This window comes from Triticum urartu, chromosome 6 (genome assembly GCF_003073215.2).
Source record: "Triticum urartu cultivar G1812 chromosome 6, Tu2.1, whole genome shotgun sequence".
In the NCBI taxonomy this organism is placed as follows: domain Eukaryota; kingdom Viridiplantae; phylum Streptophyta; class Magnoliopsida; order Poales; family Poaceae; genus Triticum; species Triticum urartu.
Genome location: NC_053027.1, coordinates 484,222,153 through 484,294,030, shown reverse-complemented (window position 1 = coordinate 484,294,030; position 71,878 = coordinate 484,222,153). Strand labels below are relative to the sequence as shown.

Sequence of the window (71,878 nt, the reverse complement as noted above, 5' to 3'; positions counted from 1 at the left end):
CCCACCTGGCGCCAGCTTGGTGTCGATCCTTATGGCTCACGTCATGAGAGCCTCGCGAGGTTCGCCTCACCTTGATATCTCCACTCCTCGTGAGCCTACCTGACTAGGCCGCTCCAGAGGAGGTCTTGTGTCATCCGCCTCGTGAGGCTTGGCCCCTCGCGAGTGTCTTGGATGCCTTGTTGACGAAGATGGGCCATACGGCATGCTGGCTTAGCCACGCAGCGGGCCACAGGTAGGCAAGTCTGGGGACCCCCATTCCCAGAACGCCGACAGTAGCCCCCGGGCCCAAGGTGCGCTCGGCCTTGGCTTCGCGGCGAAGCCAAGGGTCAAGCACGGAGCATCACGGGCCCCAAAATCCTGCGGCCTCGGTTGACGCGTGGCGGTTAATTGGACGTGGGCGTCTCTGCTTCCCCATGCTGCCTCGGCAACTGCACGACTTGACGAGTCCCTGCGACATGCAAGGAAAACCATCATTACCTGCGGTCGTGGGAGGTGCCCGTTGGCCTTCTCTTGCTATAAATGGGGAGGGGCGGAGCCCCCGTTGCCCATCTCTTCCTTGATCGCTTGCTTCTTCCTCCTCGCTCCACTACTAGCTTCTTTTTCCTCGCTTCGTTGCTAACACCAATGGCGCCTATCAGAAGGTTCTCCGCCGAAGAAAAGGGGAAGCCCCCCCCCCCACCCGAGATGTCCCGGAGCAACTTCCGCCGAAGAAGAGGTCGATCCATCGCCGTGAAGAAGCGGCGATGCAGGTGGTGATGAGGCCTTGGTGTGAGCGGCCTCCCCCAGGGTATCCGCTACCCCTGTATGCCCAAGCCAAGGACTCAGGATGCCGTCGCCCCAGGAATCCACACCGCGGACTCCTCACGCGAGCTAGTGCTGTGGGCGCCGATGCCCCCAAGCTCTTGGATCCACTTCCCGTGGTTCTTCTCGGACATGATGCCGCCGAGGGGGCCTCTCGAGCTCTGGTTGTAGCATGCCGACTGCGGCGCTCCGACGACGGGAGCGGAGATCGAAGCGGTCCCCACCGGCAAGATCTTCATGACTCACGGTTGGGGCGAGATCGCGCGGGTCTGCCGCCCGGGGGCGCCCTCGCGATCCATCTTGAATACGACAGCGTCTCCACGCTCTTCGTCAAGGTCTTCGATGCCGAGGGCCACCGCCTGGAGTGCTGCTCCGGAGAGGAGCGCGAGGCTGATGCGCGCTCTGCTCGTGGCCACTCCAGCAGCAGCAACCCTTGGGAGTCCAGCAGCTCTCCTGAGCTCTACGAGACTCCGGAGACGAGCGACGACAGCTACATGCCCCCGAGCTCTTGCCGTGCTCGGAGCAGTGCCGCCGCGTCCGACTGTTGCCGTCGCTGATCTGGATGGGGTTGGCGCCGACCTCCTGTGGCCCACTGTTGATGATGGCGTCTGCCACGGGGGATGTAGATAGGGTCCTCCTTAGTTTTAGCTTTTGTTTCCTACGAAGAATCATGAAGCGCCCCATGGGGGCATGTAAGGGTCTGTAATGTCTTTTGTGCTTATCTTCCCTGTTACGAAGATTTGATGAACGCGCGTCCCGTTAAGGCTCGGTCCCCCCTTTCTTTCCTCGCGATAGCTTGTTGCTTTGCGCCGACAGGTCCCAGTCCCCAGGCAGGCTACAGCCGTCGCTGGTATGCCAGGTCGCGTGCCATGGTCAAGGCCAGGAGGTGTGCGGCCCGAGGTCCAGTAAGATCCCCTGAGGCGCGATGCTCAGGAGGTCCCCCTTAGCGCCCAAGCGGCCATGGTAAGGGAAGAAAGGGAGTTGACATGGCCGCAACGGGATTGCGGCAAGGCGTGAGTATCCATAAGGCCCAGACATTTAGCCGATCCGAGGGCGAGACTTATCTTGTGAACTTTGTGGCAATTCCTGACGTTGCGCTGAGGCTGCGCGCTAACTTGTGTGGCATAGCCAGGCCGGCCCATACAAGTTTCCCTCCTCACATGCTCTCCTTAGTGCTCTGCGTCCTCAGGTCCCGGCCCTCGAGCGAGCTCAGCCACCGTTGGTATGCCAGGTCGTGATGCCGTGGTCAAGGCCAGGGGGTGAGGGCTGGAGAGCCAGTAAGAGCTCCTGAGTCGCGATGCTCAGGAGCCCCCCTTTTAACGCACAAGCGAATTACACGAGAGAAAAGGAGACTCGCGGTGCCGCCTGCTATCCTCCCCGCGGGGTCCCTGTGAACAGGCACAAGAAGAACATGGTTTGCCATTACAGCCGTTAGCCTGCCGCTGGTTGGTCCGGGTGTAGTGAAGGCACGGAGGGCCTGGTGAGGTGACGTGCGCGGGGCATGCCGCGAGCCAGAGCTCGACCGCTCAGATTTGTCGATGTGGCAGGGACGGACCCATGCACCAGCGCCGTGCCTATGAGGAGGCCATGTGGGAGGCGATGATCGAGTAGGTGATAACCATGGGCAGGTTAAGCAGGGAAGCCAAATCAGCTTGGGTAAATGCAGGAAGATACATGCCACTGGGTCCGGCCCGAGCGGCTTGGGGATGATGCAGCCCGAGGGGTGCCACCAGCAAGGTAAGCTAAAAACATAAGCAAATGGGATACATGCCGTAGGGACGGACCCACACGGCCTGGGAATAATGCAGCCCAAGGGGCGCTCCCAGCTTAACGAGCTTGGAAGATGTCACCTGGTTCTGTAAACAAAGTAGAGTTGGTGCAGCTGAAGGCGTGCGTCGAAGAAAGGACTCCTCATGAGCCACCGGAGCCCTGAGCCTCGGGAGGCTCTGGGGGCTCAGGAGGCTTCCTGAAGACCATCTCCATTCCCTCCAGGATGACGTGGTACCTGGCCTCTTGGGCCGCCAGGTCACGCCTGATGGCGCGCTGATAGGCCGACGCCACGCTCAGCAAGCCGAGGGGCATGCGAACGTAGTTGTGTGGCAGGCCCTCGCAACGCCCACACACGAAGGCCAGAAGCGCTCCTGAGACGCAGCCCTGTTGAGCCCTGGGACGTCGATGCAGACACGCAGCTCAGCACCATCGCCTGGGTGGTGAGCCGCGCCCTGTGAGCGGCTGTCGCCGCGCATGGCTCTTGCATCTTGCAGTTCCTGTGTGGTCTTGGTGATGAACTCCTGAGCGGTGGGCACCCCTTGCCCTGCGTTTTGCTGAGGAAAACGTGCCGCGTGGCACGCCTCCAAGTGGTGCCCAAGCGCCTCCCTCGTGAGGTTGGCAAGGCCTGAGGCCCTCTAGAAGAGAGCCCCCGAGCCCTGCCCGAGGAGGGCGCTGGGCGCGCCTTCCTATGCGATGGAGGGAGGCACCCCTGGGACGGACGCTGATCCTGATGAGGCTCCTGCCGCGACGCCATCCTCCTGAGGTCCTGCGCGGCACGGCTGCTTCTTCTTGGGGATGGCCTCCGGAGGGCCCTCACTTCTACTGTCAGTGTCGTCAATTGTTGCAGCTTGGAAGGCGCGCTCAAGGGAGCACACCGCATCCCTTTCTTCACACGAGACCGTGATGACCCCACCACTTCCTGGCATCTTGAGGACATTGTAGCCGTGGTGGGTGACCGCCATGAACTTTGCCAGGGCCGGATACCTGAGGATGGAGTTGTACGGCAGGCGGATGTGCGCGATGATAACCCACAAGTATAGGGGATCGCAATAGTTTTCGATAAGTAAGAGTGTCAAACCCAACGGGGAGCTAAAGGTAGAACAAATATTCCCTCAAGTTCTATCGACCACCGATACAACTCTACACACGCTTGACGTTCGCTTTACCTAGAACAAGTATGAAACTAGAAGTACTTTGTAGGTGTTGTTGGATAAATTTGCAAGATAATAAAGAGTACGTAAATAAAAAGTAGGGGCTGTTTAGATAAAGAAACAATAAAGTAAATATAGCGAGTGTGGAAAAGTGGTGGTAGGAGTTGCGAAATTGCCCCTAAGCAATTGACTACTTTACTAGACTGATAGCAAGTAATATGTGGGAGAGGCCACTGCTAGCATGTCATCCCTGACTTGGAATTCTATGCACTTATGATTGGAACTATTAGCAATCATCCGCAACTACTAATGTTCATTAAGGTAAAACCCAACCATAGCATTAAGATATATTGGTCCCCCTGCAATCCCGTATGCATCAATTTCTATGCTAGGTTGAAGCTTCTGTCACTCTTGCCCTCCAATACATAGTCCTATCGACATACAACTAACCCTAGGGTGTGATCCATGCACGCAATCATATGATGGCACCAAAGGACAGCAACATAACCACAAGCAAATTAAATCAATCATAGCAATTCATCAACCACCGATAGGACAACAAAAATCTACTCAGACATCATAGGATGGCAACACATCATTGGATAATAATATGAAGCATAAAGCACCATGTTCAAGTAGAGGGTACAGCGGGTTGCGGGAGAGTGGACCACTGTAGATAGAGGGGGGAAGGTGATGGAGATGTTGGTGAAGATGGCGGAGGTGTTGCTGTAGATCGCGGTGATGATGATGGCCCCCGGTGGCACTCCGGTGCCACCGGAAGCGAGGGGGAGAGAGCCCCCCTCCTTATTCTTCTTCCTTGACCTCCTCCCTAGATGGTAGAAGGGTTTCCCCTCTGGTCTATGGCCTCCATGGCACAGGAGGGGCGAGAGCCCCTCAGAGATTGGATCTGTCTCTCTGTCTCTCTCTGTTTCTGCGTTCTCAGATTCTTCCCTTTCACCGTTTCTTATATTCCTAGATATCCGTAACTCCGATTGGGCTGAAATTTTAACACGATCTCTATCCGGATATTAGCTTTTTTGCGGTGAAAGAAGGGCATCAACCGCCTTAAGGGTGGCCCACAAGGGTCAGGGGCGCGCCCAGGGGTGGCAGGCATGCCCCCCTGCCTCGTGGCCACCTCGGGCACCGTCTCGCGTGGATTTTCTTCCCAAAAATCATATATATTCCAAAAAAATCTCCGTCAGCTTTTATCCCATTTGGACTCCGTTTGATATGGATATTCTGCGAAACAAAAAACATGCAACAAACAGGAACTGGCACTGGGGACTGGATCAATATGTTAGTATCAAAAATAGTATAAAACGTTGCCAAAAGTATATGAAAGTTGTAGAATATTGGCATGGAACAATGAAAAATTACAGATACGACGGAGACGTATCAGCATCCCCAAGCTTAATTCCTGCTCTTCCTCGAGTAGGTAAATGATAAAAAAGATAATTTTTGATGTGGAATGCTACCTAGCATAATCTTGATCACATATCTAATCATGGCATGAATATTAAGATATGAGTGATTCAAAGAAATAGTCTATCATTTGACATAAAAACGATAATACTTCAAGCCCACTAATAAAGCAATCATGTCTTTTCAAAATAACAAGGCCAAAGAAAGTTATCCCTACAAAATCATATAGCCTGGCTATGCTCCATCTTCACCACACAAAATACTCACATCATGCACAACCCCGATGACAAACCAAGCAATTGTTTCATACTTTTGACGTTCTCAAACCTTTTCAACTTTCACGCAATACATGAGCGTGAGCCATGGACATAGCACTATAGGTGGAATAGAATGGTGGTTGTGGAGAAGACAAAAAGGAGAAGATAGTCTCACATCAACTAGGCATATCAACGGGCTATGGAGATGCCCATCAATAAATATCAATGTGAGTGAGTAGGGATTGCCATGCAACGGATGCACTAAAGCTATAAGTATATGAAAGCTCTAACTGAAACTAAGTGGGTGTGCATCCAACTTGCTTGCTCATGAAGACCTAGGGCATTTGAGGAAGCCCGTCGTTGGAATATACAAGCCAAGTTCTATAATGAAAATTCCCACTAGTATATGAAAGTGATAACTCAAGAGACTCTCTATATGAAGAACATGGTGCTACTTTGAAGCACAAGCGTGGAAAAAGGATAGTAATATTGCCCCTTCTCTCTTTTTCTCTCATTTTTTTGTTTTGTTTTTTTCCTTTTTTGTAGGCTTCTTTGGCCTCTCTTTCTTTTTTGGGGCTTCTTTGGCCACTTTTATTTTGATAACCTCACATGGGATAATGCTCTAATAATGATGATCATCACACTTTTATTTACTTACAACTCAATATTACAACTCGATATCTAGAACAAGGATATGACTATATGAATGCCTTCGGCGGTGTACCGGGATGTGCAATGATCTAGCGTAGCAATGACATCAAAAACATGAAAACATAATGCTAGCTATCTTACGATCATGCAAAGCAATATGACAATGAATACTCAAGTCATGTATATGATGATGATGAAAGTTGCATGGCAATATATCTCGGAATGGCTATGGAAATGCCATGATAGGTAGGTATGGTGGCTGTTTTGCGGAAGATATAAGGTGTGTTTATGGTACCAGCGAAAGTTGTGCGGTACTAGAGAGGCTAGCAATGGTGGAAGGGTGAGAGTGCGTATAATCCATGGACTCAACATTAGTCATAAAGAACTCACATACTTATTGCAAAAATCTATTAGTCATCGAAACAAAGTACTACGCGCATGCTCCTAGGGGGATAGATTGGTAGGAAAAGATCATCGCTCGTCCCCGACTGCCACTCATAAGGAAGACAATCAATAAATACCTCATGCTCCAACTTCGTTACATAATGGTTCACCATACGTGCATGCTACGGGAATCACAAACCTCAACACAAGTATTTCTACAATTCACAACCACCCACTAGCATGACTCTAATATCACCATCTTTATATCGCAAAACTATTGAAAGGAATCAAACATATCATATTCAGTGATCTATAAGTTTTATGTAGGATTTTATGACTAACCATGTGAATGACCAGTTCCTTTCATCTCTCTAAATAGATATAAGTGAAGCAAGAGAGTTTAATTCTTTCTACAAAAGATATGCCCATGCTCTAACAAATCTAAGTGAAGCAAAATAGCATTCTACAAATGGCAATTGTTTAAGTAAAGAGAAACAGGCAATCCAAACTTCAAATGATATAAGTGAAGCACATGAAGCATTCTATAAAGCCATACTCAAAAGATATAAGTGAATTGCAAAGAGCATTCTATAAATCAACCAAGGATTATCTCATACCAGCATGGTGCATAAAAGAAAAATGAAAACTAAATGAAAAAGATGCTCCCAGATTGCACATATCGCATGAACGAAACGAATCTGAAAACATACCGATACTTGTTGAAGAAAGAGGGGATGCCTTCCGGGGCATCCCCAAGCTTAGATGCTTGAGTATCCTTGAATATTTACTTGCGGTGCCTCAGGCATCCCCAAGCTTGAGATCTTGCCTCTCTTCCTTCTTCTCACATCGAGACCTTCTCGATCATCGAACACTTCATCCACACAAAACTTCAACAGAAAACTCGGTAAGATCCGTTAGTATAATGAAGCAAATCACTACTCTAAGTACTGTTGCAAACCAATTCATATTTTGTTTTTTCATTGTGTCTACTGTAATATAACTTTTTCATGGCTTTAATCCACTGATATGAATCGATAGTTTCATCAAAACAAGCAAACTATGCATCAAAAACAGAATCTGTCTAAAACAGAACAGTCTGTAATAATCTGAACATTCACCATACTTCTAATACTTGAAAAGTTCTACCAAAAATAGGAAAAATAAACAATTTGTATAGAAATACAGTGCAAAAAGAATCAGAACCATTTGACATTCCAGCAAAAAATGTAAAATCGCGCACTACAGCCAAAGTTTCTGTCCTGCACCATACAAACCATCAAGCAAATGTAAACATCCTAAAGGCAAACCTTGGCACATTATTTTTATTTATAAACTTTATAAAAGCACACAACAGAAATAAATGACTCTCTAAAACTTTCGGGTTGTCTCCCTGGCAGCACTTTCTTTAAAGCCATTAAGCTAGGCATATAGTGCTCAAGTAATGAATCCACCCGGATCCCAAGGTATATCAAAGCCAATTTTAATTAACAATGATTTAGCATTTAGTAGTGAGCACAAAGTAACATATATCATGTAACAACGAAGTCTAACTCTCTTCCTATGCATCGGCATGTCATAAAAGAACAATTCATGCACACAAAGTAAAGGCCAATGCATAGTATAAACAGTTTCTTGCAATTTTATCATATTGGAAACATAGAGAGGTGGAGATATATTTCCTCTCTCATAATAATTGCAAGTAGGAGCAGCAAGCACATGCATATTACATTCATCAAAATCATCATGTGTAATAGTAAAACGCAACCCATCAATGTAATCCTTAATAAGGGCAAACTTCTCCGATATAGTGTAGTCGGGAGAATTCAAAAAGATAATAGGACTATCATGTGTGGGTGCAATAGCAACAATTTCATGTTTAACATAAGGAACTATAGCAAGTTCATATCCATAAGCATAATTCATATTGGCATCTTGGCCACAAGCATAGCAAGCATCATCAAAAAGGGATATTTCAAAAGAATCAACGGGATCATAACAATCATCATAGCAATCATCCTCCGGTAAGCACGAAGGGAAATTAAACAATGTATGCGTTGAAGAGTTACTCTCATTAGAAGGTGGGCACGGGTAGCTAATCCGCTCTTCCTCCTTTTGTTCTTTGCTCTCTTCCTCATCTTTTTCATCCAATGAGCTCACAGTTTCATCAACTTCTTCTTCCATAGATTCCTGTAAAATATTAGTCTCTTCTTGGACAGCGGAGACTTTCTCAATAAGCGCATTAATTTCGTAATTGTATTCATAATTCTCATAACAATATTTCAGGATAGCTAAATTTTCAGGTCTATAAACAGCATCATCAAAATCTTCAAACTCTTTAAACATAGATTCAATTTCATAAGCACCCATAAAAGCAACAAATTCTTCTATTTGTTCCACATCATAGTAATCATATATACCATTAGCATAAGAAGCTAAGGTTTTATTATCATTAAATTTGCATTAAAAGGGAAGGTGTGGAGCCTTCATCCTAGAGCAACAAGTATAATCATAACTCAAGCATACTTGTCGAGCATACCACTTCAATATATGAATTTGATCCCATAATAGTTTCCCTTTTTGTGTCAAGCGGTAATCCCTAAAGTATTCACGTTGATCCAACATTACTCCCATTACATAATTGAATGGGGTTTTCTCAGGATTATTAAAGTAGTACATAATATTTTTCACATAACCAGCATCGAGGGTTTTAGGAGGTTCCCCATCTCCATGAGTAGCAAGTACACCTAATTTTTTTGGTATTTCGTGTTCCATATCCATAACTAAAGATAGAAAACAACTAAGAATATCAAATAAAAATTACTTAGTGATAAAGCAAACAAGCACACACGAGAATATTCACCCCACGCTATTGCTCCCTGGCAACGGCGCCAGAAAAAGGTCTTGATAACCCACAAGTATAGGGGATCGCAATAGTTTTCAATAAGTAAGAGTGTCGAACCCAATGAGGAGCTAAAGATAGAACAAATATTCCCTCAAGTTCTATCAACCACCGATACAACTCTACACATGCTTGACGTTCGCTTTACCTAGAACAAGTATGAAACTAGAAGTACTTTGTAGGTGTTGTTGGATAAATTTGCAAGATAATAAAGAGTACGTAAATAAAAAGTAGGGGCTGTTTAGATAAAGAAACAATAAAGTAAATATAGCGAGTGTGGAAAAGTGGTGGTAGGAGTTGTGAAATTTCCCCTAAGCAATTGACTACTTTACTAGACCGATAGCACGTATTATGTGGGAGAGGCCACTGCTAGCATGTCATCCCTGACTTGGAATTCTATGCACTTATGATTGGAACTATTAGCAAGCATCCGCAACTACTAATGTTCATTAAGGTAAAACCCAACCATAGCATTAAGATATATTGGTCCCCCTGCAATCCCGTATGCATCAATTTCTATGCTAGGTTGAAGCTTCTGTCACTCTTGCCCTCCAATACATAGTCCTATCAACATACAACTAACCCTAGGGTGTGATCCACGCGCGCAATCATATGATGGGCACCAAAGGACAGCAACATAACCACAATCAAATTAAATCAATCATAGCAATTCATCAACCACCGATAGGACAACAAAAATCTACTCAGACATCATAGGATGGCAACACATCATTGGATAATAATATGAAGCATAAAGCACCATGTTCAAGTAGAGGGTACAGCGGGTTGCGGGAGAGTGGACCGCTATAGATAGAGGGGGGAAGGTGATGGAGATGTTGGTGAAGATGACGGAGGTGTTGGTGTAGATCGCGGTGATGATGATGGCCCCCGGTGGCACTCCGGTGCCACCGGAAGCGAGGGGGAGAGAGCCCCCCTCCTTCTTCTTCTTCTTCCTTGACCTCCTCCCTAGATGGGAGAAGGGTTCCCCCTCTGGTCCATGGCCTCCATGGCATGGGAGAGGCGAGAGCCCCTCCGAGATTGGATCTGTCTCTCTGTCTCTCTCTGTTTCTGCGTTCTCAAATTCTTCCCTTTCACCGTTTCTTACATTTCCGGAGATCCGTAACTCCGATTGGGCTGAAATTTTAACACGATCTCTATCCGGATATTAGCTTTCTTGCGGCGAAAGAAGGGCATCAACCGCCTTAAGGGTGGCCCATGAGGGTCAGGGGCGCGCCCAGGGGTGGCAGGCATGCCCCCCTGCCTCGTGGCCACCTCGGGCACCATCTCGCGTGGATTTTTCTTCCCAAAAATCATATATATTCGAAAAAAATCTCCGTCAGCTTTTATCCCGTTTGGACTCCGTTTGATATGGATATTCTGCGAAATAAAAAACATGCAACAAACAGGAACTGGCACTAGAACTGGATCAATATGTTAGTCCCAAAAATAGTATAAAAAAGGTGCCAAAAGTATATGAAAGTTGTAGAATATTGGCATGGAACAATCAAAAATTATAGATACGACGGAGACGTATCAGGCGATGTCGAAGTCGATGAGCTCCGTGCGGTAGTTGTCGCGTGTGCCGAAGGTGATAGGCAGGCGGACCTACCCTATCGGTGTGGTGGAGCCGTCGGTCACTCCTGAGAAAGGTTTGGTAAGCTGGAGCTGCTCATATGGCACTTGGAGGTTGTCCAAGGTGTCGACGGACAGGACGTTGAGCCCTGCACCGCCGTCGATGAGGGTCTTGGTAACCTGCACATTGTTGATGACTGGGGAACACAACATCAAGAGGACGCCAGCGGTGGCCGCGCACTTGAGCTGATCTGCCAAGTCGAAAGTGATGGCACACTGGGACCACTTGAGCGGGCGCGTGGCCTCAAGCTTGGGGAGCGCCGCGTTCACCTCGCGAGCGAACCGTTTGAAGATGCGCTGAGAGGCTGGGGCCTGAGCGCCGCCCAAGATGCAGGCGATTTCACATGGCTCCTGGAAGCCCCCAGCCCCCTCATCCTGATGATGGTCGTCGTTCCTTCTTGGTGGCGGCAGTGGAGGAAGACCGGTGTTGCCTTGGGGGCGATCCTCACGAGGCTGGTCCCTCCAGGGCCCCTCGCGAGGATGGTCCTACCAGCGGTCCTCACGAGGCCTGTCGCGCCATTCCTGGCGCGGGCCACGGTCGTCCCAGCGTCCGCCTCCTCATCCTCCTCCACGGCCATAGCCCCGGTCGCTGCGCTCGGGGCACCGACCGTAGCGTCCTTCGCGTAGGGCTCGGAGCTCTTGGCAGTTGCTGGTGTTGTGGGTGTTCAGGTTGTGGAAGGCGTAGAACGGTCGCCTGTTCTTGGATGACTCGGGCTGATCTCTGCCCCGTTTGGTGTCGGGCTCTGCAACTAGCACTACCGCTTCCTTGCACTTCACGTCCTTGGCCTTGGCTTTCTTCTCCTCTATGCCTGCGGCTGGCAGCTCAAGGAGGGAAAGGCGCCCCTCCTCAGCTCTTGCGCACTTGGTCGCCAGGTTGAACAGCTCCTGAGATGTGCAGAGCTCCTCGTGGATAGCGAGCTCTTCCTTCATCTTGACGTCACGGACGCCGTCGGAGAACGCGGAGATGATGGCCTCATCCGTGACCTTGGGGATCTTGAGGCGGGTGCTATTGAAGCGCTAGATGTACTTCTGGAGGGTCTCCCCTGGTTGTTGCTTGATGCGGCGCAGGTCGGTCGCGGCCGGCGGGCGGTCGCGAATGCCCTGGAAGTTGGCGATGAAGCGGTCGCGCATCTCGTCCTAGGAGGAGATCGAGCCGTGCTGCAGGTTCAGGAGCCAGGTGCGGGCCCCATCCTTGGGAGCCATGGGAAACCAGTTCACCATGACTTTCTCGTCGCCGTTGGCTACTTCGATGCTTAGCTCGTAGAGCTGCAGGAACTCCACGGGGTCGGCGGTGCTGTCATAGCGAGGAGGTAGATCCGGCTTGAACTTGCCTGGCCAGGCGACACTGCGCAGCTCGTGGGTGAAGGCGCGGTAGCCGGCCGTGGTTACTGGGGCCCGCCTTGGAGGTGGAGCTTGGTCTTGTCAAGGTCCGCACGGCGGCACCGCAAGTGGCACATGGTCTTGACGAGGCAGCGCGGGAAGTGCGGGTGAGGGAGTCCTGGATTAGGGGGTCTCCGGACAGCCGGACTATATCCTTAGGCCGGACTGTTGGACTATGAAGATACAAGATTGAAGACTTCGTCTCGTGTCTGGATGGGACTTTACTTGGCGTGGAAGGCAAGCTAGGCAATACAGATATGTATATCTCCTCCTTTGTAATCGACCTTGTGTAACCCTAGCCCCCTCCGGTGTCTATATAAACCGGAGGGTTTTAGTCCATAGGACAACAGACAATCATACCATAGGCTAGCTTCTAGGGTTTAGCCTCTTTGATCTCGTGGTAGATCAACTCTTGTAATACTCATATCATCAAGAACAATCAAGCAGGACGTAGGGTATTACCTCCATCAAGAGGGCCCGAACCTAGGTAAACATCGTGTCCCCTGCCTCCTGTTACCATCCGCCTTAGACGCACAGTTCGGGACCCCCTACCCGAGATCCGCCGGTTTTGACACCGACATTGGTGCTTTCATTGAGAGTTCCACTGTGTCGTCATCATAAGGAGGATGGCTCACCTCGTTGTCAAGGACAACATCATCTCTGGGGGAGCCCTCGCTGTAGGCCAAACTCTCCGACTAGGCGGCTTCGTCATGACCGCCTGCTCGGCCGCTGTGCCGACGATGACCTCTCAGGTCATTGAAAATAGCCTCCACATCGGTTCGAAATTTGCCGAGCAGATGGATCCAATGGAGCTCTCCTCTTTGAACAAGCTCTTGGATCGCATTGCCGCGCTGGGAGTCACTATGGACTACGATCGGATCGGGCTTAAACCCGACCAAAGGGAGATTAACTCTCTGCCAGTCACCCATCAGATAGCGGTGGTGGAGGAGCAATGCGGCGACTCTCCCTCTATCCCGAGGACGAACTATGTCCGTATTTCCGAGCTCTCCGAACAGGCTCACGGGAGGACACCGCCCTAACCCTGAATCCAGAACCAGGCCGCATACCGAACCCACAGGGCAACATCCCAGAGCCCGAACTTCCAAGACCAGAAACTCCCCTGCCCCGGGATCATAGATTGGGTCAAGGTCTGGACTTAAATCCACCCACCGACCCAGATACAAGCGATCTTTCCCACATTAGGCAAGCGCCCCAAGAGACAGTACATCACTATCGGGCCAGATTCCTCCTTGTAATGAACAAGGTCAACGACTGTCGCGAGGAAGATGCAATTTCGTTCTTTTGCAACAATTGCACAGACAAGGGAGTCCTCAACGCCATAAGTCGCCGTGACGTAGCACACTTCGCTAACCTGGCGGCCATAGTACGGAAATACTGTGCGATGGAAAGTGCCTGGAAAACCCAAACGCAATTTTGGGATAACCCGGCTCAGACAAAACCTCCAGTCCGAACTAAAAGGGTGCACTCTCATAAGTCGCCCGACTCAATTACAAAGAAGCAAAAGCCCACTACAGGGCGTGGAACCGTATTGGAGGGATGGCTTAACGGGCCCTGCAAAATCCATAGTACACCGGATACCATATCAACACACAGCCTTAGAGCATGTTGGGTACTCCGGCAGGTGGCCAAAAGCGGTGAGGATCTTCTCACCCAAAATACCTCAGAGCACCTTCCCACGGATAACAATACAGTATTAACGGTCTTCGAGACCTTCGCCTCAAATAATAGGCGCAAGCGAGCACTCCGCAGCCTTGCCGAAGTCTGCCACGTGGCAGCAATAAATCCATGGAGCGACACGGCTATCACCTTCAATGCCAGTGACAAACCTAAATTCCGAACAGCCCAAGCACCAGCCGCTTTGGTCCTCGGTCCAATTGTGGACGGCTTTCGGCTCACTAAGGTGCTCATGGACGGCGGCAGCGGATTAAACCTCATTTATGAGGAAACTCTCCAAAAAATGGAAATAGACAGCAACCATATTGAGCAAAGCAGTACGATCTTCCGAGGAATCATCCCTAGTCGAGAGGTACGTTGCGCTGGGAAAATCACACTTGATGTGGTATTCGGCACTCCGGAGAATTACAGGTCCAAAGAAATTACATTCCAAGTGGCCCCGTTCAGTAGCGGATACCACGCCCTTCTAGGGCGGGAGGCATTCACGATTTTTCAAGCCATACCCCATTACGGGTACATGAAGCTCAAAATGCCCGGACCCAAGGGAATTATCACTCTAGCTAGTGATCTGGACATAGCACTCCACGCCGAGAACAAAATAGCCGCACTAGCCCTCAAGGCATTATCCGAAGCCCTTGTGGCGGAGGAGTTAACCACGATGCGCTCCACGGTGGACAAGGACGATGTGATACTAGACAAAAGATCCAAGTCCACCTCCTTTAAACCAGCGGACGAAATAGTTAAATTCCAAGTCCATCCAACGGACCCTATAAAAACAGCATCCATCGGGGCACAGTTAGACCCCGCTGTAGACGCCGCACTATGGGAGTTTCTGCGCGAGAATTGGGATATATTCGCCTGGCATCCTTCAGACATGCCAGGAATCCCACGCAGATTGGCCGAGCATAGCCTTAATATTCTAAAAGGATTCAAGTCGGTCAAGCAGACTCTTCGGTGTTTCTCTGAACCTAAGCGACAAGCCATGGGAGAGGAGAAGCCGGATTCATTAAAGAAACAAAACATCCGAATTGTCTAGCAAACTGGTGATGGTACCAAAGAAGGACAAATCCTGGCGCCTATGTGTCGACTTCAAAGACCTTAATAAAGCTTGCCCAAAGGATCCCTTCCCACTCCCTCGCATCGATCATTCACGCTACTGCAGGACACGAATCATTGTGCTTCCTCGACGCATACTTCAGTTACCACCAGATTAAGATGGCAGAGTCTGATCAAGCCGCAACGGCATTTATCATGCCATACGGCCCCTTCTGTTTTAACACAATGCCCTTCGGGCTCAAAAACGCTAGGGCAACATATCAGGGCATGATCCAGACATGTCTGGAAAAACAGATCGGTAAGACTGTGGAGGCATATGTAGACGATGTGGTCATTAAAACCAGACACGTCGACTCTTTAATAGACGACTTGAGGCTCACGTTCACCAATCTCCGAACATACGACATTAAGCTCAATCCGGAAAAATGCGTTTTTGGCGTTCCCGCCGGAAAGCTCCTGGGCTTCATCGTCTCCAGTAGAGGAATTGAAGCAAATCCGGCTAAAATCCGAGCTCTGTCACAGTTGGCTATACCAACTGACCTCAAGCAAATCCAGAAATTGACTGGATGCGTGGCGGCTTTAAGCCGCTTTATCTCCTGATTAGGAGAAAAGGCACTTCCCCTTTATCGCCTTCTTCGGCACACCGAATACTTCGAGTGGACGGACGCAGCCAGGCCCAGACTGGAAGAAATAAAAGCCATCTTGGCCACCTACCCAATCCTGGCCACGCCAACTATTGACGAACCAATGCTATTATATATAGCGGCAACTCACCAAGTTGTAAGCGCAGTGCTCGTCGTCGAACGAGAGATGGACGAACTTAAATTCCCACTTCAAAAGCTGGTATATTATGTATCCACCGTCCTCACTCCATGCAAATCACGGTACCCACATTACCAAAAGATAGCATACGCGGTATTTATGGCATCCCGGAAATTACGACACTACTTTCAAGAGTGTTCGATTACGGTGGCCTCCGAAGTACCACTCAATGACATAATAAACAACCGCGATGCCACGGGCCGGATTGCCAAATGGGCCATCGAGCTCCTCCTGTTCGACATAACATATAAGCCACGACGAGCCATTAAGTCGCAAGTACTGGCCGATTTCGTAGCCGAATGGACAGAAGCCGAACTCCCTAAAGAGTACGACGCATACTCCAATTGGATCGTGCACTTCGACGGCTCTAAAATGCTGGCTAGTCTGGGGGCTGGCGTCATCTTGACGTCCCCCACCGGAGATACAGTGCAATACGTGCTCCAAATACTATATACAGACTCCAATAACGCAGCCGAATACGAGGCCCTATTACACGGCCTCCGGATGGCAGTCTCCATGGGCATCCAATGCCTAGAGGTGCGTGGGGACTCGAACCTCGCAATATACCAAATAAATGGAGACTTTGATGCCAAGGATCCGAAAATTGCGGCATATCACAACGCTGTCCTCAAAATGTCAGCTCGGTTCGAGGGGCTTGAATTCCACCATGTGGCTCGGGAAAACAACCAGGCGGCGGACATCCTAGCCCGTATCGGCGCTAAACGCGACCCTGTCCCACCGAACATCTTCCTGGAAAGACTGTTTAAACCATCCGTGGTATGGGAAGGGGACACCGGCAAAAATAGTCTGGACCCGACCACAACCCCAGATACCGAATACTCTGACACAATCGGAGGCTCTGCCACCGAAATAACACCTTCAACCCACGTGATAATGGCCGTCGTCGCCTCATGGACAGAACCGTTCCTGGCCTACCTAACTAGACAGGAATTACCTGAGGACCAAAATGAGGCCCGCTGCATAGTGCGGCGATCTAAAGCCTACAAGATCCATGAGGGAGAGCTTTATAAGAAAAGCACAACCGGAGTCCTTCAAAGGTGCATCTCCGAAGAGGAAGGGCGGAAGCTTTTGGCAGAAATCCATGACGGACTCGGCGGCCACCACGCCGCAGCCCGGGCCTTGTAAGCAAGGCCTTCCGTACAGGTTTTTATTGGCCGACGGCCCGGGCACATGCACAACATCTGGTACAACATTGTGTCGGTTGCCAGCTTTTTGCAAACCAAAGCCACATGCCACCTACCGCCCTCCAAACAATCCCCATTACTTGGCCCTTTGCGGTCTGGGGGCTCGATATGGTCGGACCTCTCAAAGGGGGAACCCATAAGAAAAAATACTTACTGGTCATGGTGGATAAATTCACCAAATGGATAGAAGCCAAACCTGTCAAAACGGCTGAATCCGGACCGGTGATAGACTTCATATCCGAGGTGTACACCATTATGGCGTCCCCCACAGCATCATCGCTGACAACAGCACGAACTTTACAGCCGACGAGGTGAAACTTTGGTGCAGCAACATGGGCATCAAGCTCGATTATGCTTCTGTCTATCATCCGCAAACTAACGGTCAAGTCGAATGAGCGAATGGTCTTATCATGAGCGGCATTAAACCAAGATTAGTCCGATCTTTAAAAGAATCAGACACTCATTGGGTAGAGGAGCTCGACTCTGTACTTTGGGGGCTGCGGACCACGCCGAATTGCACTACCGGATACACACCGTTTTTTATGGTGTACGGCGCCGAGGCGGTGCTGCCTTGCGACATAATTCATGACTCACCTCGAGTGCGCATGTACGAAGAAAGAGAGGCCGAGCTCGATCAGCAGGACGGTTTGGATGCCCTGGAGGAGGAACGCGACGTGGCAAAAGCCTGTTCCGCATTCTATCAACAACAGGCTCGAAGGTATCAAAGCAGAGAAGTGCGGGCCAAAACCTATAACATTGGCAAACTCGTTCTACGCCTCCCGGAGAAGAAAAAGAACAAGCTCAAGCCCAAATGGGAAGGTCCCTTCATTATCGACCAGGTTTTGACCGGTGGAGCGTACCGTCTGCGGGATGCACCGAATAATCGACTCGAGCCAAACCCATGGAACGCAACCAGACTCCGAAGATTCTACGCCTAGCGCCGGACTCTATGTTCGTCTCCTTACCTCCATGAATTTTTTTTGCACACCTGTTTTTTCTCTCTTTATTTCTCTCTTTTCTCTTCAAGGCCCTAAGGGGCTACATTTGTGTCTTGGTTACACAATCTTGACGCGCTAACCGTGCCCAATATACCTGGGGGCTTCCTATACAGAAGCTTAATCTAATTACCTTTCCGGGCTTTATGCCCCGCACATGTGTTATTCTTTCGCATGTACCTTTTTTCGCCATTATATGCATCGATATGACTTCAGTTTTGGCCAAGCTGGGTTGCCTGGCTCTTGTATTTATGCCCTACATTCTCGTTAATTCGGCTAGGGCATAAGGGGAGCACATCTGCGATTGTTACTGCCGGGTCAGCCGGATGTGTACCTCAGACTGGGTGAAGCCGAAAGCTAGTATTCTTAAGGGAATATTCGGTCGGTGAATAAAAGATGACTTTCATTTAAATTACTACAAGCTCCCAGATGTTTTTAACCTGCATCTCGTAGTTCGGACATGCACATTAGGGCATGCGTACCCAGGGGAAGGAACCCTTAACGGAACTATTCTCCCTGGAAGATGTTTCTTACTATCCATGTAATATAACATAGCTAGTTGGGTACTTGTCTGTTCAAGCACTTATGACCCCTCCATGCATACCCTGGTTTTTATATAACCAAGTGGGTATTCGGATACACTCCGGACTATCGGGTCCATAGGTTGAAGCGAAAAGGTCCGCCATGACAAATGATTTACAATCCGGCTAGGGACATTACATATGTCACTTGAAGTACACAGTCACTAAGACTGATTAAATTCTTCTTCTATACCATCCAACAGGCTGTCTAGCCTACAATCCTGTTGGGAATACTTTGCGGCTAATTCTACTTGATCATACACTAAACTGACGGGGATCTCTTTCCCATCGGGCCCCACAGGTCTGACCTCGGCCATGTGGTTTGGGTCAGCCTTGGTATATCGTGTCTTCACCATAGCCCAGGCTTCCCTTGCACCTTGTCGGCAAGCTGATATCTTCCATAATCGGAAGCGCCTCCGCGCTCCCTTGAGCTTCCCTATAAGCTCACCCATGCCTCCTGGCGGGGACGCGGATGGCCACAAGGCTTGGGCAATACTCTACATCACCTGTCGAACTTGTTCGTGCAGTTGTGAGAGCTCTGGTAGAAGATCACCCGAAGACCCGGGCATCTCCTCCGCGGGACGACCCGTCAGCATACCTGTAGACATAACGCTGTTAGTAGGCTTCTTTGCCGAACTCCTTTAAAAAGTTCGTTCAAGCACTTACTAAAAATGTCGCACTGAAGCCATTTATTCTCCTTCACGGAGTCCGCGAGCTGGGCTCGGACATCCTTCAGTTCCACGCCCAGCCGGATATTGGCATCTTGGAGATCATTTTTCTCCCGCCTGACTCGCGTCAGCACGCGCTCGCCAGCATTTTGCTGTCGATCATCACATGCCATATCTGCCTCCACGGCCTCCGGATTCACTCCGGGACCACCTGCAACATATATTGTTAGGTGTGCATACATGCCGCATACTACCTGGTATCAATATTTCTTTGCAATAGACAAAAGAGTTACCAGGGGGACCCTTTTTGGACTCCTTCAATGCGGCAACAGCGGCTTCCAGCTGGGCCTTGCACTCGTCCAGCTCTTGAGACAGTTGGGAATTCTTCTCCGTAAGAACCTGCACAAATAATGATCCTTAAATCAGTTGCGCCAACTGTTTCAAGTCTCAGGGGCTACTGATACATATAATCGTCAGATTTGCTTACCCGTATATCCCTTACATACTGGTCCGTGGCTCTGGCTAGACCATTTTGAGCAGCACGGAGGTACGCGTCTCCAGAATTGAAGGCATCAAATCCCTCTGGTGAGAAGCAAGCGTCACGAAGTACGGCCCGGCGACGCCTATGATTCATGGCGCTCTCCACTTCTGAATTTGTAGCGGATAGTCTATCCGCATCCTCTATAGGAGGAGCATCCGGTGTCCGCCCCATGTTGGCTTCCTCATCTATGTCCGTCCCTGGAGCCCGACTGGTGGAGGCGTGATCGGTAGCCTCTCCGGATATACTCCGGCGAGCGTTTTTTCTATTAAAGAAGCATGGACGTCATTGCATTTTGAGAAAGACGACAACCACGGAGCGAGGTTTTGTGTCATGTTGGAGTGGATTTTTTTGAAGCGCGCTCTGATGGATTCTCGCCATGGGAGGATGGTATGGATTGGATCTAAGAATCCCCATCCCTTTAATAGACAATTTATTTGCCTGGCTAGGGGGTGAATGTAAAAATGCGATGGCTCCTCGTATTCGTTCGACGCGTGGAAGATAGCCCTTATTGAGCACAGAAGCCAAGAGGTCCAGCATTTATGGGGCCGGACACTACTTAACAGACATTCAAGATCTGGAGAGGAACCCGCCTTGCAATGTTGAAGACAATACTGCACGCCAGACACAACGTCATTGAAGCCTGGTTCGGGGGCTACTGAGGGAGTCCTGGATTAGGGGGTCTCCGGACAGCCGAACTATATCCTTAGGCCGGACTGTTGGACTATGAAGATACAAGATTGAAGACTTCGTCTCGTGTCCGGATGGGACTTTAATTGGCATGGAAGGCAAGCTAGGCAATACGGATATGTATATCTCCTCCTTTGTAACCGACCTTGTGTAACCCTAGCCCCCTCCAGTGTCTATATAAATCGGAGGGTTTTAGTCCATAGGACAACAGACAATCATACCATAGGCTAGCTTCTAGGGTTTAGCCTCTTTGATCTCGTGGTAGATCAACTCTTGTAATACTCATATCATGAAGAACAATCAAGCAGGACGTAGGGCATTACCTCCATCAAGAGGGCCCGAACCTGGGTAAACATCGTGTCCCCTGCCTCCTGTTACCATCCGCCTTAGACGCACAGTTCGGGACCCCCTACCCGAGATCCGCCGGTTTTGACACCGACAGTGGGTGCAGCTTCTCGCGGCCGTGGGATTTCTTGGCAGCTTCTATCTTCGCGCACAGGCACCGGGCGTGGCGGATCGCACCGCGGGGCCGCATGCCTTGGTGCCAAGGTGCCGTTTTTGGGCTGGGGTGGTGGAGGCGCGCCTCGGGCCTCGTCGCCCGTGGCTGGCCGAGGGTGAGGCCGAGAGAGGGACGGCGCCGGGGAGCCCCCTGCGACACGGACGAGCTCGGTGACGCGGTCAAGCCACTCCTCGTAGAGGTCGTCGACTGGGCGGTAGCGCAGGAGCTCATTTGCGGCAAGGAGTGCGGCCCGCGCCTCCATGGGGGCACGGTGTGCATGAGACGAAGAACCGACTGGGGCCAGCGATGGAGTGGTGGTGCGGACGTCCTGCCGCACCGAAGGGTGCAACGAAGAAGCTTGCTGCTTGTTCCCCACCGGGCCGGTGGCAGCGTTGGCGGCGGGAGACGGAGAACGACGTGGTGGCCCGCTGATGGGGGCCGTCTGAGCAACACGGGCGGTGAGGGCAGCCCGACGCTCAGCTCGAGCATGGCGAGCGTCCGCCATGGAGACGATGGAGCGACGGAGCGACGAACTAATGGAAGGAAAGCTACGGCGCACCCCTACCTGGCACGCCAAATGTCGGATGTGGGGATCCGGCAAACCCTTAAGGTTCGAACACTAGGGTGCACGCAAAGTCTTTTCCTCCCACCGATCTACGCCCTAGCTCGCTAAGATCTCGCGGACGAACTCGACGCACTCACTACACAGAAAGACATAAGATTTATACTAGTTCGGGCCACCGTTGTGGTGTAATACCCTACTCCAGTGTGGTGGTGGTGGATTGCCTCTTGGGCTGATGATGAACAATACAAGGGGAAGAACATCCTCCTGAGGTTGAGGTGTTCTTGTGCCTGGCCAACTTATGTGGCTGGGGATGAACTAAGATGTCCTCTTCTGCCTATGGTGGTGGCTAGTCCTACTTATAGAGGCCCTGGTCCTCTTCCCAAATCTTGAGCGGGAAGGGAGCCAACAATGGCGGGTAAATTTGAAGGGGGACAGCTAGTACAAGCTATCCTGACAAAAGTGGTCTTCGCCTGCCAAAGGCTCTGGTGGTGACATCGTCTTGGGCTCCACGATGACCTCCGTCTTGCCGTCCTTCTGGTCTTGGTCTTGTTGCACCAAAATGGCAACCTTTGCTTGATGCCTCGGTACTCCTCGACTGCGCTGGTTTCCTTAGCACCAAAGAGGAAACAAGGACGCTGCGCGCGCTAGCGCCCGCCTGGCGCCAGCCTGGTGTCGATCATCATGGCTCACGTCACGAGAGCCTCGTGAGGTTTGCCTCGCCTTGATATCTCCGCTCCTCGTGAGCTTGCCTGACTAGGCCGCTCCAGAGGAGGTCTTGTGTCGTCCGCCTCGCGAGGCTTGGCCCCTAACGAGGGTCTTGGATGCCTTGTTGATGAAGATGGGCCGTACGGCCTGCTGGCTTAGCCACGCAGCGGGCCACAGGCAGGCAAGTCTGGGGACCCCCGTTCCCAAAACGCCGACAATATCCTCTTCAACGGATTGTGCCCCGAAGAATTCAACAAAATCAGCCGTCTTGAGAATGCAAAGGAAATTTGGGATACTTTGATTGATATGCATGAAGGTACCGACTCCGTCAAGGAATCCAAATTGGATGTGCTTCAAAGTCAGCTTGACAAGTTCAAAATGAAGGATGGGGAAGGTGTCGCTGAAATGTACTCTAGGCTTGCTCTCATCACAAATGAGATTGTCGGCTTAGAAAGTGAAGAGATGACCGACAGATTCATCATCAAGAAGATCCTAGGATCTTTGGATGGAAAATATGATACCGTGTGCACATTGATCCAAATGATGCCCAACTACAAAGATCTCAAGCCAACGGAAGTCATTGGTAGAATTGTTGCTCATGAGATGTCACTCAAGGATAAAGAAGAGCTTCACAACAAGTCAAGTGGTGCTTACAAAGCCTCATGTGATGCTCCTACATCATCAAGTGAGAAACAAGCCTTCAATGAGGAATTGAGCCTAATGGTGAAGAATTTCAACAAGTTCTACAAGAGTAAAAGCTAGGAAAGAAGTTCCAAGTCAAGGTCCTACAATGACAAAAGATCTTCTAGTCCTGAGCGTAATTGCTACAATTGTGGAAGACCCGGACACTACTCCAATGAGCGTACGGCTCCCTACAAAAGAAGACAAGACTCACCTAAAAGAGGAAGTAGAAGAGAAGAATCACCTCCAAGAGAGAGAAGGAGTAGAGATGATCGTTATGAACGTAGAACCTTTCGCAGAAGCAAGGATTCGAAAAGGAAGGACAAGTCATCAAGGAGCTACACAAAATGAAGACATCAAGCTCATGTTGGTGAATGGGTATCCGGCTCCGACTCCGACCATCACTCTGAGAGAAGTTATCACTCCGACTCTGAATATACTTAAGATGAAGGTGTTACCGGTCTAGCACTTTTGTCAACCAACTCCTATGACATATTTGACTCACCAAATGAAGGAATTGGAAGATGCTTCATGGCTAAAGGCCCAAAGGGAACACAAGCTCAAGATGATCTTCCACCACAAGACCACAAGCAAAAAGGCAAGGACAAGCTTCCAGAGGAGATTGATGCATTTGAAGAAGCTCCCAAGGCCTTGGTCAAGTGGGTTCCCAAGACTACATCAAGTTCTACTTCATCAAGTACGACTACAACTCCAAGGATTCCCATCAAGTTGATGTGGATCCCGAAGAAGAAGAACTAGAGATTTCTTGAGGGTGACTCCGCCAACATACTTCACTCATATCATTTTGGCGAGAACAAGTGCAAACAACTTCCACATCTTGCACTAGTTCAAGAAGTCACAAACCCTCTTGTTGGTAAGACAAGGGACAAGGTAACCTAATGCTTCCATGGACATCATCTTGTGTACTTCACTCTATGTCTATGGATATCCTTGTTTGTTCCTTATGGGACTAACCCATGTAGGTATTGAAAGTGCAACTCACTCAAATGGATTGCTACAAACGATCTACATCAACATTGAGCATCCACATCTTCAACATCTACATGAAGTCATCATCGACAATAACCAAGGTTAGTTCATCCCTCTTAGGGGGGATATCACATCTAGGGAGAGCTTTAATCTAAGAATTGAGCTAAAGCAACTCTAATGATGTGAACACAACAATGCTTTATGTAAAAGTGGTAACCCCACTTGCGCTTAAACGATGAGTATGACCTACGATCAAATGTTCTCATTTGACTCCTAAGTCAATATACTCATATATAGATGACCTAGTCATCGCCAAATTGCTTGGTAGATGCTAGAGTGATTGTGCATGCTTTGCCACATATTTCATTTGCTATCTTATTGTGTGAGCATGTTGATTGCATATTTTTCCCATTCAAGGACATCCATTTGTTGCCTTGTTTGTTTGGCTCTTCTTCTTCTGCCAAATGGATGGACAAGAATGCCTAAGAACTTCCTCTAGCTATCTATGCTTTTATTGTCTCAAACACTATTCATGCTACATCATAAAGCTTGATCAAGTCAGATTCGAACCCTTTGGGTGAGGAGCACTCGGAGTCACCGATTCGTCATAGACTTAAACTTCCAAAACCTCTCTGTGCATTTTGGTCTGACCGATTCATCCTTTTCGGTTACACCGAGTTCACTAAGTTGATCTAGGTTTTCAATCTCGGTGCAACCGATTAGAACCATTCGGTCACACCGAGTTGCAGTAATCGCTTGCGATTCTGCATCTCGGTGCCACCGAGTTGTTCCACTCGGTCACACCGACAGGGTTAGGATATATATACCGATGGGTCAAATTTTGGAAATTCCTCCAAAACCTCTTCGCCCGCGCATGTCCTGCTCTGCCGACTCGGGTCTCCGGATCATCCTCTCGTTGCCAGCGACCTCCCGCCGCTGGTCTCCGTTGTCGTCGACGGAAATCTACACCGCCGTTGCCGCCGTAGCGAGCTCATCGCCGAGTTAGGGTATGAGTTCGAATCTTTGTGCAATTCTTTCCTCCGGTTCTTAGCACAAAGCAAATGACATGATTCTTACCACGTATGAGATCATCCTATCCAATAAAAACTTCTTGTAGATTAGTTTTGATTCAAAAATTTAGGGTTAGGTTTCCGCTGAACTCATCTCGGACCGACTGAGTTGTGGAAATCGGTCTCACCGATTTGGCTTAGGCCATTACACTTGTAATTTTCGGTTTGACCGAAACTTGCAAATTGGTGTGACTGAGTTCAAATCTCGGTGAAACCCTAGCAATCTCAGAGTCACCGAACTGTATCTCGGTCTGACCGATTCCACTAGTTTAGACTCCAAAAGTTGCTTCGGTGTCACCGAGCTTAACAAATCGGTAGCTCTGAAATGCTTTCTGTGGAAAACTAAAACTAAGTTTTTGACTCATTTGTTTTGCAAAACCTCTGCACTTTGTGATGCTCATCCACTCTATCTCATCTATAACAATTCACAGGGTTAACTTTCAGTTTGCAGTGTCAGACATGTCAGATCAAACTGACAGCCAGAACAAGTCTGAGGAGCAGGTGAATCTGAGTGAGGGCACTAGTCCCTCTGACAGTTATGATGATGGCAGCAGAAGTACTCCTAGCAACCTGCCTAAGGCTGCTACTAGGCATAGGAGGAAGAGAAATTCTGAGTCTAAAGATGAATATTATATTGCTGTCGAGGAGGAGGTCAGCTCCAAGAAAAAGGTTGTTAAGAAAGAATTTGGCACAGCTGCATCTACAAAGCCTGGTTTGAACAAGAAGGCTCCTGCAAAGAGAGTGCCCATGTCAAAGGCCAGAGCCTCCACTCTTGAAACTTACAAATCAATTGGTGGAGAGACTGCTGGTGAGGGCAAGAAGAGGAAGGATAGGGCCAAGAAAACTATGGCCAGAGTCATAGGCAAGCCCTCTATGATGATTCAATCTGATGAGGAGGAAGAGGAATAAGAGGATGCTGCACCAGCACCTAAAGCTCAAAAGCTGATGGGGGATGCCATCAAGTCTGGGGCTGCTCCTTCAAAGCCCAAGACAGCCTCCAAAGCTTCTGCTACAGCCCCCAAGACTACACCAAAGAGGAGCACAAGGAACATACCAGCTGCTAAAAAGAACAAGGCCCCAGTGCCTGAGATTGAAGAAGAAGAAGATGCTGAAGCCCAAGTGCTCAGGAAGCTCAAGCCCAAGATCCCTGACCATGATGAAAATCATCGAGTGGCTGAGAACATGAAAATCATAAAGGATGCAGGACTCAGATTGTGGAGACAATCAGATCCATATGTTGTAAGGAGAAGGACTGCCGGGGATTATAGGTTTCACACCAAGGAGCAGCAAGACAACTATGAGACTATTCTGTTGGACAAGAAACCCATTGTCTGTGACATGAAGTGGGCAGACTGGAAGTACATTGACAACAATGAAGACCACTTCCCAGGAGTGCATGAAATTTTCAGACTATGTGGAGTAGATACTTTTGTGGGTCAGGAACTCACGAAGTGGAATGATGAGCTCATTATGCAATTCTACTCTACAGCTCATTTCTATCCTGATGGAAGGATTGTATGGATGTCTGAAGGTACAAGGTACCAATCAACAGTTGCTGAGTGGGCCAAGATGATTAATGCCCCTGCAGAGCATGAGGATGACATAGATGTCTATGCCAAGAGGAAGAAAGATCACAACTACATGGACAACATGTACAAGGATATTCCTGACAAAGCCTTGGAAACTCACAAGATGGGCTCTGTATATTATCTGTTGCCTGGACTGACCACTATCAACACCATCTTGAGGCACACCTTGTTGCCCAAGTCAGGAGATCACAGGATGATCAGAGGCCACTCCATCAATTTGCTGTAGTTGTTTGATGTGCCCCAGAAGTTTAAGGTGATGAGTTTGATTGTTGAGACAATCAAGAGGACAACTGCAGACTAGAAGAGATCATGTGGGTATGCTCCACACATCCAGATGCTCATCAACTCCAAGATGGGCACAGGCACATACTTGTTGGACAAGGAACATCTTCCCTTGAGGCCTGACTTTGAGGACAACACAGTTGTCATGAATGCTGATGATCCCACGTCTATGGAGGCTCAAGAGAAGAGGGAGAAATCAAAAGCTGAGAAGGCAGCAAAGATGCCAAGTGCTGAAGAGGCTTCACAAGTTTTCCTCAAGTCTAAGCAAGATCAACTTGGATATCTTATTCAAGCAACTTTGAGAATTGAGAAAGGATTGGCCACCCTGACTTAGAATCAAGAGAGCCTGGAGAGGATCATTGAGACAAAGTTCTATGATCTTGACTTGAAGGTGACAGAGATGCAGACAGCTGTTGAGCAGCTCTAGGAAGAAGATGAATAGAGGAAAGGGAAAGCTACCATGGATGCCTTTCAGAGAGTGCATAGGGCGCAGAGATCTGCAGCAGTGCCTGTGACAGATACAAGAGCTACTACGCCAGCACCTGAAACTACAGCTTCGGTAGCCCTCCTGTTGCCACTCCACCAGCTCCAACAACTTCCACAGATGCATTTGTCCTTGGAGTCCTCTCAACGCCTCCTCCCAAAGATCAAGCCTAGAGAGACGCATAACACTATGCATTTTTGAGGTTTTTGGTAACTTGTTGCCAAAGGGGGAGAAAGTGTATAGATCATAGGCTTCGAGAGAGAGATTTGCTTCTTATTTGCTACTTGATTGATACTTATTTGTGTGCTTGCTTGGATGATACTCTATGTTTATGTGTGTGAGATACTTGTATGGTCATGTGTTTGAACATATCACTTAAATGCTTGTGGTTGAATGATGACATTATTTATCTCTCATATATGATCATTCACTTTGCCTTGGTGATGAGTGCATATTTCATATTCTATCATTTTGAGCGCTCCACCAAGATGTATGTGACATGGAAGAGTAGCTCATGATCCTAATCGATTGTGCATTTGCATTCCAAGCAAATTTTAAATAATGCACACATTTAGGGGGAGCTCTTGCTAATCACATACTTCTCAAAGCGACGGTACATTTCAATCTTATTATCTTTTGTCGAAACTTTGATATATATGTTGTCATCAATTACCAAAAAGGGGAAGATTGAAAGTGCAACTAATCCCTGGGTGGTTTTGGTAATTCTTAACAACATATAGCTCATTGAACTAATATTCTTTCAAGATGATCATTTCAGAAAGTTCAATGATTGGCATGGCATGGACTAGAGATGTGGACCCCTCAAAATGCTAAGGACACATATTGGCTCAAGCTCAAGACTCTAATTTTTCATTTTAGTGATCCAAGATCACATTGAGTCCATAGGAAAAGCTAATACTATTAAAAGGGGATGAGGTGTTGCTTAATGGCTTGCTTCCTCAAAATGCTTAGTGATATGTTCCAAAAGCCCTCAACCACTTTCTCATATCCACATATGTCCCAAACCAAAAGTCAAATTCGGCCCCACCAATTTGATCTATCCGGAGCCACCGAGTTTATTTGACATAGCCATAGCCAGAAACCCTAATTAGTTTGATCTCACCGATAGGGATCTCGGTCTCACCGAGATGGGATTGCAAACTCTCTGTTTCCCTTCGTAACGTTTCGGTCTAACCGAGATGAGCGATCGGTCCCACCGAGTTCGCAATGTAAACTCTCTGTTTCCTTTTTGCAATGTTTCGGTCTCACCGAAATGAGCGATCGGTCCCATCGAGTTTGTCTGACCAACTCTCTGTTTGCCTATTACAGAAATCGGTCTCACCGAGTTCATGTGATCGGTCTCACCGAGATTACGTTATGCCCTAACCCTAATGAAATTGGTCCCACCGAGTTGACATGTCGGTCCCAGCGAAAATCCTAACATTCACATTTTGAACTAAATCGGTCTGACCGAGTTTAACTATTCGGTCCCACCGAGTTTGGTAAATTGTGTGTAACGGTTAGATTTTGTGTGGAGTCTATATATACCCCTCCACCCATCCTCCATTCTTGGAGAGAGCTATCAGAACGTGCATACACTTCCACCATTCATTTTCTGAAAGAGAACCACCTACTCATGTGTTGAGACCATGATATTCCAATCCAACCACAAGAATCTTGATCTCTAGCCTTCCCCAAGTTGCTTTCCACTCAAATCATCTTTCCACCAAATCCAAATCTGTGAGAGAGAGTTGAGTGCTGGGGAGACTATCATTTGAAGCACAAGAGCAAGGAGTTCATCATCAACACACCATCTATTACCTTTTGGAGAGTGGTGTCTCCTAGATTGGTTAGGTGCCACTTGGGAGCCTCCGTCAAGATTGTGGAGTTGAACCAAGGAGTTTGTAAGGGCAAGGAGATCGCCTACTTTGTGAAGATCTACCCAAGTGGGGCAAGTCCTTCATGGGCGATGGTCATGGTGGGATAGACAAGGTTGCTTCTTCATGGACCCTTTGTGGGTGGGGCCCTCCATTGACTCGCGCAATAGTTACCCTTCGTGGGTTGAAGTCTCCATCAACATGGATGTACGATAGCACCACCTATCGGAACCACGTCAAAAATCTCCGTGTCTACATTGCGTTTGCTCCCTCCAAACTCCTCCCTTTACCTTCATATGCAATGATTTACATTCCGCCGCTATACTCCTAGATTTGCATGTGTTGGTTGATTGCTTGACTTGTGATAAGTTGCTAAAATCTGCCAAGACTTAAAATTGGGAAAAGGCTAGATTTTTATTTGGTCAAGTAGTCTAATCACCCCCCCCCCTCTAGACATACTTTCGATCTTACAGCGAGGTCTAAGTGACCTTGGCTCAACAGGAATACGGTGAGGACTAAGTGTCCTCTGAGTTCATCTCAGCCGCCTCAACCAGACGTACAGTTGATACATCAACTGGAACTGTGATACGTCTCCAACGTATCTATTATTTTTGATTGCTCCATGCTATATTATCTTCTGTTTTGGACATTATTGGGCTTTATTATCCACTTTTATATTATTTTTGGAACTAACCTATTAATCGGAGGCCCAGCCCAGAATTGCTATTTTCTTTTGCCTATTTTAGGGTTTCGAAGAAAAGGAATACCAAACGGAGTCCAAACGGAATGAAACCTTTGGGAATGTGATTTTTGGAACGAACAAGACCCAGGAGACTTGGACCCTACATCAAGCAACCAACAGGGAGGCCACGAGGTAGGGGGCGCGCCTACCCTCCCAGGCGCGCCCTCCACCCTCGTGGGCCCCCTGTTGCTCCATCGACATACTTCTTCCTCCTATATATACCTACGTACCCCCAAACGATCAGATACGGAGCCAAAACCCTAATGCCACCACCGTAACTTCCTGTATCCACGAGATCCCATCTTGGGGCCTGTTCCGGAGCTCCGCTGGAGGGGGCATCGATCATGGAGGGCTTCTACATCAACACCATAGCCTCTCCGATGAAGTGTGAGTAGTTTACCTCAGACCTTCCGATCCATAGTTATTAGCTAGATGGCTTCTTCTCTATTTTTGGATCTCAATACAAAGTTCTCCCCTCTCTTGTGGAGATCTATTCTATGTAATCTTCTTTTGCGGTGTGTTTGTTGAGACCGATGAATTGTGGGTTTATGATCAAGTTTATCTATGAACAAAATATTTGAATCTTCTCTGAATTCTTTTATGTATGATTGGTTATCTTTGCAAGTCTCCTTGAATTATCAGTTTGGTTTGGCCTACTAGATTGATCTTTCTTGCAATGGGAGAAGTGCTTAGCTTTGGGTTCAATCTTGCTGTGTCCTTTCCCAGTGACAGTAGGGGCAGCAAGGCACGTATTGTATTGTTGCCATCGAGGATAACAAGATGGGGTTTTCATCATATTGCATGAGTTTATCCCTCTACATCATGTCATCTTGCTTAAGGCGTTACTCTGTTCTTGTGAACTTAATACTCTAGATGCATGCTGGATAGCGGTCGGTGTGTGGAGTAATAGTAGTAGATGCGGGCAGGAGTCGGTCTACTTGTCTCGGACGTGATGCCTATATACATGATCATACCTCGATATTCTCATAACTATGCTCAATTCTGTCAATTGCTCAACAGTAATTTGTTCACCCACCGTAAAATACTTATGCCCTTGAGAGAAGCCACTAGTGAAACCTATGGCCCCCGGGTATATCTTCATCATATTAAATCTTCCAATACTTAGTTATTTTCATTGCTTTTATTTTACTTTGCATCTTTATCATAAAATACCAAAAAAATCGTATCTTATCTTTTAGATCTCACTCTTGTAAGTGACCGTGTAGGGATTGACAACCCCTTATCGCGTTGGTTGCGAGGATTTATTTGTTTTGTGTAGGTGTGAGGGACTCGCGCGTAGCCTCCTACTGGATTGATACCTTGGTTCTCAAAAACTATGGGAAATACTTACGCTACTTTGCTGCACCACCCTTTCCTCTTCAAGGGAAAACCAATGAGTGCTCAAGAGGTAGCAAGAAGGATTTCTAGCGCCATTGCCGGGGAGGTCTACGCAAAAGTCAAACATACCAAGTACCCATCACAAACCATTATCTCCCGCATTACATTATTTGCCATTTGCCTCTCGTTTTCCTCTCCCCCACTTCACCCTTGCCGTTTTATTCGCCCTCTCTCTCTCTCTATCCTCCCTCTCTTTCCTGTTTGCCTCTTTTTGCCCGTTTCTTGTTTGCTTGTGTGTTGGATTGCTTGCTTGTCATGATGGCTCAAGATAACACTAAATTGTGTGACTTTACCAATACCAACAACAATGATTTTATTAGCACTCTGATTGCTCCTCTTACCGATGCTGAATCTTGTGAAATTAATGCTGCCTTGTTGAACCTTGTCATGAAAGAACTGTTTTCCGGCCTTCCTAGTGAAGATGCCGCTACTCATCTAAATAGCTTTGTTGATTTGTGTGATATGCAAAAGAAGAAAGATGTGGATAATGATATTGTTAAATTGAAGCTATTTCCTTTTTCGCTTAGAGATCGTGCTAAAGCTTGGTTTTCGTCTTTGCCTAAAAATAGTATTGATTCTTGGAATAAGTGCAAATATGCTTTTATCTCTAAGTATTTTCCTCCCGCTAAGATCATCTCTCTTAGAAACGATATTATGAATTTTAAGCAACTTGATCATGAACATGTTGCACAAGATTGGGAGAGGATGAAATTAATGATACGTAATCGCCCTACTCATGGTTTGAATTTGTGGATGATTATACAAATTTTTTATGCCGGATTGAATTTTGCTTCTAGAAATCTTTTAGATTCGGCCGCGGGAGGCACTTTTATGGAAATCACTTTAGGAGAAGCTACTAAACTCCTAGATAATATTATGGTTAATTATTCTCAATGGCACACTAAAAGATCTACTAATAAGAAAGTGCATGTGATAGAAGAAATTAATGTTTTGAGTGGGAAGATGGATGAACTTATGAAATTATTTGCTAATAAAAGTGTTTCTTCTGATCCTAATGATATGCTTTTGTCTACTTTGATTGAGAATAATAATGAATCTATGGATGTGAATTTTGTTGGTAGGAACAATTTTGGTAACAACGCGTATAGAGGAAACTTTAATCCTAGGCCTTATCCTAGCAATTCCTCTAATAATTATAGTAATTCCTACAACAATTCTTATGGAAATTATAATAATATGCCCTCTGATTTTGAATCTAATATTAAAGAATTTATTACTTGGCAAAAGAATTTCAATGCTTTGATTGAAGAAAAATTGCTTAAGATTGATGAGTTGGCTAGGAACGTCGATAGAATTTCTCTTGATGTTGATTCTATGAAACTTAGATCTATTCCACCTAAGCATGATATCAATGAGTATCTCAAAGCCATGAGAATTTCCATTGATGAGTGCAAAGAAAGAACCGCTAGGATGCGTGCTAAGAAAGATTCCTTTATGAGAGTGTGTTCTTCTAGTTTCCATGATAATAAAGATGAAGATCTAAAAGTTATTGATGTGTCCCCTATTAAATCTTTGTTTTGCAATATGAATCTTGATAATGATGGGACTGAATATGATCCACCTTTACCTAGAAGGCGTTCCAAAAATTCAGAGTTTTTAGATCTTGATGCTAAATTTGATAAAAGTGGGATTGAAGAGATCAAAACTTTAAATAGTAATGAACCCACTATCTTGGATTTCAAGGAATTTAATTATGATAATTGCTCTTTGATAGATTGTATTTCCTTGTTGCAATCCGTGCTAAATTCTCCTCATGCTTATAGTCAAAATAAAGCTTTTTACCAAACATATCGTTGATGCTTTGATGCAATCTTATGAAGAAAAACTTGAGTTGGAAGTTTCTATCCCTAGAAAACTTTATGATGAGTGGGAACCAACTATTAAAATTAAAATTAAAGATCATGAATACTATGCTTTGTGTGACTTGGGTGCTAGTGTTTCCACGATTCCAAAGACTTTGTGTGATTTGTTAGGTTTCCGTGATTTTGATGATTGCTCTTTAAACTTGCACCTTGCGGATTCCACTATTAAGAAATCTATGGGAAGAATTAATGATGTTCTTATTGTTGCAAATAGGAATTATGTGCCCATAGATTTTATCGTTCTTGATATAGATTGCAATCCTTCATGTCCTATTATTCTTGGTAGACCTTTCCTTAGAACGATTGGTGCAATTATTGATATGAAGGAAGGAAATATTAGATTCCAATTTCCGTTAAGGAAAACCATGGAACACTTTCCTAGAAATAAAATTAAATTGCCTTATGAATCTATTATGAGAGCCACTTATGGATTGCCTACCAAAGATGGCAATACCTAGATCTATCCTTGCTTTTTATGCCTAGCTAGGGGCGTTAAACGATAGCGCTTGTTGGGAGGCAACCCAATTTTATTTTTATTTCTTGTGTTTAGTAATAAATAATTTATATAGCCTCTGTTTTGGTTGTGTTTTTTGTGTTTAATTAGTGTTTGTGCCAAGTAGAACCGTTGGGCAGACTTGGGGAAAGTCATGTTAATCTTGTTGTAAAAAACAGAAACTTTAGCGCTCACGAGAACTGCTGCCATTTTTATTTGGAAAGTGATATTTAGTTAATTTTTTTTTGCAGATGATTAATAGATAAATTCCTCACGTCCATAAATTTATTTTAGAATTTTTGGGGTTCCAGATCTTGCGCTAGCTACATATTACTACAGACTGTTTTGTTTTTGACAGATTCTGTTTTTCGTGTGTTGTTTGCTTATTTTGATGAATCTATGGCTAGTAAAATAGTTTATAAACCATAGAGAAGTTGGAATACAGTAGGTTTAACACCAATATAAATAAAGAATGATTTCATTATAGTACCTTGAAGTGGTCTTTTGTTTTCTTTCGCTAACGGAGCTCACGAGATTTTCTATTTTAAGTTTTGTGTTGTGAAGTTTTCAAGTTTTGGGTAAAAATTTGATGGATTATGGAACAAGGAGTGGCAAGAGCCTAAGCTTGGGGATGCCCATGGCACCCCCAAGATAATCTAAGGACACCTAAAAGCCAAAGCTTGGGGATGCCCCGGAAGGCATCCCCTCTTTCGTCTACTTCTATCGGTAACTTTACTTGGAGCTATATTTTTATTCACCACATGATATGTGTTTTGCTTGGAGCGTCTTGTATGATTTGAGTCTTTTTTTAGTTTACCACAATCATCCTTGCTGTACACACCTTTTGAGAGAGACATACATGATTCAGAAATTATTAGAATACTCTATGTACTTCACTTATATCTTTTGAGTTATATAGTTTTGCTCTAGTGCTTCACTTATATCTTTTAGAGCACGATGGTAGATTTGTTTTATAGAAACTATTGATCTCTCATGCTTCATTTAGATTATTTTGAGAGTCTTAAATAGCATGGTAAATTGCTTAAATAATCATAATATGCTAGGTATACAAGATTAATAATAAAATTCTCTTATGAGTGTGTTGAATACTATGAGAAGTTTGATACTTGATAATTGTTTTGAGATATGGAGATGGTGATATTAGAGTCATGCTAGTTGAGTAGTTGTGAATTTGAGAAATACTTGTGTTAAAGTTTGTGATTCTCGTAGCATGCACGTATGGTGAACCGTTATGTGATGAAGTCGGAGCATGATTTATTTATTGATTGTCTTCCTTATGTGTGGCGGTCAGGGACGAGCGATGGTCTTTTCCTACCAATCTATCCCCCTAGGAGCATGCGCGTAATACTTTGCTTTGATAACTTGTAGATTTTTGCAATAAGTATATGAGTTCTTTATGACTAGTGTTGAGTCCATGGATCATACGCACTCTCACCCTTCCACCATTGCTAGCCTCTCTAATACCACACACCTTTCGCTGGTATCATACACCCACCATATACCTTCCTCAAAACAGCCACCATACCTACCTATCATGGCATTTCCATAGCCATTCCGAGATATATTGCCATGCAACTTTCAACCGTTCTGTTTACTATGACACGCTCCATCATTGTCATATTGCTTTGCATGATCATGTAGTTGACAGTGTATTTGTGGCAAAGCCACCGTTCATAATTCTTTCATACATGTCACTCATGAGTCATTGCATATCCCGGTACACCGCCGGAGGCATTCATATAGAGTCATATCTTGTTCTAAGTATCGAGTTGTAATTCTTGAGTTGTAAGAAAATAAAAGTGTGATGATCATCATTATTAGAGCATTGTCCCAGTGAGGAAAGGATGATGGAGAGTATGATTCCCCCACAAGTCAGGATGAGACTCCGGACGAAAAAAAACATGCCATAAAAAGGCCCAAATAAAAAAATGAGAGAAAAAGAGAGAAGGGACAATGCTACTATCCTTTTACCACACTTGTGCTTCAAAGTAGCAGCATGATCTTCATGATAGAGAGTCTCCTTTGTTATCACTTCCATATACTAGTGGGAATTTTTCATTATAGAACTTGGCTTGCATATTCCAATGATGGGCTTTCTCAAAATGTCCTAGGTCTTCGTGAGCAAGCAAGTTGGATGCACACCCACTTAGTTTCTTTTTGAGCTTTCATATACTTATAGCTCTAGTGCATCCGTTGCATGGCAATCCCTACTCACTCACATTGATATCAATTGATGGGCATCTCCATAGCCCGTTGATACGCCTAGTTGATGTGAGACTATCTTCTCCCTTTTTGTCTTCTCCACAACCACCATTCTATTCCACCTAAAGTGCTATGTCCATGGCTCACGCTCATGTATTGCGTGAAAATTGAAAAAGTTTGAGAACACCAAAAGTATGAAACAATTGCTTGGCTTGTCATCGGGGTTGTGCATGATTTAAATACTTTGTGTGGTGAAGATAGAGCATAGCCAGACTATGATTTTGTAGGGATAACTTTCTTTGGCCATGTTATTTTGAGAAGACATAATTGCTTAGTTAGTATGCTTGAAGTATTATTATTTTTATGTCAATATTGAACTTTTGTCTTGAATCTTTCGGATCTGAATATTCATACCACAATTAAGAAGAATTACATTGAAAATATGCCAAGTAGCATTCCACATCAAAAAAATCTGTTTTTATCATTATCTACTCGAGGATGAGTAGGAATTAAGTTTGGGGATGCTTGATACGTCTCCAACGTATCTAGAATTTTTGATTGCTCCATGCTATATTATCTTCTGTTTTGGACATTAATGGGCTTTATTATCCACTTTTATATTATTTTTGGGACTAACCTATTAACCGGAGGCCCAACCCAGAATTGCTATTTTTTTTGCCTATTTTAGGGTTTCGAAGAAAAGGAATACCAAACAGAGTCCAAATGGAATGAAACCTTCGGGAACGTGATTTTTGGAACGAACAAGACCCAGGAGACTTGGACCCTACATCAAGCAACCAACAGGGAGGCCACGAGGTAGGGGGCGCGCCTACCCCCCCAGGCGCGCCCACCTCGTGGGCCCCCTGTTGCTCCACCGACGTACTTCTTCCTCCTATATATACCTACGTACCCCCAAACGATCAGATACGGAGCCAAAATCCTAAATCCACTGCCGTAACTTTCTGTATCCACGAGATCCCATCTTGGGGCCTGTTCCGGAGCTCCGCCGGAGGGGGCATCGATCACGGAGGGCTTCTACATCAACACCATAGCCTCTCCGATGAAGTGTGAGTAGTTTACCTCAGACCTTCGGGTCCATAGTTATTAGCTAGATGGCTTCTTCTCTCTTTTTGGATCTCAATACAAAGTTCTCCCCTCTCTTGTGGAGATCTATTTGATGTAATCTTCTTTTGCGGTGTGTTTGTTGAGACCGATGAATTGTGGGTTTATTATCAAGTTTATCTATGAACAATATTTGAATCTTCTCTGAATTCTTTTATGTATGATTGGTTATCTTTGCAAGTCTCCTCGAATTATCAGTTTGATTTGGCCTACTAGATTGATCTTTCTTGCAATGGGAGAAGTGCTTAGCTTTGGGTTCAATCTTGCTGTGTCCTTTCCCAGTGACAGTAGGGGCAGCAAGACACGTATTGTATTGTTGCCATCGAGGATAACAAGATGGGGTTTTCATCATATTGCATGAGTTTATCCCTCTACATCATGTCATCTTGCTTAAGGTGTTACTCTGTTCTTGTGAACTTAATACTCTAGATGCATGCTGGATAGCGGTCGATGTGTGGAGTAATAGTAGTAGATGCAGGCAGGAGTCGGTCTACTTGTCTCGGACGTGATGCCTATATACATGATCATACCTAGATATTCTCATAACTATGCTCAATTCCGTCAATTGCTCAACAGTAATTTGTTCACCCATCGTAAAATACTTATGCTCATGAGAGAAGCCACTAGTGAAACCTATGCCCCCCGGGTCTATCTTCATCATATTAAATCTCCCAATACTTAGTTATTTTCATTGCTTTTATTTTACTTTGCATCTTTATCATAAAATACCAAAAAAATCGTATCTTATCTTTTAGATCTCACTCTTGTAAGTGACCGTGTAGGGATTGACAACCCCTTATTGCGTTGGTTGCGAGGATTTATTTGTTTTGTGTAGGTGCGAGGGACTCGCGCGTAGCCTCCTACTGAATTGATACCTTGGTTCTCAAAAACTGAGGGAAATACTTACGCCACTTTGCTGCACCACCCTTTCCTCTTCAAGGGAAAACCAACGCAAGTGCTCAAGAGGTAGCAAACTGGTCTATCAAATTGTTGTGTCTTCATCGAGCCCACCTGGTTTCAAATTCCTCATCCCTACCTTTATTTTATTCTGCTGTTGAAGAATTTGTGATCTACCCTATGTCAAATTTGAATTGAAGTCTTTCATCATGCTTTCATTTCTTAAGTTCGTCTTCTTCATGTTTGTATGCTCGTATGATTGCATGTTCTTCATCTATATGTATCTTGTATGCATGATTTTCACTTATGTGATGAACTAGTAGCCTCATGTTTCTATTTCTTCACTCTGATCTTCGTCAAATTCTTCAAAGTTTGACGAATTTCTAAAAATCTTCCATTCAGCCTCCTCTGGGAGTAAACCCGCGCTTTTAGCTTCCTCATAAAGGTGGCCTCATTTTCGTTAGGTACCGGGGTTAGAACAAAAAATTTTAATTTGTACAATTTACCTCTATGGAAATCTTCAAACATCTTCATGATATCCCCGTTAATCAATTCCTAGAAATGCTGGAAGAAGAGGAAAGGGATGCTATTAGAGCCGACTACCTCATTTGCATATGAATTAAAAATAACTTTTTGGCCGCAGCCTCTGAGGAAGGTGCTTGAAGTAGCTCGTTCTCAGTAGCTTGGACCTTCTCATCAAGACTAAAAAAATAGGGTTTAAACTAAAGCCTTTCATTCCTACAGCTTCAAGGAGGTCTTTATAGAAATCACAAGCTACCCCCAGGCGCCTGGATTTGGCCTAGTGGCTCATTTCATGTACACATCATCCTCATATTTTACTTCTTTCTGAGCTTCTGAAAATATATTTTCTTCACAAATTTTTATTCCCCGTTTGATAGCTCTTCTGATGATTTCCTTGGCAATTTTGTACATCATAAAATAAACTCAAGGGAAATGATCCAAATGTGATTAAATGTGTATAAAAGTAGACTATTTATCCTCTAAAATTTTGTTGCAAAATGCATGTATTAGTGTTAAGAAAGGGCGAGAGACTCCTGGATCTCTTAGGGTTGCTACTAGCACCACATCGATACCCACTCCGGGAAAGGAGAGGGAGTTCGGGGATGCTGACACGTGCTTGGGGGGGAGTGGTGCTGATTCTCATCAGAGTTGGGGAAGAGGTAGAGGTGGGGCAGTAGAGGGGAATGTACGATGTACGGTGGAGTCGTGAGAGAGGTCATTCTCCGACCTTGGTTATGTGGGACTGCCCAACATGACCTAAGTTAGCAATTTGGCGTAATTAATGTAGACCAAAACAAGATGGTTTGGACATTAGAATTACTTCATAACCCATCTATGAACAAATTTGTAACTGTAAAAAATAACCTTCATCATCGAGCATCTCTACGCCAACGAGGAATATTTTAGCGTCATCAAATCAATTAATTCATCACAAACCGAAAGAAGACGCAAAGAAACAATAGAGTAGCAGTATCAAGCGAATGGGTAACTGTACGCATAAGTGCACCACCGAGTATCCACCTGCAGTCAATGCAAGGATCACCACGTCGGATCCATGACCTCCATGCGCTTGGGATGACGAGCACACCAAGCCCACACCCCATGGCCACTAGAGAACAAGGGTACTCGAATCCATGTATTCTGTCAGCCTGAGTCGACGAGGAAGACTACAGATTGAACACCCCGACAATAGCGTTCATGGAAACAAACCCCTCCTCTTCTCCCCCGTCGCACCTTCCCGTCACCACTCCGGCCTACTAGCCAACGACTAGGCTAGAACGAACGCCGGTTCGATCCCATCTAGGCAAGCGAGATCGAGAGACACAAGGAGGCGTGATGAGAAAGAGAGAGAGATGAGCTAGCATGTACTCCCTCCGTCCCAAAAATAAGTGTCTCTAAAAAAAGTGTCTCAAGGGAGTAGATCGGTGGGTCCGCTTGCCCTGTATTTCTTATGTACATCGATCCATACCTTTTTTTTTTACAAAACTAGAAAAGGACACACTTCCTGAGGTATTTGGACGGTCCAGATTAAGGCAGCAGGTGTGATCCCGGTGCCAAATCGCTGCTCTAAACGGGAATCAGTTTTATTCAGTTTTTTATTCCGGCTGAAAAGACACACATAGCCTAGTCCCTGCTGCAACCCCAATCATTCATCGGTGCGTCAGTCCCTCCGAGTTAAACGCCGACGTGACCAAAATGCTGGTACCCAGGCTGCGACGTCCCGAACAACCGCGGGGGCAGGCCCGTCATTTCGCGCCTCCCCGTCGCCCATGGCTATATCATCCGCCCTCGTCATGGCCCTATCCCCGTTCCTGTCCCTGCAGATGAACACACACACACCCACCCAGCGATAAAACTAAAAATTCAATTTTTGTTTTATTAAAAAAGAACAGACGAAAATAGAAACAAAAAGCGGTTGCGGGAGAGGATAAATCCCAGAACGGGGAGCGGAAAATAGTCGGAAAATATTAATCATTTCTTCCCGCTGTCCGCAAGGGAGAGAAAAAGGGCAGGCTTTCCCCCGTCCCTTATATTTTCCGGGGGGATCCATCTCCGTTCTGCTTGGGCGGCGTCTTCTGAGGCGCAGGCTTTCCCCCCCTCCGCTCTACCCCGGCGGCCGATTCGCCCCGCCTCGCTCGGCCCTCCAGGTGCGTCCCGTCCCGCCCCCTGTTTCCGCTCTGTTTTGGCGGATTTTTCCCTGATTTTTTCGCGTTGGGTAATGGTGATCTGTCGAATTAGGGGCAGATCTGAGCGACGGGCGGGCCGGGACGGCGGGTTCTAGGGTTTGGGGCGCGTGGCTCGGGTGAATTGGTTGCGTGCGCGTGCCCGATTTGTTGAGGGGAAAAGCGCGTTCTTTCAATGATTTTCAGGGAGGGATTTTTTTTCTTCGCCCTCCGGGAAGTTTTGGTCCGCTGCTAATCATTCAAGTGTTGACTTTCTACTCGATTCGCTTTCTCCGTTGATATATGCCTGCGAATTCTACCCCGTGTTGACTTCGTTCCATTTACTGCGCATTTTCTCGTCATGTCTGCTTACAATTATTCCCTAAGTGCCCAGAAACCAGAACGGGCAGACATATGTGACGCTGGAGATATGCTGTGGTGCTAATGGAATGGAAACTGCGGAAGGCTTCTAGATTTGCAGGAATTCCTGTGTTGTTTGGCAACTGCTCTTACCATTCTGGCTCGTGTAGGAAGTTCTAGACGCGCTTGGTTGTTTGCTACATGTGCAATTCGTTTCAGTGAGACACCGTGCGTGGTTGCTGATGTTGTTGTTGCCGTGTTGTTTACAGGTCAGGGAGGCTTTTCTCCTAGGAGAGGATCAATGTCCAATTATCACGACGATCACGTCGAAGACATGGAGGATGATTATGACATGGACGACCCCGCTGAGGACATGGTTGACGCCCACCACGAGCGAGGTTTAAGAGACTCCGATTCGGAGGATGACGAGTATGCCCATTCGGTATGTCCATCAGTTGTTATTTTGTATTGTTGTGATTGCTGCAATTGGAATTAAGTCTTACGCATAAATGCAGGTCTTGCTGTGTTATCAAACGTAGATTCGCTTACGTAGTCCTCATGCTATTCGTCGTATACTAGATAGTAACATGTGGCAAAATCGGGCAGTGGTTGTTCATTCTCTTATCTGGAGAGGAATGAACAAAACGACAACATCTCATGCTTGGGAGTGTTACGTAGTAAGCATGCTGCTTGTCGTATGCTACATATTAACATGGAACATGCCTGGATCAGTTATGTGAACATATAAATGACTTGATTGTAGCATTGATTGGCCATTCTCTTATTTAGAGGGGGATGAACAGAATGACAACGGTCTTACGCTTGGGAGTGTTACATAATCCTGATGCTGTTTGTCCTATACTACATATTAACATGGAGCAGACCTGGATCATTTATATGAACACATAAATGATTTGATTGTGGCATTGATTACTCATTCTCTTATTTAGAGTGGGATGACCAAAGCGACAATGGTCTCACGCTTGGGAGTGTGTATTATTTAGAGGGTTGTCTGGAGTGATGGAGCTTGTCGTTTTAGACAGTTGCACACTGTCACATGTCTTGTAGCGTCCATTTGCCTACTCTTTTTATGTACGCAGCTATCTGTTGCATGATTATGCCTCTCTTCTCATGATATCGACTTGCCATGCATATGTAAATATGCTTCCACTGGTCCGTTTATTCTGGCTTCCATTTCTAAACCACTAATTTGTTTGAACTATCGACATAGGATAAAGAAACCAGTTATTTCTCTTACCAAGTTTCTAACTTTACTTACCAATCTTCAACTTTACCAATAAGAGTTTACATATATGTGATTTATCTCCGTTGTTTCTAATTTACCGTTGTTTTAACTACATAAACCATGCTGCAGTTCTCTAAATGGTCGTTCTTCCTTGTCTGTTTAGAATGATAAGATCCCAGATACTTCGGCAGCGGATGCAAGAAAAGGGAAGGACATCCAAGGAATACCCTGGGAGAGGCTAGCTATCACAAGGGAAAACTACAGACAGACCAGATTAGAGCAGTACAAAAACTATGAGAACATTCCTAATTCTGGAGAAGCAGCAGCCAAGGTGTGTCTTGTAGAAAGTTCAGCAGCTTATGCAAAGTTTTCTGTCTGTTAACAGCTGACATGTTGTCTTGACACAGGAATGCAAACCGACTGTGAAAGGTGGAATGTATTATGAATTCAGACAAAATACTAGATCAGTAAAATCAACCATCCTACATTTTCAGGTGGGTTCATTCTGCCTCGCCACCTCTCCCAACACGCACACACATCACACAGTATATTCTGTTGCCAAATAATCATCAGATGTAATTGCTTGTGTATCTTTTCATTGGCACACCTTTCTTGATGCTCCATGATAAGATTATGATGTACTGATCACTAATGCAATCTATTCATATGTGCTAAGCTACACTATTGGCCAACATCCATTTTGATATTTTGTCTTCACAATCTTAGATGTACTATCTCCTTGAGTATATTGGAAACAAAGAATAAAGCAGCTGCAAAATTGCTAAGCTTAACTCCATATTTGAATGTTATTTTGGTCCACTACTTCATGCTTGATTGCAAATTCCAACTTCTAGTTTGAAGAAAATTGCATCGATGCTTTTAGCTGTATTGGTGTATATTAGTTTCTAAAGCTTGTATTAAAAACTTAAGTTGAATTAAACGTTTTAGAACATGAAATGCTTGCTTGAAAATTTGGAAGTTGCTTGCATGATGAAATGTATCCGTATATTAAAAAGAGAGGAAGGTGGTCCTTAACGTAAGGACCTAGGCTGGTCCTTGTATCTTTGGGGTTAATTCAAGTTACATGGCTGTTTGGAGAACCTTTTACCATAGGGATTCAACTTGTTGAAAGGTGTCTGCAAGTCCTGATTATGTTTCTCTGCCTATAATCTGTGTAACCTAAGCTGTTGCTGTGTTTGATCTAACCATTTGCATTTGGTCTCAGATTCTTAATTGATGTTTTTCCCATTCCTTCCACAATTTTGATACTGTGACTTTCAAGTGCGTGAAACAATTGACATGATTTGTGCCTGCAGCTGAGAAATTTAGTATGGGCTACATCCAAGCATGACGTCTACCTAATGTCACATTACTCAGTGCTTCACTGGTCAGCGTTGAGTGGTGTGGACACTGAACTTATGAATGTCCAAGGTCATGTGGCACCAAGGGAGGTATGGTGCATGATTGTACTTTATAATCTGTCTCAATTTTTTCACATCCTGTAGAGCTTATCTTGTTCTTCTTCTATTAATGTTTGTGGATCTCTTATTTCAGAAGCATCCTGGAAGTCTATTAGAGGGGTTTTCTCAGACTCAAGTTAGTACCTTGGCAGTCAAGGACAATTTGCTGGTAGCTGGCGGATTTCAAGGGGAGCTAATCTGCAAGGTAGGTTGCCCAAAGTAACTTGAATCTATATAAATCTGCTATCTCTGGCATGGTGGCAAACTTCCATTATTTGTGATGTCAATAACATTTGTGCATGCTCACCTAGCTTCTTGCTCCTAGTGCACTATTGATTCTAACCACTAGACTAATAGCTTAAGGGATTGAGGATTTTATGGTGGGATGTTTGTGGTGAACCAATATAATCACTGATTACCTGAGTGGCTGGGACTGCACCTCAAAAGAGACTGATATTGTTGGATTAAAAGTACTTGAGTCTGCTTCTTCAAGAGTAAAATCTATAAAAAGAAGATCATGTCTGGTGTTCAATAAACTCTTTGCAAAAGAGTTGTTCTTTTCTTCATTCTGAAAATTTTGCTGAAAATCACTAACTGATGACCACTATGTCACTGTTTTTCCTTTGCTATGATTTTGCGTGTGTGTGCTGAAAGTAACTAATTGATGGATGCTGGTGTGCTTGTGCTCACATCCTTAATCTTTATATAAACTCTTATTATTGATGTAATATTGATTTTTACCACTTCTGTTGATGTGGAATGCAGCACCTTGATCGAGAAGGAATAAGCTTTTGCTGTCGAACAACATATGATGATAATGCTATTACTAATGCAGTTGAGATATTCAATACTGCTAGGTAATGTGATGTCCCCAGTTATTAGGTTGTGAACTTGTTGAGTGTGTGTTCATGCTAGTTCTTGTTTTCCTTCCCAGTGGTGCTGTTCATTTCATGGCATCGAATAATGACTCCGGTGTAAGAGATTATGACATGGAGAGATTCCAGTTATGCAAGCACTTTCAGTTTGATTGGCCAGTAAATGTAAGTTCCTTTCTTTATTTCTACTACTTTTCTTGTCTTGTGAACCTGGAACACAATTTTTTTTACCTCTTGCTGCATATGGTTATGATCTTGTGCAGTCAATATGCTTACTTTTGGCATCTTGCTGTTGTTGAACCTAGTAAAATTAGAATAGGAGTTTTTTGTGTAAAAAGCAAAACAGGAGTGTGTGAACTGATGGTGCCTTGGTTCAAGGAAAAAAAAGAACTGTTGCCACAACTGACGAGATTATGATGTTCTGTCTTCTGTTCTGTTCTGAATGAGAACTGGGAAGTATGGTTAGAACATGTCGAGCAGACTAGCGAAATTTGACCTATATCTCCATTTGGCTGGCCATCTCCCCCTCTATATCTTCATTTGGCTGGCCATCTAAAAAGATTCCCCCCTCTATCTTCTACAACAGACCAGCCAAATTTCACCCTCCATATTATTACTCTCTCTCATGTATGTCAGTAATTTCTCATAACTAACAGTATATTTGTTATGGCAACATTTCTAACGATTGTATTTATAACGGCGAGATAGATATATGATGGCTATGTTTTGAACTATCTTTCGGTGCAGCTTTGCAGTTAGTGTATAGATTTCCGTACGTCTCATCGATCCGCCAGTCATTCTTTTTTTCCGTCTAGGTTTAGAAAGCTGCAGCAAATTCTATTCTCGGACATGAACAAACATTATATCAACGGCGGAAGTTATGAAAGCAAATTTATGCCACTGAATACTAAAATGGAGAGGAATATCAAGCAGCATTCACGAATCAACCATTATAGCATCACCAGTCACTCTTTATCTAGCAGCATTCATGAATCAACCACAGATGCAAATAACGTATTGGAAATTCGGAATCAAACAAGCACGATTCATTGCTGAGCCCATCAGCCCATGCGCACAGAGAACTCAAACACACATCTCTTGCATCTCTCATGACACCCACAATCCCCATTGATCTATCCTCTGTGGCTCGTGCGACCAAAGCGCATGCATCTCCGCCTACCAAATTCAACAGCAGCTGCCAGGGCCATTAACACAGCAGGTCACAACAGCATGCTCCGCTCTGTGTAGGATGTACCCCACCCGAGCTGCATCGCTACTGCCACCTCCACTCTCGCATCCTGGCCACCACCCCTCGTCATCCACCACAAGCAACATCAAGAAGCACCTCATCCATATCCTCCCGTCGGCCACTCCTCGTCCACATCCAAGCACTTCCTCATCCACCAACTCCTGTCCATCTCACTCTTAGGCCCTAATCCAGATCATCCCAATCGCTTGCTTCCCTTGCTGCCTGTCCGCCACCACCACCAACCTGCAGGGCCGTCATGCAGCCACCGTCTCTCCACCTGTGCTAGGAAGGAGAGGGGAGGAGGTGGATCCTACCTTTGAGGTGGGGACGGAGCTGTCGACCGTTGTGGCGGGAGTGAAGCATCCGAATGTGGTGGTTGAGCTCCAAACGGGGACAGAGGGCCCCACTCGGCACACGCCAGATGGCGTTTGTCCAGGCCAGGATGGATGGATCCAAAGATGGCGAGCCAGTGGGCGCGCGTGGCTGCTGGAGGAAGATCTTTCCTACTTTTGCTATTTTTTGCATGTAGCTTGTGTGATAGAGCAGCTGCTGGAGATGCTCTTACATTTGTGCTAATAGGCATCCTTCAGGATTAATCTTGCACATGGGCGTGTGGCTGGTGGTGGAAGGTCTTTCCTACTTTTGCTATTTTTTGCATCTAGCTTGTGTGATAGAGAAGCTGCTGGATGCGGTCTTACATTTGCGCCAATAGGCATCCTTCAGGATTAATCTTGCACGTTTACGCGTGGCTGCTGGAGGAAGGTCTTCCCTACTTTTGCTGTTTCTGGCGTCTAGCTTGCGTGATACAGCAGCTACTGTAGATGCTTTTACATTTGCGCTAATAGGCATACTTCAGGATTAGTCTTGCATGGTTGCTGGAGGAAGGCCTTTCCTACTTTTGCTATTTTTTTGCATCTAGCTTGTGTGATAGAACAGCTGCTAGAGATGCTCTTACATTTGCACTAATAGACATCCTTCAGGTTTAATCTTGCACATGCCAACCAAAGAAACCTCTTTTTTTTCTTCCTTTTTGTGGCTTGCTCCCTTTTCGACATTGTATTGATAGTAAATGGAGCAAAACACCATGTATACGCTCGTTATATATCATAATTAATGAAATGCTCTTGCTTTACTCTGACCCTATACTGTTGTTTTGTTGGTGCAGCATACATCTCTGAGTCCTGACGGGAAGCTTGTTGTTATTGTGGGGGACGATCCTAATGGTTTACTTATTGATGCCAATTCAGGAAAGGTATACGATCCCAGGCATAAAACACCAGATGTTCACCAAACCCTGATTAATATTTCAAATTAAAACGCTGATACCATGTGTGATTAAGCGGGTGCACCTGTTTTGTACTCTGGACACAGACTCTTCATTCCATGAAAGGTCATCACGACTTCTCATTTGCATCAGCCTGGAGCCCTGATGGCCGAACGTTTGCTACTGGGAACCAAGACAAGACATGCCGAATCTGGGATGCGAGGAACCTATCAAAAGCAGTCCATGTATTGAAGGGTAACCTTGGAGCTATCAGATCAATCCGGTTTACGTCGGATGGGCAGTTCCTGTCGATGGCGGAACCAGCGGACTTTGTCCATATCTTTGACGTGAAGAGCGACTACAACAGAAGGCAAGAGCTGGACTTCTTCGGCGAGATATCTGGGATGTCTTTCAGCCCCGACACAGACGCCCTCTTCGTCGGCGTGTGGGATAGAACATATGGTAGCCTCCTCCAGTTTGGGCGTCTGTATAACAATTGGTACCATGACTCGCTGCTTTGAGGCTAAAGCGGAGCGGATGTCGGGCCTGCATGTCTGTCCCCCCACAGCTGCACTGAATCTCGCAGCATAAGTTAGGTGTCTCCCTGAAATCGGAATTTCTCGAGTTGACCTGCATAATTCAAATTAATAAATGTTGTATCCTTGTATGTGTATATAAACAAATGTACAGATGCCTATAGCCTGTGTGCCGGGGTAGAGCGCATCTCATCATATATGTTTAGGTTCCAGTTAGTTGTAAGGCATCTTGACTCAAGTCGAGTGACGCTGTGAACATTGTCGTCGATGATGTTGTGACTTGTACGATGAATCCGCTTACTTGCGTCATGTTCTGTCTGTTAATTGTATGTACTTGTCTTGTTGGTCAGAATCTGTGCTATGGTGGAGGCTCCTGTTAGTTTGAGTGGAAGTCTGGTTTGGTGGTGCTTGTCATACGGAGCGGACGACATGGCTTTGCCTCTGGCTCTAGTTTTGACTGGTCGATCTCGGCCTTGTTGATGTGTGTGCGAGGTTTGTGTTTCTCGACTCTATCTGGTTAATTAGATTTTGTCCTTCTCTAGGATCTCTAGCGTTTTCTTAAGAGGGCAGCGGTTTGCTTTGCATTGTGGTCAGACAGTGTCTTCTGATCTACACTAGCAAGATGCCCGTGCATTGCACGGAACATCAAGATGCATTTTTTTTTACAAATACTTGTTGTGATTGACCCATGCGGGAGTAATCCCATGTGTAAAAACTAATGATATGTCGAGAAGGAGAAGAGATAAGGTGAGGAGTGGGGTGTGGTGGTGGTGGTGGTTGGTGGTTGGACTAAGCGGAGGCATGAGGATGGGCATGGAGATGTCAGATTGTTCCAGAGACTTCCTGTTTTAATTGCTCAACAATGAAGTTGTGGAAGATAGGATGAACGAGGGAAGGCCTTATCTGTAAATGTGAAGAGAGGTGTGGGTATTTCTTTGTAAAATTGCCATAGTTTGTTTTCTATCCGTCAGATATAGATCAAACGGTCTATATTGCAAGATGACACACACGTGATCACACCAACTTGGTATTTTTTTAACGAAATATGTATATGGCAACCGTGTGGCAGATTGCGAAACTGCCACACGCATCCAGCGCCGTCAGTTTCCTCTCGATCTCCTTCCTTTCCCGCACGACCTCCTGATTTTTTTCCTTTCCCGCATGACTCCCAATCTCCTTCCTTTCCCGCACGTCCTTCCCCACCGACCTCCCCTGATTTTCTTCCTAATTTTCGTAATCGTCAATTATGGCCCCACGTGCCTTCCTAATTTTTGGCAAAAATAATGCTTGGACTAGGATTTGATCTCTGGTTTGCAGGTAATCAACAAAAGGAGCTTACCACCTCACCTATGACACTCATTGTCGAACAAGCTAAGGCAAATACTGTTTTTGACATATTTTTGCCTTTAATATGTTAGCACTGAAAAACTTTTTGTTTCAAGCATCATGGTAACTTTGATCATTGGGAATAAATTTGTTGACCCCCCCCCCCCCCCCCGTAATTTCTGTAAATAGCACGATAACATTCACGCTATTGACCTGATAATTTAGATACAAACATCGTGGTAACTTTAACCATTGGGGAAGACAAATGTGAAAAGATATCCGATAATTTATGTGTAAATATATGGTAATATACGCAGCGCACATCTGATAATTGAGGTAGAAACACCATGGTAACTTTAACCGTAGGGAATATTTTTTTGAAAAGATACTCCGGTATCTTCTGTGTAAATAGCACGGTAGTATACCTTCCTCCCCTGGCATTTTTATGTGTATATAGCATGAAAACATATTCACTGCGATAACTAAACACCATGATAAGTTTTTGACCCATGGGGGAGGGGGGGGGGTGAATTTGTTGCTGAAACATACCCCTGATAAATTTTGTGTAAATAGCATGATATTTTAACCACTACGGGCTTGATAGGTTACCTAGAATCACCATGATAACTTTTTGTTCCGGGAAAAAGTTGTTCAAAACATTCCCAATAATTTTTGTGTAAATAACATGATAATATAAGCACTGCATAACCGATAACTTGCAATATAAACATGATGGTAACTTTTTTACCAAAGGAAAATAAGTTGTTAAAAACATACACTCACCTCGCGCGTGGGCCTCTTGGATGAACACAACACATGGCGTGCCACGGGAAAGTCACATAATGTTTAATGTCATGAGGGACACACGTGCTATAGGCGTGATAAGTTACGCAAAAACATCGTGATAATTTTTGACCTACGGAAAAAGCTACCGAAACACACCCAAATTTTTAGGTGCAAGTATCATGATAATATACGAACTGTAGACCCGGTAACTCATGTACAATCCCCCATGGTAACTTTGACTGGGGGGAGGTTGATACCATGGTAACTTTGTCCTGAGGAGAAATCATGTGGTAGACGTGAAGAAGTGACTGTTTTCTCGGAGGTGGGCGCCCGAGATGTGCAGGAGAAGCAAGTTTCTCGGGCGAGCCTGCAGGGTCGTTTGGGAGAAGGCGAGGTCAAAGGACAAGGAATCGTGTGATACTTTAAAATGAAAGAAGTAGAGGTGTGCCAGTTTTGCTTATATGGCACACGTGTGCCAAATATCACAGTCTTTTTTTAATAAGAGTAGAGATACTTTCTAGCCACAGCCTTTCTACAGGTTATTGGATTTCAATAAGTTTATGCTGAGACGGAGGTCCGAAGGCCACATTGTTTGCTCACAGCACGGCAATGATGCATTTAGAAGAAGAAGATTTCGGCACCTTTTACAGTGTTAGAAAATGTCTTATATTTTGAAATAGATGAAGTATCTTTAAATTTCTGCAAAGACATTTTTAAAAAGTCTATACTACTTAATACATGGTCTTTTGACCTTCTGAAAAAGAAAATCGAGCTATTTTTTTTCTTTGCTTCGCTGCGATGGTGCAGTGGAAACTAGCCCGTGCACCTATCTCGGAGACTCGGAGGTGTGGTCTGACGCAGCGTTGTGTTTCCACAAGTCGAGGCGCCGAAGCCATCGATGGATCCATATATAAAGCACCCAAGCTGGCCCGGAGAGCCAGCGTACGTAGATTTGCTCGCACCGCAAAGTTGGCAGCCACTCCACGGAGCCGACCATGCCGCAGTCTGGCCGGGCGATGAGGCGCATCCGCAAGGAACTGGAGCTGCTCTGGATCGACCCCCCGGCCTTCTGCCGGCCCGGCCCGGCGCCCGTGACGGACCTGTTCCACTGGGAGGTGGTCATCGACGGCCCCCACGGCAGCCCCTACGCCGGCGGCACCTTCCCCGTCGGCGTCGCCTACCCCAAGGACTACCCCTTCCACCCCATCAAGCTCACCTTCAGAACCAATGTGAGTCGGCCGGCACTGGCCTCTAGCCGCATGCATGCTTCATCCATAAAAGATCGACCGATCGATCGGCATCTGTACGTATGACCGCGCCAAAACGATCAATTGGTCAATTGCTCATAGTAATATCTATTGGAAAACGCTTGAAAACAGCCGACTTATTTTAACGCGAAGCATCCGTCGCCTGCTGCGCCGTCCCATGAATGCTTGCTTGCGATTCCTTGTGAGCACGCTGCGAGCTTGATTTGACTTTTCAGCGCACCCATGACACTGTAACTACTGTAATTACTAATCCTGTGCATGCTGATAGCTACTCGCTGTTATTACGACAAAATTGGAGTACCGTTGTTACTCCCTTAACTCTACAAATTAAGGCATAAATAAGGACAGGTATTTAGTGGTAAAATTGTGTCTATTTTTTTTAATTTAAAAATATTTAGATCGATTTAGGCTCGCACCAATGGACAATATTTAGCAGCCAAATAGGAACTGATATTTAGCGGCCAAATGATTATGTTTCATGTGGGGCCCGTCGACCGCTCTTCCATCTTAATTTTATTTTCATTTGGAAACTCCATTTTCGCATGTTTTTTATCGCCGACCCTTGCCTTTGTTTTCTGCATCAAGAAAGGTTGTCTGGTGCCTGCTTCTCCAAAGGTTGGTGGCTGCTAGCTAGCGACGTTGTGACGGCGGCCAATGATGTTGCTCCAGTTGCGGTGCTGCGAGGCAATCCGAGTGAATGTTACAATGCAGCATCAGTTGTTGTTGCGAGGTCATCGGAGTTGCTACGACAAGTGTTGCGACGGGGCGGCTGCGCCACTGCGAGCTAGTATTGCGAGGACACCACCGTGCTTGTACCAGGTGTTGCGAGGACGCGGATGCAGTATTACCTGGTATTGCGAGCAACCACTGTCATGTTTGTGAAACATGTTGAAAGCCAGTGTCGTGGGAGCGCCGCCATACTACGAGGCATGCTAAAGCCAATGCTACGAGGGGCGTCTCCATGCTATGAGAGTGACGTCGGTGCTGCGAGGCGATGTTGTGATGGGAGTCGCAATGCTATAGGGACTATCGTCGTGTCGCGAGGCACACTACAAGCAAATATTGAGAGCCATGCTATGGGAGCGTCATTGATATTGTGAGCCATGTTGCGAGTGGTGACCAGATGTTGTGAGGGGGAGGCGCGGGTAGGGGAATCATGGGATGTATTGAGCACGAGACACACTGTGTGTGATTCGATGACTGGCCACGTTGCAAGTGGCGACCAGATGTTGTGAGGGGGAGGCACGGGTGGGGGAATCATGGGATGTATTCAGCATGAGACACACAATGTGTGATTCGATGACTGACCACGTTGCAAGTGGAGGGCATGCCGGTTTCAAGCCAAGACGCCGACGCTATAAGGACCGGCCACCGCAACTGCAAGCCTTGAGACGTAATGCTGCAAGGGCCGAAAAACATCGGCCAGACGTCCGCTCCTGCGAGGCCATTTAGTGACGTTGTGAGTCGTTGCTGCAAGGCCGTTTAGTGATGTTGTGAGCCGCTGCTGTAAGGCCGTTTAGTGATGTTGTGAGTTGCTAAGAGGTCACCGGGGTTAATATGACGGACAGCGCTGCTGCGAGCTACTTGCCGCAAGGCTGTCGGAGATGGTACGACGGGTGGCGATGCTGTGAGGTTGACCGAGCTGCTTCGACGGACGGCGTTGTTGCGAGCTGGTGTGAGCCAATGTTGCGGGGCCGCTGGAGCTGCAGCGATGTACCGGTTGCTTCCATCACACGATGGTGATGCGTCGCTCGACAACCGAACGGTGTTATGGCCGCGATGATGGCATGCTTCCACGGCACGACGGTGTTGCGACCCTCGATGGGCCGCGGCGACGGTGTGCTTCCCCGACATGACCGTGCTGCAACGGATACTCCGTTGGTGTCTCGGCTGCAACGTGTAGCATCGATGCTGAGACGGCACCGCTGTGCTACCAGCCGGTGGTGCGACAGTACATGTGCTGCCACCCGGTAACGATCGACGTGCTACCAGCCGGTGTTGCGATGGTGCCGCCATGCGGCAACCCGGTGCTACGATGGGGAAGAACAAAGCAAGATAGTATTATATTCTACTAAACGAGGAGTGTTTATGTTGACTGGTCCGACCACAAGAAACAGTTAGGTCAAAGAGACATTTGTGTTGACACACCCACCGCCACCCACGCAACACAAGAACCAACGGTTGGCTTGTTCCATCGCATGGCTCGGAAGGCGGCTTAAAACTCGCACAAATCATCCGGTTGACGCCTAGTGCGGGCCATATCTATTCTGCACTGCAGGTGTACCACCCCAACATCGGCCCGGAGGGGAGGGTGGCGCTGGACATCTTCGGGAGCGAGTGGAGGCCTTCTCTCACGATCAGCACGGCCCTCCTCTCTGTCATCTCGGTCCTCCACGACCCCCTGCTCGACCGCCCCGTCCGCCGCGACGCCGCCCGGCTGTACAAGCGCGAGCGGGGTCTCTTCGAGCACAAGGCCAGGGACTGGACCCGCAGGTACGCCTCGGCGCCGGTCGCCTCCTTCTATCCGGCGGGGACGGAGACGTTCGAGGAGGAGGCGGCCAGCGGGGCAGTGGCACGTCGTCGTTCTTGCGGGGCAGGGCAATGGCGCTCCTTCGCGGCTCGTCTCCCATGCATCCAGCCATGAATGCATGCACCACGTTTTTTTCCCGATAAAATGCATGCACCAGGTACGATCATCGCCCAGCAAGAGCACAATAAAGTTCACCACAAGAATCCTCCATCCATAGAGTATTATTATACACGTACTAGCTACAGTAATTGGTAATTTCCGTAGAGTGTGTTGTCTTGATTACTTGTTGATCGATCCATGACCCTTGCTGGCTTTGGACCTTTGGCGTGGAACTCCTTGTGCTGCACCGAGGCGATTGCAACTTCTGAAAAAAGTATATATAGCCTGGTCTTTAGAGCATCTCCAACAACCACGCTAAACAAGCGCCGTGCAGCAAATTTGGCCATTTTAGCGCGCGCAACCCGCCAGATGTCTCCAGCGGGCGCGCAATAACCGCGCGCGCGGTATAAGGAGTTGGGCGCGCTGTCCGATTCGCTATCTCGCGCGGTGTATTTGGGGCGCCCGTTTCCGCGCGCGGCACACTCGAGCGCTCGCGCCGCACTCTCTCCTCTCCGCCTCCTACGCCCCGCGCGCGCCGGCGCCGGCGAACTGCACCCAATGGACGCACACGCCGGCACCCCGCTCACCCCATCCTATAGCCGCGACCCGTCCACCACCGCCGCCGCAAACCCTAGCGCGGGGGCGTTGGCCTCACCTCCGCCGGAGCTCCTCCGACCATCGGCCTCATGCGGCCTCTTCATGCCGCTGCGAATGACCTCGGCGGCGGGTGGCGTCGCGCCAGCGCCGCCCCCCCCCCCCCGAAGCTCCCCAATGCGGCGCGGCCGAAGAAGGGCAAGACATCGGCAAAGAAGAACAAGGCGGCGGACGGCTCCGGCACCTCGAAGGCGAGGAGGAAGAAGCTTGCAGGGCGTGGGACGTGCGCGGCGGCTACCGAAGCGCCGGCGAGCTCACTCGTTGAGCCGGCGGCCGACGCACACAACGTGTTCGACGAAATGCCCCCAAGGTAATTTTGTTTTCAACGTTTCTTTTCTTGTTATTTTTTGAATGCATTCATATAGATAGCTTATTCGCATTGTTCAAAAAACTTTGTAGTCTCAACGATGATGTATACATGTCAACTATGGGTGTTGGCTCCAACAATTCGCATTGGTCTCAAACCAATGACATGCATTTTGAAGACCATGAGTTCGAGGTGGACGAGGAGGGTGAGGGCATTGTCGACGCGCCGAAAGGAAGAGCGAGCAATTACATCAACGCCGATGACATCTTACTATGCAATACTTGGTTGCAAGTGTCGAGGGATCCATCCGTTGGAGGTGATCAAAGTAGAGATGCTTATTGGGGGCGGATGAAAGAACACTATGATGTTCACAACATGAGTGGAATTGACCGCTCCGAAAGATCACTTCGGTCCCGGTGGTCGACAATCAAATCGTATTGTCAAAAGTGGGCGGCTTGTCAAAAGGCGGTTGACAGATTGAACCCAAGTGACACAAATGAGGATGATAGAGTAAGTGACATTTCCATACATGTTCATCATACCTGTTGTTGGTGTGCGAAGTGCTAACTTGCTTTGTTTTCATGTAGTACCACATTGCACAAAACTTGTTCAAAGAAGAGGAGTGGAAAACCAAGAAGGGGAAGATCAAAAAAAGGAAGGGTCTTTACCTTGCCTCATTGCTATAACGTGTTGAAGGATGATGAGAAATGAAAGAAGCATGAAGATTTGGATGATTTGAATTTGAGCAACAAACGCAAGCGAACAATTGAGTTGAATGATGATGATGATGAGGAGGAGGATGATGCATCAAGTGACGGCAAGAGAAGCCCCACACCTAACTCGGTTTCATACTCGAAGCCAAAATGACCGGATGGGTGCAAGAAAGACGCAAAAGAAAAGAAGAAGAGGAAAGGAGATGATGAGCTCAAAAATGCTATGGAAGCTATTGTGAAGGCAAGAAAAGAAGCCAACGAGGTGAGGAAAATGGCAATGAACCAAGATGCAGCGGCCGAGGAGAGGAGGGTGGCGGCCGAGGAGAGGAATGTGGCTTTGGAGGAGAGGAAGGTGAGCAATGAGGAGAGAACTAGATTGTTGAAATGGGAGAAGCACTTGTTCTTCTTGGACACATCTATCCTCAATGAGGTGCAAAAGGAGTATGTCAATCTTGCCCGTGAAGAAGTCTTGACCCCCAAAAGAGCCATGATTCGCGCAATGGGTGGCGGTGGCCTCGGCGCCATGGATGGCGGTGGCCTTGGCGCCATGGGTGGCATGGGTGGCTTCGGAGGTTCCGTGGGCGGTTTAGGTGCCATGGGAGGCATGGGTGGCTTTGGAGCACCCCCCGACGCTATGGCCGTAATGGGAGGCATGAGTTTTGCTTCTCTCATGGGAGGCATGGGTGCACCTCCGGCCGCCATAGGCGGAATGTCTTTCGATGTGCCTCCTCATACACATTTCCATGAAGGTGCTGTTGAAGATCTTGCCAACACCGTCGGAGCTTCACGTGACACGGTGCGCGATGAGGAGAGGAAGGAAGAATCATCTTCGGAGGAGGCAGAATCGTTTTATGAAGATGAGGACGAAGACGAGGAGGAGGATTGATGTGTCTTTCGTTTGTGTCTTGAACTTGGTTTGCATTTTGAACTTGGTTGAATGAACTTGTGGGCATGAATTTTTATTTATCAACTTGTTTGTGTGCAAATTTATATGTCATGTCCATTGCATTTTGAATGTTTTCAAATTCATTTTGTGTTCAAAATGCCATATATGCAATGTCCTGGCGAGTTGCGCGCACTGCATTTTTTGCGCGCTGCTGGAACGGTGTGCGCTGCATTTTAGCGCGCTATTGGAGCCAGTGTTGACGGCCGTGCAAAATCAGACGAACGACGCATGGTAAACTAGTTTTTAACGCGCGACGCGTAGCGCGGCTGTTGAAGATGCTCTTAGTTTTGTGATTTGTTCCGCGTTCCTACGAATGTTTGTGTGACTTGATTGACAGGTGACATTTGTGAGTTGTGACGCTTTTCCTTTCTTTTCCTTTGCGACCATCACACTGTCGCACGCGCGCACACGGTAAAACACGTGAATGCATGCTCAGCCATATATTGTGCCAAGAACCTGCAGTGATGGTGATGATTGATGAACACGCTAAGCAAAGCAAACGAACGGCAAAAAAGGTTTTCGGTGATATACACATGCCTTGCTCCGTGACAACACTCGCACGATCCGGCCATATCCTTGGTGCCGCTGGCATCACCAACACGTTTGACAAAAATGACAAAGGTTTACCGAAAACAATAGAGCGCCAAGGCGTGTGCGGTGAACCCAAGAGCAATTGTGGCAAAGCAACAGCAGCACGGTGCGTAGCACAAGCATATATCTTCCTTGTGAAGCTTACAGAACAAAAGCCGTGCATGCATGCATCGTCGCTAAGATTGGCTAAGAATGGCTACCAACACTAACAGGTGAATGTCTAAGAATGACAAGAACAGACTTTGACGATCTACGGGCACCACACCAGTGGCAGAGCTTGAGCATAATCCAAGAGGAGGCCGTTAGCTGAAGGGGAGCAAATTAATGAGAAGGAGAGGCTAATCTCTAGTTTTAAAACTGGTTAGGCCTAAAATAGAGCATATTTTTCAATGGTTGGAAAAATTAAGGGGGGGGGGGGGGGGGGGCGCAATTGCCCCTCTTGGTCTACACCAAGCTCCGCCACTGCACCACACCCCAAAGCGTACGCTCGGGTGATCTATCAATATGTATGCACGTCGGTTCAACGTGCAACTATACGTAAGAAAAAGTCCACAGTACACGCAATCCTACATGTGAAAATACTCAACCATTTCTACTATTATGTTGCTTACATTTAATGGATATATGATAAATCGAATGTATTTTAGTTTTTTCATGTTTCCTATAATCAATTCTCACTGAAATATATTGCAACCAATTTACGTAACAACACACAAGGTATCATCTAGCTTTCTAAATTGTGGGGAAGCCAATTTTCAGATATATTACAACTACATATGGTACTTTCCCACATAACTGAGAGTTAGATATCATTTTCCGATCAACAGCCATTAGATCAAGCGAAAAACACCATGAAGCTGATTTCCATCCATAATTTAAACAAGCATTTTTGTCATCATGATTTGCAACAACAGTATAGCATGTTTCTATATCCACCATATTACTATGGAAAATTTTAGTCAAAAGTCTAAGAGAAACTATGACAACAAATAGCTACGGAATGCCTCCTATACCTTTGCCCGAATCTGCTCAGAGAAGTCCTCGGAACTTGGCTACAAAAAATAGTCAGGGTAATCTCAACCCGGGGTTGTTTTCCCATGATATAACGACAAAAACTAGGGAAAAAAAGAACTTGCAGTTTCATTCCTGGCAGTAATTCCAGATTGACCACGCTGGAAAACTTTGTTATTGCACGATGATTTCAAGCACCTGAAGGACGTCTTTGATGTGAAGAGCGATTACAACAGAAGGCAAAACCTAGACATTTTTCGCGAGATATCCGGGATGTCCTTTAGCCCGGACACACATGCCCTTTTCGTGGGCATGTGGGATAGAACATATAGTAGCCTCCTCCACTTTGGACGTCTATATAACAATTGGTACCATGACTCGCTGCTTTGAGGCGAAAGCAGAGCGGATGATGTCGGCCTGCTTGTCCTCCCCCCCCTCTCCATAGCTGCACTGAATGATCCGCGCAACATAAGTTAGGTGTCTGCCTAAAATCGGAATTTCTCAGAGTTGACCTGCATAATTCAAATTAATAAAGGTTGTATCCTTGTATGTGTATATAAACAAATGTATAAATGCCTATAGCTTGTGCCCGGGGTAGAGCGCATCGCATCATATATGTTTAGGCTCCAGCTAGTTTTAAGTCCTCTTGACTGAAGTCCAGTGATGTTGCGCACATTGTCGACGATAATGGTGTGACTTGTGAGTTCAACTGCAACATATTCAACTGCCTTATGAACCTGACAACTAATTAGGTCTACTTCGTTCTGATCAGAATATCTTCTATGACATTGCAGTGTCAGTGATACAAAACCGCGAGTCGTATTGTTGGTGAAAAGGTAGAAGGATTCTATACGTGAAGAGGCGAGAACCATCCTAGGCGCCTATCTCGGAGAATCGAGAGTTGCACAAAACCGCCCGATCTCAATGGAAACTCCTTTTATGGAGTATATATTGCAAAAATCTCTACCAACTTTTCAAAAGTGGTCTTCATCCCTAATTTATTTTGGGGAGCTCTAAATCCAGCCCTTTACCCTCATTAGAGGACGTGAAAGATATTTTTTAGTGCACTCGACATTTTTTAGTAGTTACTTTTAGAAATAGAGGGTAGAAATACCCATCTAATTATGACCTCAGTTGAAGAAAAGATTGATCCAACTTATAAGAAAAACCGAATCAAAAACCTTAACAACCCCATGGGGTAATATTCTCCTAGGAGTTGCTGGAGGGAAATTTTCATCAACCGCGTCACCATGAATGCCCTTAATTTCACTGCTACTGCACATAATTGGTATTCAACACCCGTATGGCTGCCGTTGGCATCCTGCCACCGCCGCCGCATTCTCCTGCCCCTTCCTTCCTTCTCCTCCCGATCATGATAACCCTTCTCACACCGATGGACGCCGTGAGCCCCCAGCTGCGACGAGCAACCATAGGCCCCGACACGTCAGGTGCTTGAGTGGTCACCGACATATGCGTTGGGGAGGGTCTGGGTGTCATGCTGCATGCGATTGCTATGCCGCCTATGGCAAACAACGACGAAGAGCCAAGCGACCTAGGCATGGCCTCAAGTGTCGGCACATGGCTACTCGGTGACGGTGGAGGTGTTGAGCCAGAGGGCCTGTCAGCTACCCCAGGAGCAGCCTGCGAGGCACACGACGATCATGGCGCCTTGGATGCAGGAGGTGGTGGCAGGGTCGTGCCGATAGAGGCCGTATCCATGGAGGAGCTAGACGGCGGCGAGAGGAGCCACGTTGGGGAGAGCGCGACGGGTCCTACATTAGGGCTTGTTCGGTTAATCCCGCCTCAATCCCCTATAAACCTCTTCAACCCCTGCCTAACCGAACAAGCCCTCTTTTTTGACAGGAAGGCCTACATGACTAGCTTTATTAAAAATCAAACCACATCGTCCATTAAGAACTTAACAATAAAATCCAGGGGCGAATCAAACCAAACCGAGGGCTGGTTCTCACAACACCATTCAGCTAGCACATGTCCTACTACATTAGACTCTCTATTATAAAAATTGATACAAGCCTTCCCGAACTCACTTAACTCTCGACGACAATCATCTAACATAGGGGCTGCCACCATAGAATATCCTTCATCCTGATTAAGAGTTTGAACCACCGTGATATTATCCATGTGTACAAAAATATCGCACCCCGTCTGGTTAGCCAGCTTCAGACCTTCACACAGCGTTGCGGCCTCGGCTGACACAACATCAAGGACATGCTCAAGTTTTGCGGTTTTTTGGAACGAAGACACTAGTAGTGTCCGGCTTTAAATTAATAAAGTCACAAGGCAGTATCCAACGTGGTTCAATGCGAACAAACCAACATAGACCAAAAGATACATCACAGTGAAATAAGGTCGAAAAGCACGAAGGCTGAAACATAGAGCATAGCTAGGCGCCCAACAAGTCCAGCCTCCAGCAACGACAAGACACTCCAAAACAAGCTCAATCGTGCGTCGCGGCTTGGCGATCCAACACCTGGGTGCATCTGATCCGCTCTATAATCTCAAGTATGCGCTCAGCATCGCGCTGCTTCCCCAACAGTATTCACGTCTGTAGGAAACAAGCTCAAGTTTTGTAGTTGCCGCTGCCAAAAAGAATCCTGAGTGATCAGTGATCACGAACCACTGCACCACAAGAACCTAAAAATCTGCCTTTAAAAAAGAAGCATCGACATTAATGATAGTCTGGCCAGCTAGAGCCTTCCCGAACAAGCCCTTGGTGAGGGGATTAGCCGAACAAGAAGTTAGGAGAGATGGAGGTCTTTCCCGCAGCTGAGTTTGCACGTTAGCTACAGAGCATCTAAAAATTATAAGAGCACACTCTGAAACAATTTTTGAGGCTGCCCTTTTAGAGTTGTTCTTGACAGCAACGTAAACTGATCTTACCCTATCATGTAGAGTGTGTTCTATTTTCTTAAAAATGTATAGAGTGTGGTCCGACGCAGTGTTGCGTCTCCAAGTCAAGGTCTCCAGAAAGTCGAGCCATCCCTATAAAGCATCCAAGCCGGAGCTGTGACTGTGAGCATCGGTGCAAAAGCAGGTAATATACAGATGCCTTGCTCCGTGACAGCACTGCTGGGTGCCGTTGGCATCACCAACACGTTTGTAAAAACTGAGAAGGTTTTCCGAAAACAGTAGAGCACCAAGAAGTGCGCTGAACCCAGGAGCAATTGTGGCAAAGCAACAGCAGCACGGTACGTAGCACAAGCATATATCTTGCTTCTGAAGCTTATAGAACAAGACCCTGTTTGTTTCAGCTTCGCTTGGATTTTAATCACCTGTGGATCGCTTCAGTGCCGAATCTGATTCCAATGAAGTACACTTTGAGGCGCTTCAGAAAATTGCACTAAAAATGACCCAAATTCAGATTCAGCTTCACTCGCAAAGTTGATTTCAAATAGCAGTTTGTTTCAGATGTCAGATTTGGTTTCATTGGCAAAGCTAAATCTGGTCCCAAAATCCAAAACAAACAGGGCCAAAAGTCATGCACGCATGCATCATCAACAATATCGAGTTTGTGGCGACCAAACAGGCGACAAGATCCGACTTTGATGATCTACAACCACCACACCACAAACCGTATGCACGGGTGCTATATCCGTATGAATGCACATCGCTTCAACGTGCAACTATATTGTTGTTGGGTGAAACCCTAAAGGGGATCTTTTCACACTTGGAGGGAAAAAAAAGGAAGAACACACAAGAACACAAGGGGGAAATCACTCAAACATACCCAAATCACACATCCACTAGAGTAGCATACATGAGATCCACAAGCATACAAGAACAATTCAAGGAAAATAGCACTTGGGTAGAGTTCTTCCCACTCCAAGGAGATGAGGTCTTGATGTTGATCTTCTCCAAGAGGAGGCCTTGATAATCCACAAGGATTCTTCCCAAAGAGGGGTCTTGATCTCCAAGAGGAGGGGATACAAGGAGCAAAGCTCTCTAGTGTCTATCAAATACTTTGCTATCCTCTCGAGCAAGCTAGATGAGGGGTACTTATAGTCTAGGGACGAAATAAGAGGAAGAGAGGGGTACAAGGGTCTTTTTAGCCCTACTTGCGCGCAGGCAAAACGGTGGAGTCCGGACACCCGGGGTAAAGTGGCCCGGGCACCCGAAGGTAAAGGAGCCGGAGGGGACTGGGCACCCGGAGGAGGAGGGGCCGGCATGGAGGAGGCCGGGCACCCGGGGGTGCGCCCAGGCAGGGGGACCAGGCACCCGGGGCTGTAGGGTCCGGACACCCAGGGTGTCCAGAGGGTTTGCTCCCCCCTCTGCCATATGTCTGGGCACCCGGGGTGTCCCGAGGGTCCTTTTCTTCGAGCTTCCCGTGTCTTCCCTTCTCCATGGTTCCTTGGACCTCCATCATAGCCTCCACACGGCCGTCTCCTTCATACTTAAGAGTGCATAACATCTCCGTTTGAGGTAGAACCCAATTCTCATGTGAATCCGAACGAAACTTGAAGAGGAAAGAATTGACCTTGTTCTCGATGGCGCGTGCACATGCTCTTGTCATTGTCCTCTCAGTGCTTGTGATGGTGATGGAGTGTCCATGTGTATGGTCAAGGGATGCTCCACATCATATATGTAAGAGAAAGTCCGTCAGTACAAGCATTCCTGCATGTGAAAATACTGAACCGTTTCTAGTCTATTATGTTGCTTACATTTAATAAATATACAATAAATCAAATGTATTTAAGTTTAATTCTCATATTATTAATCAAAATTTTCATGTTTTATATAATCAATTCTCATTGAAATGTATTGCAACCAATTTACGTAACAACACACAATGTATCATTTAGTTTTCTTAATCGTAGGAGCCAAGTTTCAGCTATTTTACAGCTACGCATGGCACTTTCCCACGGAACTGAGAGTTGATATACATGGAGATACCATTTTCTGATCAACGGCCATTAGATCTAGCGGAAAACACCATGAAGCTGATTTTCATCCATAATTTGAACAAGCATTTTTGTCGTCATGATATGCATCAACAGTGTAGCATGTTTCTATACCCACCATATTATTATGGAAAATTTTAGCCAAAAGGCTGAGAGAAACAACAACAACAACAAATAGCTAGGAAATGCATCCTAAACCTTTGCCCGAATCTGCTTAGGAAAGTCCTCGAAACTTGGTTGTGACAAAACCAACAAGATGAATGACCACTCGGTAAAGTCAGGGCAATCTCAACTCGGGGTTGTTTTCCCATAAATTAACTGCCACAAAAACTAGGAAAAAAAGGAACTTGCAGTTTGATTCTTGGCAAGAATTTCAGGTTAACCACACGGGGAAGCTTCGGTGTTGCACGATGATTTCAAGCACCCGAAGGACGTCTTTGACATGAAGTGCGATTAGAACAGAAGGCAAGAGCTGGACTTCTTCAGCAAGATATCCAGGATGTCCTTAGCCCGGACACAGACGCCTTCGTGAGCGTGTGGGATAGAATGTATGGTAGCCTACTCCGCTTTGGGCATCTGTATAAGAATTGGTGCCACGATTCACTACTTTGAGGCAAAAGCAGAACTGATGTCGGGCTTGCTTGTTCCCCCTTAGCTGCACCGAATGATTCACGCAACATAAGTTCGGCGTCTCCCCGAAATTGGAATTTCTCATGTTGACCTGCATAATTCAAATTAGTAAATGTTTTGTTCGTGTATGTGTATATAAAGAAATGTACAAATGCCTATAGCCTGTGCCTGGGGTAGATCGCATCTCATCTTATCTGTTCATGTTCAGTTGGCTATAAGGCCTCTTGACTCAAGTCCAGTGACGCTGTGAACATTGTCGTCGATGATGGTGTGACTTGTGAGTTCAACAATATTAGCTTCAACTGCCTTATGAACTTGCCAACTAATGGGCTCTAGTTTGTTTGCTGGTTAGAATATGTTATGTGATGTTGCAGTGCCAGTGCTGCAAAACTGCAAGTCATGTTGCCGGTGGAAAGGTAGAAGGATGCTATAGTGAAGAGACGAGAACCAACCTAGGCGCCTAACTCAGAGACTCGAGAGTTGCACAAAACCGCCTGATCTCAATAAAACTCCTTTTATGGAGTATAGATTGCAAAATTCTCTATCAAATTTCCAAAAGTGGTCTCCACCCCTAATTTATTTTGGGATGCTCTAAATCTAACCCTTTACCCTTCCTCGAGGACGTGAAGGATATTTTTGAGTGCACTAGATAATCTTTTAGGAGTTTTTTTAGAAATAGAGGGTAGAAATCCCCATCTGATCATGACCTCGCTTTAGGAAAAGATTGATCAAGTTTATTAAAAAAACCTAACCGAAACCCTCAACAACCCATAGGGCAACATTCTCCTAGGAGTGGATGGAGGGAAATTTCCATCAACTGCCTCACCATGAGTGCCCCTGGTTTCACTGTTACTGCCCAGAATCGATCTCCAACACCCGCATAGCTGCTGTTGCCATCCTGCCGCCGACACTGCTTTCTCCCACCCCTTCCTTCCCTCTCCTCCCGACCATCATAACCCTTCTCACACCGCCGGACGGCACGAGCCCCCAGCTGTGGCGGGCAACCCTAGGCCTCTACACGTGAGGTGCTTGAGTGGCCAACAGCGGATGCATTGGAGAGGGTCTGGGTGTCATGCTGCATGCCGCCGCCTATGGCAAACGACGGTGGAGAGCCAAGCGACCCAAGCATGACCTCAAGTGTTGGCACTTGCCTACTCGGTAACATTGGAGGTGTCGAGCCGGAGGTCCTAGCGGCTACACAGGAGGAGCCTGCAAGGCACACGACGACTGTGACACCCCTGGCCGCAGGAGGCGGCGGTAGTGTCGTGTGGTTAGAGGCCGTATCCTTGGAGGAGGTAGGCGGCGGCGAGAGGATCCATGTTGGGGAGAGCGCGGCGGGTCCTACATTAGGGCTTGTTCGGTCAATGCCCCTCAATCCCTTACAAACCTCTTCAACCTCTGCCTAACCGAACAAGCCCCATTTTTAATAGGAAGGCCTACATGACTAGCTTTATTAAAAATCAAACCACAGTTACATCGTTCGTTCGTTAATAATTTAATGTTAAAATCCGGGGGTAAATCAAACCAAACCGAGGGCTGGTTCTCACGACCCTATTCAACTAGCACATGAGATACTACATTAGACTCCCTATTACAAAAATTGACACAAGACTTCCCGAACTCACTTAACTCCCGACAACAAGCATCTAATATAAGGGTTGTCACCAGAATACTCATCCTGGTTAAGAGCTTGAACCACCGTGATATTATCCATGCACACAAAAATCATTGCACCCCATCCAGTTAGCCAGCTTCATACCTTCACACAACGTCACGGCCTCAGCTGACACAACATTAGGGACATGGTCAACTTTTGCAGTTGCCGTTGCCAAGAAGAATCCTGCGTGATCATGAACCTCTGTGCCAGAAGAACCTGAAAAATCTGCCTATGAAAAAAAATAAGCATTGACATTAACGATAGTCCGGCCAGCTAGAGCCTTCCTGAACAAGCCCTTAGTGAGGGGATTAACCGAACAAGGAGTTAGGAGAGATGGAGGGGAAGACAAATATTTTTTCCGCTGCTGGGTTTGCACGTTAGCTGTAGAGCATCTAAAAATCATTAGCAGTTTTGCTAAGTCTTAGTCGAGTGAGACTTCGTTATATCTCAACCGATGCTATATTCCTTTGATCTTGCATAGATTTATACTCTCTCCTGTTCTTTTTACTTTGCATATAAGAATTATCTGAAGTCAACTTTGTAAAGTTTGACCATATTTATATGAAAAAATATTAACATCTACAATGCTAAATTTATACAATATGGAAACTTAAGTCATGATGCATCTAATGATGTTGATTTGACATTCTGAATGTTTGTATTTTTCTAGAAATTTGGTCAAAATTTATCAGGTTTGACTTCAGACAAATCTTATATGCGAACTAAAAAGGGCCGAAGGGAGTACAAATTATGTTTGCTGTTTCTTCTTCTTCTTCTTCTTATATACTATGTCACTTGACTAAAATTTGGTTAAATCTCAGTCGACTGAGGGGCAAGTAGTGGCTGAAACCCAGCTCGATGCACCCACGCAAGAAAACATAGCAAAATATTTCAAAAAAAAGCTGAAACCTTGTGGAAATGACTATGAACAAATGTTAGAAGTACTTGCAAAGTTTTGTGGACAAATGACATCCGAGGAGCATTGTACACTTTTCTTTCACAAATTTTGCTCAAAAGTGCACATATATTTTGAGTAATTTTGTTTTTTTATACAGAGCTTCTCGAATGTCATTTGATCACCAAACTTTGCAAACACTTCTAACATTTGTTCATAATTATTCCCACAAAGTTTAAGTTTTTTTAAATGATTTACTATATTTTCTTGTGTGGGTGTAGCGTGGGTGCACCGAGCTAGGTGTAGAATACCACTCTCATCGACTGAGATCTAAACACACCCAATTATTAGAGCACAGTCAGAAACAATTTTTGAGGCTGCCTTTCAGAGTATCTCCCAGAGTAGCTCTTGACAGCAACGTAAACTGATCTTACCCTATCATGTAGAGTGCGGTCTATTTTCTGAAAAGTGTATAGAGTGTGGTCTGACGCAGCGTTGCGTCTCCAAGTCAAGGTCTCCACAAAGTAAAGCCATCCATATAAAAGCATCCAAGCCGGAGCTGTGAGCATCTACCTAGCTAGTACTGCAGATTTCCTTACACGGAGGCGGGGCAAACGGGAAGGGGAGGATGAGTGCGCGAGCACCGCCGCCGCCGACCATGCCGGAGTCCGACTGGGCGGTCAGGCGGATCCGCAAGGAGCTGAAGCTGCTCTGGCTCGACCCCCCGGCGTTCTGCCGGCCCGGCCCGGCGCCCGTGACGGACCCGTTCCACTGGGAGGTGGTCATCGACGGGCCCGACGGCAGCCCCTACTCCGGCGGCACGTTCCCCGTTGACGTCGCCATCCCCAAGAAGTACCCCATGAAGCCCATCAAGCTCACCTTCAAAACCAAGGTACGTGCGCGCGTGCGTGCTCCGCGTGGCAACAGAGGAGATTGATCGCGCATGCGGTACGTCGTTTGATCCCTTCCCATACCCGTCGTGATCTCTCCGCGTGCATGCGCTGCAGGTGTACCATCCGAACATCGGGCCGGAGGGGAGGATGGCCCTGGACATCTTCGGCGAGTGGTGGAGCCCGGCGATCACGATAAGCACGGCCCTCCTGTCCGTCGTCTCCGTCCTCTACGACCCCGTGCTGGATCTCCCCGTCCGCCGCGACGCCGCCCTGCAGTACAGGCACGAGCGGGGTCTCTTCGAGCAGAAAGCCAGGCGCTGGACCCGCAGATACGCCTCGGCGCCGGTCGCCTCCTTCTGCCCGGCAGCGCCAGGGAAGGAGCTGCTGGAGGAGGCGGCGACAAGTGGGGCAGTGGCACGTCGTCGTTCTTGCGGGGCAGGCAAATGGCGTTTCTTCGCGGCTCGTCTCCTTGCCATCTAGAGCATGCGTTCGGCCGTTCACCGCGATGAAGTTCTTTCACCACAAGAACTACTAGTACTAATTTGGTCTAATATGTAATTTCGATAGATTGGGTTGTCTTAATTAGTCATGTTCGGATGCTTATTGGCGTTGGTGCGAGCCTCGTTGCACCGCACTGAGGCGAGGTGTAGTGGTCGATGAATGCTCCTACGCAACTTCTGGAAACAGAAAGCATGGTATCTGTGCCTTTGTTCCGTGTTCTTATTGTACTAAGTTGTGTGCTGCCCTTTGTATGATCTAGTAGTTTTTTTTTGCAGGGTATGATCTAGTAGTTGATGGTGACAGGTTTTGACGCTTTTCTTCAAAAAAATAATTTATCTTATACGACCACGTCGTACGCCTCGCTACGTGAGACCCATTCGGATTCACGACATGTGTCAGTACCTATCTCAAAGCACTAGTCCCCGATTAGACCCAGCCGAGCCTTAATTCTGACTAGTCAAGTAACTCAACATCAAGCAACAAAAGTAAATTATACTCCTTAATATTTGATAGGATCTATGATGTTTCTGTCCAACACCCATCAGATTGGAGATAAACATCAATCTAAAAGAAGCTAGTTACTAAAATTTATTCTTGGTGCACAATACAAACACTAATGAGGTAATGCATACTACTTGCTAGCTACCACATTAGTGTTGGCTGGTAATGCATACTGTTAGGTTGATCTCTTCTCCGTTCAAACCCAACGGGTCGAACAGGCCCTTGCATCGCGCCCTGATCGTGGGCGCCCAACCAAATCATGGTTGGTGGGCCCTTCTCACCCGCGCTATATTAACAGAGGTGGGGGCCGGGACACGGGTCACGAGGTTAATCGCTGCAACAATCTTCACCTATAATCCCTACCGATCTAGGGTTAGCGCGGTGCTCACGGGAAGCACACCACCGCCGCCATCTCTTTGCCATCACCGGCCCCTACTTCACCATGGCCGGCACTGGATCGAGCTCATCTGGACAAGCAGAAGGTAGGTTCGCCGGAATGATCTAACCGACCCGATCCACATCACTCTATCAATGGTATCAGCCAGATCGGGTTAGACTGTTTCGGTTGAAACGAAAACACAGAAAGAAATCCCCTCCCAAAAGAACCCTAGATAGGGCAAAGTTTCACCGGAGAAGGGCCTCGGGCCTCGCCGGCAAAGTGCACCGCCGCAAGGCCGCGCCTGTTCCTCTCAATCCCCACACGCATCGGTAAGCCGAGGTGCGGGGACGAAGAACAACCCCACACGGGGCAAAGAGCACCACCACCAAGCCGTTTAACGACGGCGCGTTCACCCTCGTGGTGCTCACGCACGCCGGCAAAGGGGTCAACGGGGGCGCTGCGTCTGATGGCGTCGGACCTCTCGCATCTCTCTCTCTCTCTCTCTCTCTCTGCATGAAGGAGGCTGTGGTGGATGGGTGAGAGAAGGGGGAAGGGAAAAGGAGAGCACAATGATACGTCTCCGTCGTATCTACTTTTCCAAACACTTTTGCCCTTGTTTTGGACTCTAACTTGCATGATTTGAATGGAACTAACCCGGACTGACGCTGTTTTCAGCAGAATTGCCATGGTGTTATTTATGTGCAGAAACAAAAGTTCTCGGAATGACCTGAAACTTCACGGAACGTCTATTTGAAAATAATAAAAAATCCTTGCAAAAGATGAAGACCAGGGGGCCCACACCCTAGCCACGAGGGTGGGGGCGCGCCTGCCCCCCTAGAGCGCGCCCCCTACCTCGTGCCCCCTGGAGCTCCTCCGACCTCAACCCCAACTCTATATATTTGCTTTCGGGGAGAAAAAAATCAGAGAGAAGGATTCATCGCGTTTTACGATACGGAGCTGCCGCCAAGCCCTAAAACCTCTCGGGAGGGCTGATCTGGAGTCCGTTCGGGGCTCCGGAGAGGGGAATCCGTCGCCATCGTCATTGAGGGAGTCCTGGATTAGGGGTCTCCGGACAGCCGGACTATATCCTTTGGCCGGACTGTTGGACTATGAAGATACAAGGTTGAAGACTTCGTCCCGTGTCCGGATGGGACTCTCCTTGGCGTGGAAGGCAAGCTAGGCAATACAGATGTGCATATCTCCTCCCTTGTAACCGACCTTGTGTAACCCTAGCCCCCTCCGGTGTCTATATAAACCGGAGGGTTTAGTCCGTAGGACAACATACAATCATACCATAGGCTAGTTTCTAGGGTTTAACCTCTACGATCTCGTGGTAAATCAACTCTTGTAATACTCATATCATTAAGAACAATCAAGCAGGACGTAGGGTATTACCTCCATCAAGAGGGCCCGGACCTGGGTAAACATCGTGTCCCCTGCCTCCTGTTACCATCCGCCTTACACACATAGTTCGGGACCCCCTACCCGAGATCCGCCGGTTTTGACACCGACATTGGTGCTTTCATTGAGAGTTCCACTATGTCGTCACCATAAGGCTTGATGGCTCCTTCGATCATCGGTAGCGATGCGGTCCAGGGTGAGGTTTTCCTCCCCGGACAGATCTTTGTATTCGGCGGCTTCGCACTGCGGGCCAATTCGCTTGGCCATCTGGAGCACATCAAGAGCTACGCCCCTGGCCATCAGGTTAGATTCGGAAACTTGAACTACACGGCCGATATCTGCGGAGACTTGATCTTCGACGGATTCAAGCCCATGTCAGGTGTGCCGCACAGTCACGACGGGCATGCCATAACTCTACCGTCGGACAGTATTCGGGAGATCGCATCTGCAACTACTTCGGCCGTCAACCCGGAGCAAATCACGCCATCCGAGAGCGGAGGGATAGACCCCGCCACGGAGGCCGCGCTCTCAGCGGCGATAGAGCCGGATGCTGACTTCACCCCTTACGGGAGCCGTGTCACCGAACCACTGGATTCATCCCCGGCCACGGACTCCGAGCCGCTTACATCCGTGCCCGTCGAACCCGACTGGGCGCCGATCATGGAGTTCACCTCCACGGATATCTTTCAGCACTCACCTTTCAGCGATGTGCTAAATTCATTAAGGTGTCTCTCCCTGTCAGGAGAACCTTGGCCGAACTATGTCCGACTAGAATGGGATGCGGACGACGAAGAAATTCGCTGCCCACCCACCACCCACTTAGTAGCCACTGTCGACGATTTAACCGACATGCTTAACTTCGACTCCGAAGACATCGACGGCATGAACGAAGATGCAGGAGACGAACAGGAACCAGCGCCCACAGGGCGCCGGACAACTACTTCATCACATGACATATACATGGTGGATACACCCAAAGAGGGCAATGGAGAAGAGACAGCGAAGGATGCCCCCTCCAAGCAACCCAAGCGCCGACGTCAGCGGCACCGCTCTAAGTCCCGCCATAGCAAAAAAAGCGATAACAGCGCAAGAGGAAATAACAGTCCAGTCGACTCTAGAAGAAACGATGACTGCACCGCCCCGGTGGCAGAGCACGATCAAGATGCAAACAGCGAACATAGTGCGGATCCGGCGTTCGAACACGGCGACGCCAAGGATAAACCTCATCAAACCCCGTCTGGGGAGGAAAACAGTCCAGACGAAGATGCACACATCATCCCGGAAACGCACTTGGAGCAAGAGAACCTCCGCAGAAGGCTTATTGCCACAGCGAGGAGCCTAAAGAAGCAGAAGCAAAGGCTTAAGGCCACACAAGATACGCTCAACAGCAGGTGGAACAAAGTGCTCGACAACGAAACAAAGTATGGTGGAAGTTACCATACAAATAGCTATCAAAAGCGCAAGCTATTACCTGAATTCGACCATGAGGCCTTAGAGCCCACACAGTCGAAAAATGATACGGCCAACCGGCCGGATCCACCACCATGTGACCGCGATAGAGCGGCTAACAAAGTCGCACATAACTCAACACACGATCTACGTGAGAACTTGCGCCAAAAATCCGGCGCGACCAGATCCATCTATGGATCTAGGAAGCGCGCTCCGGCACAAAATCAAAACCGAATACTACAACCGTTCGAACACCATGGCATATCCCAATACAGGGGTGCCGCACACCCCCTATGTTTCACCAATGAGGTGCTAGATCACGAATTCCCAGAAGGATTCAAACCAGTGAACATAGAGGCGTACGACGGGACCACAGACCCTGGAGTCTGGATCGAGGACTTTATCCTCCATATTCATATGGCTCGCGGAGACGATATCCATGCCATTAAATACTTGCCCCTCAAGCTTAAAGGGCCAGCTCAGCACTGGCTGAAAAGCCTCCCCGAAAACTCAATTGGAAGTTGGGAGGAGCTCGAGGATGCATTTCAGGCTAATTTTTAAGGGACTTATGTCGGACCTCCGGATGCAGACGATTTAAGTCATATAATCCAATAGTTCGGAGAGTCCGCCCGAAAGCTTTGGAACAGGTTC

At 46.9% G+C, this 71,878-nt stretch overlaps 3 protein-coding genes across 4 annotated transcripts; all 3 read left to right on the top strand.

Moving 5' to 3' along the window:
• Positions 1 to 40,435: 40,435 nt before the first annotated feature.
• On the top strand, positions 40,436 to 48,080 carry LOC125514418 (uncharacterized WD repeat-containing protein C2A9.03-like). 2 transcript variants are annotated; one of them, XM_048679740.1, is made up of 10 exons: positions 40,436 to 40,766; positions 41,411 to 41,583; positions 42,551 to 42,718; positions 42,795 to 42,881; positions 43,704 to 43,838; positions 43,942 to 44,052; positions 44,613 to 44,704; positions 44,782 to 44,887; positions 47,137 to 47,223; positions 47,343 to 48,080. In XM_048679740.1, exons 2-10 carry the CDS (start codon positions 41,443 to 41,445, stop codon positions 47,754 to 47,756), a joined length of 1,341 nt encoding a protein of 446 aa, XP_048535697.1. In that variant the 5' UTR covers positions 40,436 to 40,766; positions 41,411 to 41,442; the 3' UTR covers positions 47,757 to 48,080. The 2 variants fall into 2 exon arrangements, with proteins under 2 accessions (XP_048535697.1, XP_048535696.1); XM_048679739.1 differs by lacking the exon at positions 40,436 to 40,766 and adding an exon at positions 41,176 to 41,307.
• A 2,798-nt stretch (positions 48,081 to 50,878) lies between these two features.
• LOC125512463 (ubiquitin-conjugating enzyme E2-16 kDa-like) lies at positions 50,879 to 53,795 on the top strand. The gene is made up of 2 exons (XM_048677557.1): positions 50,879 to 51,112; positions 53,430 to 53,795. Exons 1-2 carry the CDS (start codon positions 50,879 to 50,881, stop codon positions 53,793 to 53,795), a joined length of 600 nt encoding a protein of 199 aa, XP_048533514.1.
• A 12,872-nt stretch (positions 53,796 to 66,667) lies between these two features.
• LOC125512462 (ubiquitin-conjugating enzyme E2 11-like) lies at positions 66,668 to 67,746 on the top strand. The gene is made up of 2 exons (XM_048677556.1): positions 66,668 to 66,995; positions 67,111 to 67,746. The coding sequence occupies exons 1-2, from the start codon at positions 66,732 to 66,734 to the stop codon at positions 67,474 to 67,476; spliced, it is 630 nt and encodes a 209-aa protein (XP_048533513.1). The 5' UTR covers positions 66,668 to 66,731; the 3' UTR covers positions 67,477 to 67,746.
• The last annotated feature ends 4,132 nt before the right edge of the window (positions 67,747 to 71,878 follow it).

Excerpts from the sequence above, each read along its gene's own strand:
- LOC125512463 (XM_048677557.1), top strand. The coding sequence starts at position 50,879 with ATGCCGCAGTCTGGCCGGGCGATGAGGCGCATCCGCAAGGAACTGGAG. Across the intron at positions 51,113-53,429 it reads AGCTCACCTTCAGAACCAAT|GTGTACCACCCCAACATCGG; the intron begins GTGAGTCGGCCG and ends TCTGCACTGCAG.
- LOC125514418 (XM_048679739.1), top strand. The coding sequence starts at position 41,226 with ATGGAATGGAAACTGCGGAAGGCTTCTAGATTTGCAGGAATTCCTGTG. Across the intron at positions 42,882-43,703 it reads CAACCATCCTACATTTTCAG|CTGAGAAATTTAGTATGGGC; the intron begins GTGGGTTCATTC and ends TTGTGCCTGCAG. Across the intron at positions 44,053-44,612 it reads AAGGGGAGCTAATCTGCAAG|CACCTTGATCGAGAAGGAAT; the intron begins GTAGGTTGCCCA and ends TGTGGAATGCAG.
- LOC125512462 (XM_048677556.1), top strand. The coding sequence starts at position 66,732 with ATGAGTGCGCGAGCACCGCCGCCGCCGACCATGCCGGAGTCCGACTGG. Across the intron at positions 66,996-67,110 it reads AGCTCACCTTCAAAACCAAG|GTGTACCATCCGAACATCGG; the intron begins GTACGTGCGCGC and ends CATGCGCTGCAG.